The sequence below is a fragment of the Capra hircus genome, chromosome 5, assembly GCF_001704415.2.
Source record: "Capra hircus breed San Clemente chromosome 5, ASM170441v1, whole genome shotgun sequence".
NCBI lineage: Eukaryota > Metazoa > Chordata > Mammalia > Artiodactyla > Bovidae > Capra > Capra hircus.
Genome location: NC_030812.1, coordinates 32,158,588 through 32,230,676, shown reverse-complemented (window position 1 = coordinate 32,230,676; position 72,089 = coordinate 32,158,588). Strand labels below are relative to the sequence as shown.

At 39.6% G+C, this 72,089-nt stretch overlaps 1 protein-coding gene across 3 annotated transcripts; it reads right to left on the bottom strand.

Annotated features, from left to right (window-relative positions):
- On the bottom strand, positions 37,695–71,885 carry RPAP3 (RNA polymerase II associated protein 3). Of its 3 annotated transcripts, none has more exons than XM_018047885.1 (17): positions 71,800–71,885; positions 68,918–69,101; positions 68,021–68,161; positions 64,696–64,818; positions 63,809–63,936; positions 60,746–60,867; positions 59,521–59,591; positions 58,410–58,535; positions 56,758–56,885; positions 51,069–51,190; positions 49,656–49,726; positions 49,435–49,536; positions 44,091–44,329; positions 42,560–42,746; positions 41,380–41,477; positions 40,846–40,946; positions 37,695–38,330 (listed from the first exon to the last, which is right to left on the bottom strand). In XM_018047885.1, exons 2-17 carry the CDS (start codon positions 69,068–69,070, stop codon positions 38,245–38,247), a joined length of 1,998 nt encoding a protein of 665 aa, XP_017903374.1. In that variant the 5' UTR covers positions 69,071–69,101; positions 71,800–71,885; the 3' UTR covers positions 37,695–38,244. The 3 variants fall into 3 exon arrangements, with proteins under 3 accessions (XP_017903374.1, XP_017903375.1, XP_005680097.1); XM_018047886.1 differs by having other exon boundaries at positions 71,820–71,876; XM_005680040.3 differs by lacking the exon at positions 71,800–71,885 and adding an exon at positions 71,478–71,773.

Sequence of the window (72,089 nt, the reverse complement as noted above, 5' to 3'; positions counted from 1 at the left end):
AGAGTCTTTTCGTATGTTTCAAGGTCACAGAAATTCTGTTAAACCCCACAAGCAAATCTGATGAGTGCCAGGTTTGGAAACGGCTCCATGGTCCTCTGTGGTTTGTATAGTTAATAAGAAGCACTGAACTGGTAAATATTGTTTATGTTTATTGGTTTTCATTGGAGTTTAGACAGACAAGAGAAGATGAGTTTAATCTATTCAATTATCATCTCTGCTATGAAGCATCGCTTGCCCAACTTCACTGAGCTGATCTTAGCACAGTTCCTTCCGGCGTTTTGTACATATTAATACATCGATTAGCACTTATCTTACTGGATTAAATTTATCTGTTTAAATGACTGTTTCCACTGGGATTTTGAGTTTGGAAGATAAAACCTTATGCCTTATTCATCTTCAGATCCTTAGAATTAAGCCTAGTTGGTGGCACATGGATAGATACTCAAGAAGTATGAGCGTGAATAAATTAATACACAAAATGAAGAAGATAAATAAACACTAGGGATGTAATGTACAACATGATTAATATAATCAACACTGCTGTATGTTTCATATGAAAGTTATTAAGAGAGTAAACACTGAGTTCTCATTGCAGGGAAAAACCCTTTTTTCCTTTTATTTTGCTTAATGATGGATGTTCACTAAACTTATTGTGGTAATAACTACAACATGCATGTAAGTCAAGCCATTACAGTGTATACCTTAACTTTACACAATGTTGTGTGTCAATTACAGGTTTCCCTGGTGGCTCAGTTGTAAAGAATCCACTTGCAATGCAAGAGACATGGGTTCAATACCTGGGTGGGGAAGATCCCCTGAAGAAGAGCACGGCAACCCACTCCAGTGTTCTTGCCTGGAGAATACTATGGACAGAGGAGCCTGGCAGGCTATTCCTGGTGTCACAAAGAGTCAGACATGACTGAAGCACTGGAGCACACACCCACGCATGTATGTCAGTTACCTCAATAAAACTGGAAAAAAGAATGCAACAAAAATCGACCGAAAACATAAGCAATTGATTAATAACATGCATTAAATTCACACTCATATCTAGCATGGCACTTCTGTATAAACACACACAGCATAAATGGAAAAGATCTTTCTTTCTTGGACACTTTGAACTTTAAAAGAATGTTTATTTCTGGCTTCTGATCTCTGCCTCCTTTTGCTCAGCTTCATTAAGTAAACAAGTAAGTCTCCAGAGCACCTGATCACTTCACTTCCCCAGGGCTAGGGTGGGAGCTCAGCTCCTTCCACAGGAACATCTGGGGCTGCTCAGGGGGAGGGGGATGGGGGAGGGGGGAGGGGGGAGGGGGGAGGGGGAGGGCCCCACCCTCTGCACCCTGTCTCAGCAGCACATCTGTCTCATTTCCAGGATATCCGGAGTGAGCAGAGTGGTCATGGATTCTCTCTGATGCCTCTCCTTCCTCCTTCGACATCTAAGGAGATGCGCTTCTGGCAACTCACTTCTTTGAAATTTTCATCAGGTTAGAGCCCAATCATTTGAATCCAGAAGGTGATAAGCATGATGTTCTGCCTTGACTACTGTCATTCCATTTTTCTCCCTAAGGGAGTTCCTACGCATTAAACAGTTGCCACTAATGATATGCCTTAGGAAACTAAACTCTCCTTTTAACAATCTCCTTCCCTGTTGATGATCATATTTATTCTGAGAAATATTTTAAGCCTTAGAAGACAGCCATGTTTCTACTGCAAAGAGTTGCTATAAAATTGTATGCCAAAAACGCCAGGAGCCACAGCCACAAAGTAGATATGTTTGGTCACATCCTTTGCAAGTTAATTTAAAAATATTTGAAGATTGTAGCTCTGGTCTTCAGAAAAGCTGTTCTGTGTAAAAATTGCATATGTCACCTCAATATTCTTTCCTTTCCTATTCCCCCCAATATATTTATTCACTTCTAATGGAATAGTGAATCAGTTCTAAAATATCCATTGTGTTTTTTTTTTTATTTAGTTCCAAATCAAAGATGCTAGCTAGAATTCTAAGTGATATTTTCAAACTGTGGTGCTGGAGAAGATTCTTGAGAGTCCCTTGTACAGCAAAGAAATCAAACCAGTCAATCCCAAAGGAAATCAACCCTGAATATCCATTGGAAAGACTGACGCTGAAACTGAAGCTCCAATACTTTGGCCATCTAATGTCAAAAGCAGACTCATTGGAAAAGATTCTGATGCTGAAAAATATTGAAGGCAAAAGGAGAAGGGATGGCAGAGGATAAGATGTTAGATAGCATCACTGACTCAATGTACACGTATCTGAGCAAACTCTGAGAGACAGTAGAGGAAAGAGGAGCCTGGCATGCTGCAGTCCATGGGGTGGCAAAGAGTTGGACACGACTTAGGGACTGAACAACAACAACTTGAATGTTTTGTCATCTTGAGAGATGAAAGAAAATGAAATGTGATGACCTGGAAAGAAAAGGGTGGGTGGTATGGTTCTGGCTCCAGCCTGGCTCAGACAGGTGAGCCCACAGAAGGCTGTCGGGCATTTTCCTGTGCTGTCCTGGGCCAGTATCCTGGTCAGGCAACTTCAAGAGCCACTAGCAACCAGCACAGATGCAGGATGGCAATCTGCACTTCCAGCAAAGGGCATGCGCTCTGCTATCTGGCAGTTTTTAGTTCCATCAGTGTCTAGGTTTACAGTCTCAGGCAAGTAACTTGATCTCTTTGACCTCAGTTTTGCCACTTTAATACAGAGATAATAACACCTACTGTGCAAGCAAATCAGTCTATGTGCTCAGAATATGTGGGTACTGTTATCTAACAGCATCTAACAACAGCTATAAGAGTAAGCATGGTTTGAGCTCTTAATATGGAATCGACATTATAAAGTGCTTTCCATCCATCATTTCATTTAGCACTCTAGATATGGCTACAGGTAAATAGCATTGAACTGAATCACCATTTTACAGGTGAGAAAATGAAGCTGGGAAATGTTACATTTTTCCCCCCAAAGTCATGTAGCTAGTAAGTAGCAGCTGACTTCCAGGGGCATGCTGGGAAACCAGCTCAGTGGGCAAAAATAAACAATCAAATTCATAGAGTCAGAAACTACACTGGTGGATGCTAGGGGCTGGGGAGTAGGAAGGTAGGGAGGGGGAATGGGCAGCTGGTGTTTAATGGGGACAAAGTCTCAGTTTGGAAGGGTAAGAAATTCGGGAAATGGACGATGGTGAGAGTTGTGCAAGAATGTGAAGGCACTTGGTGCCACTTAACTGTACAGTTGTGCACGGTTAAAATACTATGTTTATTGTTATGTGGCTTTAACCGCAATAAAAAATATTTTTAACTTAATAAACAAATGAACAAATAAGTAGAAGCCTGATTTGTAACACTTGTTGAGTTCCAAGGTGTAAATACTCCCACACTGTGGCTGATTTCAAGCTACCAGTGGTTTAACATGCACCTTGCAAAATTCATCAATATTCAACTGTTAGTTCTGGGGAGCCTTTCCAAGCTGAAACCCAAGTCTGATCCAAACTTTGCTCCGCTGAACCTTAATCTACTGCCTTTCCAGTCACCCAACACTATGACATATTAGAGTGTAGTAAGTATCTGTCAGGCTGTAAGATGTGGGAGGTTTCTATTATAAAGAGCTCATACAAGCCAGCCTTTTCTCAGTGATTTCTCTTCTCTCTCTGTATCACTGTGGACCAGCCTGCATGGTGCGCAACTGACCTCTAGCAACCTGTGAGAGCCCACAAATACAATATGTGACTATAAAATTGTGTGACCTAGTGCAGGGGTCCCCAACTCCTGGGCCACAGACCGGCACCAGTCCATAACCTGTTAGGAACCCAAGCACACAGCAGGAGTTGAGCAGTGGGTGAGTGAAGCTGCGTCTGAATTTATAGCCACTCCCCATCACTCGCATTACTGCCTGAGCTCTGCCTCCTATCAGATCAGTGGTAGCATTAAATTCTTATAGGAGCAGGAACCCTACTGTGAACTGCACATGCGAGGGATCTAGGCTGTGGACTCCTTGAAAGTGAAAGTGAAAGTCGCTTAGTCATGTCCGACTCTTTGTGACCCCATGGATTTAGTCCATGGAATTCTCAAGGCCAAAATACTGCAGTGGGTAGCCTATCCCTTTTCCAGTGGATCTTCCTGACCCAGGAATCAAACTGGGGTCTCCTGCATCGCAGACAGATTCTTTACCAACTGAGTGCACTCCTTATGAGAAGCTAATGCCTGATGATATGAGGTGGAGCTGAGGTGGTGATGCTAGCTAGCGCTGGGGAGCAGTTGAAAATGCAAATTATCATTAGCAGAGAGGTTTGACCGCACAGAGACCATAATAAATCAATTACTTGCAGACTCATATCAAAACCCTATCAGTGAGTGGCAAGTGACAATTAAGCTGCATCTGCTGACAGGCTTTAGGCATCTGGTGGCAGGCTTTAAGTCAGATTCTGACAATTATTCTACCCCATGAGTGGCCCGCCCATTATTTTATCTACAGCTTCCATCCATGTCTCTTTCCTACAGTGCACACTTGTCTCTGTCACAGTTTAGGTAAGCCCACGGTTCAGTTTAGTTCAGTTCAGTTCAGTTGCTCAGTCGTGTCTGACTCTTTGTGACCCCATGAATTGCAGCACGCAAGGCCTCCCTGTCCATCACCAACTCCCGGAGTTCACTCAAACTCATGTCCATTGAGTCGGTGATGCCATCCAGCCATCTCATCCTCTGTCGTCCCCTTCTCCTCCTGCCCCCAATCCCTCCCAGAGTCTTTTCCAGTGAGTCAACTCTTCGCATGAGGTGGCCAAAGTACTGGAGTTTCAGCTTTAGCATTATTCCTTCCAAAGAACACCCAGGACCGATCTCCTTTAGAATGGACTAAGCTCACACATTAACTTAGCCAAAATGATAAAAAAACAAACATCACTGGAGAGCTTCTTTGAAAAGGGGGATGACCCAATGATGAGATAGATAGCAGAAGACTCTAAGACTGCTAACAAAGTTCTACTTAAATTACAGGTTAACTGCAACAGGTGATTCACATTCTCCAAGTATGCTTTGAATAATATGTGGCAGCTGGCTATCCAATGAAACCTTCAAAACTACTTCACCACATGGAAACCTAGCACCCTGCATTAAAAGATAAGCCTTTAGAGATTTTTGAAAGAAAAAAAAATGAAGAAAAGAAGCAATTATTGAAGGCAACCACTTCATCAAACATGTCTGCACTGAGAGCATCATTCTTAGTGGCTGACCACATTGCCAAAACGAAGAAGTCCTTTGCCGTTGGTGAAGAGTTGATTCTGCCTGCTGCTAAGAACATTTGTTGTGGACTTTTAGGAAAGGGTGCAGTTCAAAAGGAGGCCTGTGTTCCTCTTTTGGATGGCATCATGATTAGGTGAATTGATGGGCTAGCAGAAGCTCCTGAGGCACAATTGTTAGAGAGGATTAATGAGTCATCATGGTATGCAAGCCAGGTTGACAAGTCTACCAATGTCGACAACAAGGCAATAATACTTGTTTTATGCAATGTATTTTTCAGGAGAATGTGCACGAGTATATGTTATGTGCACTTTTGATGTCAGCCAACACCACAGCTGCAGAACTATTCATCTCTGAATGACTGTTGTTGCTGTTCCAACAGTCAGTCATGTCCGACTCTTTGGGACCCCATGGACTGCTGCAGGTCAGGCTTTCCTATCCTTCATCATCTCCCAGAGTTTGCTCAAACTCATGTCCACTGAGTCTGTGATGCCATCCAACCATTTCATCCTCTGTTGCCCCCTTCACCGCCTGCCCTCAATCTCTCCCAGCATCAGGCTCTTTTCCAGTGAGTCAGCTCTTTGAATCAGGTGGCCAACGCTTCAGCTTCAGCTTCAGAGCTTGGAGCTGAAGCTTGGAGCTGAAGCTTCAGCATCTGTCCTTCCAACAAATACTCAGGGTTTATTTCCTTTAGGATTGACTGGTTTGATCTCCTCGCGGTCCAAAGGACTCTCAAGAGTCTTCTCTGGCACCACAGTTTGAAAGTATCAATTCTTCAGCACTCTGCCTTCTTTATGGTTCAATTCTCACATCCGTACATGACTATGGAAAAACCATAGCTTTAACTATACAAACCTTACATATCAGGAAAACTGAATTGATCGTTTTGTGTCAGAGCAGACCAAGTGTCTGCCACGACTGGACAGACTTCTGGTTTCACTGCTCAGGTCAAAGACATTGCTTTTGAATGTGAGTCTATGCACTGTGTCATCCATTGAGACATTCCCGAACTTAACAATTTGCAAGATGTAATTAAAAGTATCAACTACATTGAAGTGCATACCCTTAACTCACCTATTCCTGCAGCTCTGTGAGGAGATGGACGCAGAGCACACAAATCTTCTCTTATACACAGAAGTGAGATGATTTCTAAAGGTATACCACTGGCCAGGGTTTTTGAGTTATGAGACCTGCTCCAGAGATTTCTTTTAGAAAATGGAAAAACAGTCACCTTCGGCAGCACATTTCAGTGACACAGAATGGGTCACAAAACCTCCCTGCTTGTGTGACATATGCAACCTACTCAGTGAATTCAAGCTGTCACTTTAGGGGAGAAGGACAGCTATGTTCAAATTGGCAGATTAAGTGGCTGCATTCAAAGCCAAACTGGAATTATGGAGGGGATGCATGAACACTGGGATTTTGACATGTTTCAAATATTAGCAGAGATTTTGAAAGAGACTGAGCCAGGGCTTTCTTTCTCGCAACTGGCACATGATCACCTACCTTAGCTTTCAAAAGAGTTTAAGCATCACTTCCCAACCACAGAAGACCACCGAACTGCGAAGGAATGGATCCACAACCCATTTGTGAATAAGCCAGGCAAAGCAACTTTGTCCATGCTAGAAGAGGATCAACTGCTTGAGATCGAAAATGACAATGGCGTTAAAAGTATGTTTGAGACAACTTCAAACCTCCAAATGTTCTGAATTCAAGTCAAAACGGAATATCCTGAGATTGCCACAAAAGCACTGAAAAGCCTGCTTCCCTTTCCAACACCCTACCTTTGTGAAGCAGGGTTTTCTACAATGACAGCCTCCATCCCCACCTTCACCCTCCAGCCTTTGCCCCAACCCCACTTAAATAGCTGTGGCTCCCTGACATGACACGCTGATGTTTTGAGTTGTGTACTTACTGGCTTGTTTATGGTTTGTTGCTCTTCATTAAAATATAGGATCATGAGAGTGGGAAACTTGTCTGTCTTTTGTATAGTGCCATTTCCAGCGTTTGGAATAATCCTTGGCACCTTAAGACAATTTCACAGAGCTTTGTTGCATAGATGGATAAATGTATGCCACAGTGATTTTGTACATGCTGTTTCTTCTACTTAAACTGTTTTTCCCCACTTTTCTTTATCATATAGATCCTAATGATCTTCCAAAACTTGGTTTAAATATTAATCTTCTGAGAGGCTTTTACTATCATTTCCCTTCCCTCCTTCCGCCCCCCCACCACACACGCACTTGCATTTCTCTTGCTTCTAAGCCCCCACTACACTCCTCCTCACTGTATAAGTCCCAGAAACACTTGGCTGTTGACCAAAGGCTAATGTTCCTCTTCCATAGTGTAGAATTATTGCCAGAAAGTGGCTGCCTGGCCACAGCGTCACATGAGCCAGTGTGACTAAGCTATGACAAACAGCTTGTGGACACCACGTCCAACCTGGGCTCAAAAAACCTTCCTGCATGACATTCCAGCGTCCTCTTTCCTCCATCTGACGAAGGCAGGCAGAGGATCCAGGAGAGAACCTGAAGGTCGTGGAGATCACTGGAGCCATGAGGACTGCTTTCCCAACACCTCACCACTCTGAAACAAGAAGGAAACATACGTGTATGTGGTGAGCTGCTGGAGGGTCTCAGGCTGTTTGCTGCAGCACGGCATCCATCCTGACCACCCAGCACACTTGTACCACAGGACAGAGGACTGCCACTGTTCGTGTGTCTCTCCTCTGTGGTCTGCGCTCCTTGAGGCGGGGGTCAGGAGTCACATCCCCACTTTACTGGGTTTGCATTTAACGGTGTGTAGTTAACATGCTTGACAGCTGGTTCATGACTCTAGGAAAGACAGATAGGGCCAACCCTTGGTTTTCTCCCTAGCAAATTTTTCCATAAATTCCCCTGTCATTTTCTGCCGGGGTCCAGCCCCGGTGGATCCAGGGTGATTCAAAGGTGGGGGGACGGCGTCGGCGTCTTTGGAAAAATACATATTTAATTACAGATATAGAGAGAGATTAGAAACAGATAGTGTAGTAGGAGAGAGTGTAGTGGAGAAAAAGAGGCTGAATAACTTGGTCTATGTGGAATAGCATCCATGCTCCAGATGGGAATTCAGCCAGAAAAACAGGGAGCAAGAAAGAAATGACATGGGGGTATCAGTCTTTCCGGAAACTGATCCGATTTCTTTATTTTTGTGTTTGCTTATATACCTTTTGTTACATATAGGGATGAATACAGAGTCACGCCGGGGTCAGCAGTCCTGACCTTTATCAAAATCAGGTGCTTCACATAAAAAGGTCTTAGGGATTTTATGATCCTTTCTTTCTGATAACCAAAAACTTATTTTTTTCCAAGGGTGTTTTTTCTTAAACCAGGCACCACCCTCCAAATAAAGTTACATTCCTATAGGGTGAGGGTGTAGTGAGTTACAATCAAGAAAGGAATTTATTTAACCCAAGGTTAACATGATTAATCTTAAAGGTTAATACTTATTTCTCCTATATGCTTAAAGGTTAATACTTATTTCTCCTATGTGTTATATTCATTATAAGGGCAGGGAACACGGAGATTTAGCAGCAAACATCAGCCCAACAAATAAAAATCCTTTCACCAATGCTCCCCTTAAGATCTATTTAGTCTTAAGATAGTGATAAAGTTACATTTTTACATATCAAGGACACAGTGATTTATAACAAAGTACAGTGATCTATTACAAAAGAGAAAATCCATTAACTCAAAAGGCTAGTATTGCTAACCTTAAAACTACTATATTTCCTTTTCTGTATTCCAAATACATTGATTAATATATTCCCAGGTGCCTAAGGATATGGAGGCCTGGCAGCAATCATTGACTCAACAAGAAGAAAAAGCCCTGTGCTAATTAAGACTCTCAAAATACTCCAAAACTCTGTGCTGTTTATGGTTAAGAGGTAATAAACAATCATGTGGCAGGAGTATGGATAATCCTGTCACATAAGCTAGTCTGTCAGCAGAGAGGTTTGACCTGAGACATCCTTGTCCCACCCAGAGCAGGGAATTAGCAGCAATTATTGGCACAACAAATGAAAAACCCTTCACCAATATAATTCCTAACCAATCCACTATACTAATAATTTCCAACTCCCCAAAAGAATTTGCCTTTAGTAAGTCTAAAACATCTCGTGCCTCTCAGGTTGGGAGGCTGTAAACAATCACATGTGGCCGGATGAACCTATACAGGTGGGCTAGATAACCTTCAGAGGAGTCCGTAAGCTGAAACACTCTTGTCACGCCCAGGAATTTCTATTGCCTTGGAGCTGCACGTTTACTCCTTCTCCGAGAGAAACAGTTATGGGGGAGAGCATAAAACAGATTCTGGTTTTGGGGCTAGATGCTCTGGAACACGGGGTTTCCTGAGGCTTGATCACACCTTTGCGTATACCAAGCCTCCTTCCTCATGACCTTTGCCATGGGCGGAGTTCCTCACGCTGGCCCCCGGCAATTTTCACTGTAGAGAACTTCTCAAATGTTGTTTTACCTTGAGTATCACTTGGAAACCCTCTCCCTGCTAAGACCCCCACCCATCTTTCCAAGGACCTCTGCCCTCTGGATTTTGTTACCAGAGGCTGTTCATCCTTCAGCCTCTACCCATAGAGCTCATTACTTTTGAAAAAGCAATCTATTCCTATGATTAATTCCACCCTTCCCTGAAATGCTTTTTTTGTTTTGTTTTGTTCTTTGTTTTAAAAAGCGCTTTTTTTATATATATATTGTGCCTCATTTCTCCTCTTTTTCAACTTTTCCAACTCATCGTTACTGCTTCTGAAACTGGCAAATTTATTTGGTGAGCCCTACCTTTAATTGAGAGCCTAAAAACCCTATGTGGGAGTTAATTCCATTTCTAAAATAAAGCATAAAACCCAATGATTCAAGAATATAAAATGGAAATGAACTTTTCAGTTCTAAGCTCCTGTCCAGACTCACCACACCAAGTAAACCGTTGAGGTCAGGTGGAGCACACTTTCAAACAATTACTACTAATAATGAAAAGTACCATCTCAAGGACCTATGTGCCAGACACTACAGAAGACACTTGAAATGTCATTCTCGATACAACAATGGGAGATAACAGTTATCTTCATTTTTAGGGTCATCATATAATCTCTCAGGGCACTTGAGACAGTGAAAGGAGGTATTATTAATAAGGATGACAAGACACAAAGCATAAACCAAAATTGGCCAGGCAAGGTGGGGCAGATGGTCATCCAGCTCATGTCCCAGCTAACAAAACCCTGACTGACAGAACCAAGCGCCTGACCAGCCACACAGCTTAAGAAGCAGCAGAACTCAAAGCCAGGACTGGACTCCCTGATGCCAGACTCCCTCATGCTCACTCTACTGCCTCGGTTTAAAGTATCGGGAGTAGTCGGAGGAGGTGTGGGGACAGAGCGAGAAAGCAGAGAGAGGGGGTGATACAAGTGACTGACGTGGCTACATCAGCCTGCTAGACCAGGTCAGCCTCATTCATTCCACAGGCTGCCTCTCCCACTGCTTAATTCACAACTCTCCAATTTCCAAACCACAAAGAGCCTGTAATGGGAAGAAGTCAACACATGCTGACTAATGATAACTTTTCTAAATGATTTTTCCAGGAGAAGAAAGAGAAAATGAGACAAGAACAAACTGGAAGAGGCTTGAGAACAAGTTAATCTAAAGAGTGTCACAAGAGAAATCAATCCAGTGTAGGCAGGAGACTTCGCACACAACCCTGGAGTTTGAACTACAGGAACCATCAGCAAAAAAGGAGAAAATTATATATTTTTAACAGAAAGCATAATTTCTTTTTCAACCTGTAATTCTATTTCATAACCAGACTGATGGTATTAAGGAACTATTTACCACTGCATATGCAGATGGGCTTACATAATAAGGCCACTACATTAGCAAATGTTCCTCATAGGGTAAGAAAAATGCATCTCACTTCTACAGGCTATATTATGTCAAAACAGTTGCTTTTTAAAGAAATGTTTGACTTGCGCATTTTATATTCACTAACATGCCTTGATTGCCTCTGAAGAAATATGAAATGAAAAGAAATGACAAGTACTTCAAGTAAAAAAAAAAAAAAAAAGAAAGCAAAAAATCAGTCACTCCCCAGGGGCATCTTATGTGTCCGTTCAGACTATGCAGCTTGATTGATGTAAATCTGTTTATCACTCTTCAAGTGTCATAAACAGACATTCACTTCTTCATTCCACTCCACACCGCAGCACATCAGTTCAGGGAATAGCATAATTATTTTAGCAATTAAGCCTACCAAATACTGACAATGACTTTACAAGGGAGCAACATGGACATTGGATTGTGAAAGCTTTAGGATAGAAAAACCTGGTAAAGAAAACACCAGAGAGACAGACTAAAAGAAGAAAAGAGACAAAGAACATCATAAAGAAATCTGCACCTCAAGTCAAGGTGGGCGTGGGGGCCATAGCGAACGGGCTGAGGGGAAAGCTGGGTTTTCCATTTATCTGATGGCTACAGGGTCTGACGGTTTCATCACGCGCTTATCAGTTCACTTTTCCATTAAATCTCTGAGGTCCCTGAAAAGTCAACACAGATAGTACAAGAGAGGCAGTGAAACAAATATTCATATTTCTTAACAAGCTCAAAAAATTACTTAAAATGGATGCCGCTGTCATTAATATCTAGCTTTTATTTCTACCTTTCTGTGTGGTTACATCTTAATGTTTTCCTATATTAAAAGGGACCAGAGCCCCTCCTGAAACTCCCCTGACAAGTTCTGTTTGCTTAATTCTTTTTTTTTTCTCCCTCTGTGCTCAGGAATCTGAAGAAATCGGGCAGGGCCAGCTCACTGTTCACTGATGCTGTGACCCAAATTGGGTCTGTTTCTTTCAAGCAGGAAGAGTTTTCACCTCGGGCTAGCGATACATCTAAGGCTACAGTAAATCCACAGTTTGTGTAGGAGGGATGTTTTTACCTGGGGTAAAATGTAGGCATCAGCTGTTGATTTCTTCTGAGCTAATAAAATGGGCTGAGATTCAGGAAAACTTTTTAATCATCAAAAATGATCACAGAGGTATTATCTCTGTCTCTTAACACACTCAGAAAGTTTTGTAAATTTCTTCTCCTTCTAAACTTGGCAATTTCTGTCCCGCTTCCAATAACTGACAGCAAGCAAAAGAAACTGCCCCTCAGCCCTGAGAACAGAGAAAGCACTAAGTCATCCTTGGTTCAGTGACTCACTTCCAAGTCTCCTTGACTCCCTTTGATGATCTTACATCATATTTGCACAACTGCAGTGGGAACTAAGTATCATTACTGTGCACTTATCATGCAGCAGGCTCAGGGCTAAGCACCTTCCACCCATTAGTTCGATGAAGCCTCATAAGTACACTATGAGGTAATGTTGCCCAAACTCAGCCCCTCTTCACTGGTACCAAATAGAAATACAGAGTTTTGGCTGAAGTAGAAAAGAGTAGCTTTTATTGCTTTGCCAGGTTAAAGGGGCTGCAGCGGGCTAATGCCCTGAAGACCATGTGACCCACCCAGGAGGGGGTAGTGAGTAGTTTTATAGTGTCCAAGGAGAAGGGCATGATCAACTCATGGACAATTCTGGGATTGGTTGGCATCAAGGTGAAGTTTCAAGCATCATCAACTTTCTGGTTTCAACCAGTCTAGTGTCTATGCTCTATCTGGAGGGGGGTCTGCTTCCTGTAAAACTTTAGGAATGTGTGTTGAGCCTTTATATCTTTCAGGGAACTGGGGGGTTCGGTGATTCTATTATATGACAGAATTATAGTCTAAATTGTTACCAGTTCCTTAGTCCAACAGCTATTCTTTGGAGTATTTCTGTATCTTCACATTTCCCAGTCATTAACTCTTGAGTCAACATTTTACTTCAAAAGACAAGGACACAGGGGCATGTACACAGTTTCAATAGGTACCATAAATATCCCATCTTATGGATATCTAAGAATACATGTTTATTAAGTAGAAGAATTAAAACTTGGGTTCCTCTGACTCCACACAGACTTAACTATTATAGAACTATCTAGCAGTGCTTAGACTACAGATTCTAAATCATCTCAACCATTTGTAATGATGGGGTTCAGGACACACTACCTCCAAAATGGCACCCTTGTATATTGAGTGTTTTAAGCTGGAGAAATATGTAAAAACCGAAGAAGCAAGAAGGCCACTTTGGCCTTCTCCCCATCTTTTCCCCTTGAAACAGGTCATGCTGCTGCTGCTAAGTTGCTTCAGTCTTGTCTGACTCTGTGCGACCCCACAGACAGCAGCCCACCAGGCTCCCCCATCCCTGGGATTCTCCAGGCAAGAACACTGGAGTGGGTTGCCATTTCCTTCTCCAATGCATGAAAGTGAAAAGTGAAAGTGAATTCCCTCAGTCATGTCCGACTCTTAGCGACCCCATGGACTGCAGCCCACCAGGCCCTCTGTCCATGGGACTGTCCAGGCAAGAGTACTGGAGTGGGGTGCCGTTGCCTTCTCCGAAACAGGTCATAAAACCCTTTATACAATGGAATTTAGAAAGATGGCAATGACGACCCTGTATGCAAGACAGCAAAAAAGACACAGATGTGTATAACGGACTTTTGGACTCAGAGGGAGAGGGAGAGGGTGGGATGATTTGGGAGAATGGCATTGTAACATGTATACTATCATGTAAGAATCGAATCGCCAGTCTATGTCCGACGCAGGATACAGCATGCTTGGGGCTGGTGCACGGTGATGACCCAGAGAGATGTTATGGGGAGGGAGGAGGGAGGGGGGTTCATGTTTGGGAACACATATACACCCGTGGTGGATTCATGTCAATGTATGGCAAAACCAATATAGTATTGTAAAGTAAAATAAAGTAAAAATAAAGATTAAAAAAAAAAAAAAACCCTTTATATAAAGGAAAGAAGCATCCTGGTCTCTGAAGACAAAGGAATCCTAAGAAGAATCCTAAGAGTAGGTCTTACCAAGTTACCCCTGTTTACTACACCTACCTCATGCTCTTTAACTTATCCTATTTCTCCATGGCTATCCATTCTTTATTAAACCCAGTACTAAAATATTCAGTCTAACAGTTTCATTATGTAGCATTCTTCGTTTCCTTATAAAGCCTCCTGTGCCAGGAAAAATTTACATTAAATAAATTTATATAATTTTATCTTGCTGATCTGTATTTTCCAGTTTTCAGACCTAAGACAGACTGGGCCCTGGGACCCTTTTCCTGCAATGCTTGCAGCTGGACAAACGTCTCCTTGAGCAACACAATTCAAAGAAACTCTAAGGGACTAAAAATAACTGCCTGCACGCACAGTTGGAGCCAAGTATGGACAGCAAGATACAAAAAGACCAAAACAAACCCAACTGCAACTTCTAAAGAATCAGGACAGGGTGTTGGGAACAAAAGCAGAGGGCTGCACAGGCCCCCCTGCACTCACCACCACCAAAGGGGTGGGTAAACCCCCTAAGCCACTGACCCCTGGACCCACCCCTGTGCACAACCCTTGGAACTCCCAAAGTGATAGTAGTATCTTCTGTTCTAATGAAGCAACTCTGGGTGGGCTCCTGGAAGGGGAGAAAGACCAAGCCATGATTAGAAGCTTGGAATTTTCAGTCCCACCTCTTCATTCTCCAGAGAGGAGAGAGGGACTGGCAATGGAGTGAAGAACTGATCGCGCCTGTTTCCCAAAGCATGGAATCTGAAGCACTTCCAGACTGTGAACACACTCACGTCACATACTGGAAGTGTTGTAGGAAAGAAAGTGGGGCGTGAAAGAAAGGTCGCACCCAGATCTCAGGGGAGTCCCTGGGACAGCCGCCAAGCGTGAGTTCTTAGCTTCACACAGGAAAGAATTCAAGAGCGAGCCATAGTAAAGTGAAAGAAGGTTCATTCAGGGAGATACACACTCCACAGACAGCGTGTGGGCATCTCAGAAGGTGAGGGGCCCCCAAATATGGGGTGCTTAGCTTTCATGGGCTGGGTAATTTAATAGGCTAATCTGCGGGAGGATTATTCCCTCAGGGAAGGGGTGGAGGTTTCCAGGCGGGCCTCTTCTGGTCTCTTGTGGTTGGCCTCAGAACTGTTGTGGTGCCTGCGGGTGTGTCATTTAGCTTGCTGATGAGTCACAGTGAGCTTATAATAAGGCTCCAGGCCCAGGGGAAGTCAGTCGTCCTCCATCATAGACCTACTTGGTTCTTACCAGTTCATCTCATGTCCTCAATGGATGTCATTCTCTTAAAGGTTGTGCCCTGTCCCCTTCCTGTCTCATATTACCCTCTCACTCCAGCTTCACAGAGAAGGAAAATCCTGTGCTTTGGACCATCCAAGACCTCATTCTGTGGATCCTTTCATCTGGCTGTTCATCTATATACTTTATCTTATCCTAAGTGTTAGTCACTCAGTTGTGCCCAACTCTTTGCAACCCCATGGACTGTAGCCCACCAGGCTACTCTTCATGGGAATTCTCCAGGCAAGAATACTGGAATAGGTAACCATTCCCTTCTTCAGTGGATCTTCCCAACCCAGGGATTGAATCTGGGTCTCCTGTATTGCAGGCAGATTCTTTCCTGGGGCCTGGGCCACCAGGCAAGCCCAGCAAGTAAGTAAATGAAATCAGCACTGAATGTTGATGGGAAGGACTGCTGCTGAAACTGAAGCTCCAATACTCTGGCCACCTGATGGGAAGAGTCGACTCACTAGGAAAGACCTTGATACCGGGAGGCACTTCCCTGGTGACTTAGATGGTAAAGAATCTGCCTGCAATGCAGGAGACCCAAGTTCAATCCCTGGGTCGGGAAGATCCCCTGGAAAAGGAATAGCAACCCACTCCACTATTCTTGTCTGGAGAATTCCATGGACTGAGAAGCCTGGTGGGCTGTAGTCCATGGACTCACAAAAAGTCAGATACAACTGAGCAACTAACACTTTCACACTTTGATGCTGGAAAAGACTGAAGGCAAAAGGAGACGGAAGCAGCAGAAAAAGAGATGGTTAGTTAGCGCCGCTGACTTAATGGACATGAATTTGAGCAAACTCCTGGAGAGAGCGGAGGACAGAGGGGCCTGGCGTGCTGCAGTCCATGGGCTCTCAAAGAGTTAGACGTGACTTATCAATTGAACAACAACAAAGTAAGTAAGTAAGTGTTTCCCTGAGTTCTATGAGCCACTCCAGCAAATATCATATCCAAGGAGGAAGAGGTCTTGGGAACCCCTGATTTGTAGCAAGTCAGACAGAAGTTGTGGGTAACCTGGGGACCACCCACTTGGATTGGCATCTGAAGTGGATGGAGGGCAATCTTATGGGAAAAGGGAAAGTGTTAGTCACTCAGTCGTGTCTAACACTTTGCCACCCCATGGACTGTAGCCCCCCAGGCTCCTCTGCCCTTGGGACCAAACCCTTAATCTGCAGGATCTGAATTCAGTTAACTTGTAGGACACCCTGCTGGTATCAGAAAATTGCTTGGTGTGGGGAACAAGACACCCACCTCTGGCGTCAGCAGTTTGTGAGGGAGGCCATAGTGGGACAGTAAAGCAGACACAAGGGCAAGTGTCAGCTCCCTATCAGCCCTCTCCCAGAATGCGACCCAGCATGGAGTGGCTGCATGGGTGGAGCTCCCTGTGGCGACCCTGTCGTCTGCTCGCTTTGAGCGTTGCTGAGGTCCCAGGCGCTGGTGCCGCAGTGACACGAAGCCCCAGGCCTCTGGGGAGCTGCCGGAGGCCACGTCCTCCTTTTGCTGAGCCCGGGAGCCTGGTGCCTCTGCAGGCTCTGACTGTGTGCTCTGACTGCGAAGCAGGGTGCAGCTTCTCTATGCCCTCACCACCTCTCACCCTCTCTGCCCACCCTGGGGGCAAGGCAGAAATTTATTTTTTTCTAATCTTTGAGAAATCACACCTCCCTTCAGTGTCTGGCCAGGAGCTTTCATCTGCTCTTCTGAATCACTTCCCTGTTCCTTGGGGTTTAGACTTTAGAAAACACAAATTGAGAAGATTCCACCCTTGTATATCTCTATCTTATTCTCATCCTTGTGCAAGAAGCAAAGGACCAACTAATTTTTTAAACATAAAAAAAAGACAGAAGGAAATTCAGGAGGGAAAAAAAATCTGTTGTTATCTTAAAATATTCTTCTGTCACAACATAATGTAAGAGTTATGGTTTTGTAATAAAATGTTTATATGTCATGATTTTTCATTCAATACACTGCTGTCTACAACTCTGCAACTAGAATTAATATAATCATCTCATACACTGCAGCCAGACCAATTTCCTAAAGGCAGATTCATCAGATTACTTCTGAACTCAAATCCCTCCAAAGGCTCCCCTTTGTCTCCAGAATATAATCCATGCTCAATCTTTTCAGCAGCAACAATGGATGCTGGAAGACAATAGAGTAGTATCTCCAAAGCACTAAAAGAAAATATAAAAATTATGAAGAGAAAGTGAAGTGTTAGTCACTCACTCATGCCCAACTCTTTGCGACCCCATGGACTACAGCCCATCAGGCTCCTCTGTCCATGGAATTTTCCAGGCAAGTGTACTGGAGTGGGTTGCTATTTCCTTCTCCAAGGGATCTTCCTAACCCAGGGATCAAACCTGGATCTCCTGAACTGCAGGCAGAATCTTTACCGACTGAGCCACAAGCAAAGCCCGTAAACATTGAAGAGCAACCACCCAACGTGGGGCTCAAACCCACAACCCTGGGATTAAGAGTCCCATGCTCTGCCGACTGAACTCTGCTAAATGATCATTAAAGGGCAAAACAAACAGATTTTAAATATACGAAAATGAATCCTTTTTTGCTTTTTGTTTTTACCACCCACTCTCTGTCTCTGTATAAACTATTAGAAGGTGTTCCTCAGCAAAAAGAAAATTCAACTAGGGGCCATTGTGGAAGTGGGTTACCACAATGAGCTAGACCAGAAAAATAAATCTTTATCAGGTCCTGGGTTAACTATTAATAGCTTGCCTATTCATTCATTCAGCCAACATTTATGGAAACCCAAAATCTCCAGGCACTGTTCTTGGTGTGAGGATCTATTGGAGGAAAAAAGCTGTTCCTGCCACCAAGGACACTAGAATAAATTAGATGAAGGTGGAAAATGCTATGATAGGCAACTACAAAAGGAAAAGTCAAACTAAAGGTACAATGTTGGCAACCCAGTGAACCTAGAAATTGTAAAACACATTGACAACTTCCATTAGCTAGTAACTATAGCCAGAGCCTCTTGATGAGGGTGAAAGTTGGACACTGAAAAAGCTGGCTTAAAACTCAACATTCAGAAAACTAAGATTGTGGCATCCGGTGGCATCACTTCTTGGCAAATAGAAGGAGAAAACATGGAAGCTGTGACAGATTTTCTTTTCTTGGGCTGCAAAAGCACTGTGGAGAGTGACTGCAGCCATGAAATTAAAAGACGCTTGCTCCTTGGAAGGAAAGCTCTGAAAAACCTAGACAGCGTCTGAGCCACCATATTAAACATGCAGCATATTAAACAGAAGAATTTTCACTTTGCCAACAAAGGTCCAGTAGTCATGTATGGATGTGAGAGTTGGACTGTAAAGAAAACTGAGTGCCAAAGAATTGGTGCTTTTGAACTATGGTGTTGGGGAAGACTCTTGAGAGTCCCTTGGACAGAAAGGAGATCAAACCAGTTGATCATAAAGGAAATCAACCCTGAATATTCATTGGAAGAACTGATACTGAAACTGAAGCTCCAATACTTGGCCACCTGATGTGAAGAACTGATTCATTGGAAAAGACCCTGATGCTGGGAAAGATTGAGAGCAGGAGGAGAAGGGGGAAACAGAGGATGAGATGGTTAGATAGCATCACCGACTCAGCGGATATGAATTTAAGCAAACTCCAGGAGATAGTGGAGGACAGAGGAGCCTGGAGTGCAACAATCCATGGGGACACAAAGAGTCGGACATGACTTAGCAACTGAACAACAACAATAGTCAGTCATAAAGCACCATCAGTTACCCCTATCTCCACCCCAGCTCTACCCACATGTTACTGAAAATAGCAACAGGGTCTAGGACTGTTCATAGCTGACCTTTGGCAATATTCTCAATCCAGCATATTAATCTGAGCTTCCATATCCATTACTGCCCCTGCAGATCTCTAGCTTGCTGTTTCTTATCATTCTTTGTGGGAGTCTATTTACCCAACCAAAAAAGATCCAGACAAGCACAAAAGGCAAAATCCTGTCCTTGCACTCCTGGCTTCAGAGCCCGGCGGGGGGAAGTCCTAGAACTACTGGCGGATGAAGGCTTAACTTTGAGACACCACTGGTGGCACTCACTGAACAATTTCCCGGTGGCGGAAAAAGAAAAACAAACTCTCAGAGCCACTGCGGTCTGGCTGAGCACGCAGAGCAGGCAGAGCCTGGGGAAGTCCAGGCCACAGCAGGAGCCGGGGGGCCCCTTTTCGGGAGATCCAAGTCTCCACTACTATTCCAAAAATAAGAGCTAAAAAGCCAGCGGGCTCCCCAGTGGAGTGAGATTTAATTTAGATAGAGGGCAAAAGGAAGCCTGAAATCTGAACTGACAGCAGATAAAGTGCTAGCATGCTTCCTCCAGGATGTGACCCAGACTCCAAATGAGAGAAAGTGATCTCAACATCACCACATTATTAAAGTCACTCACCACATTCCTAGCCAAAGCGCACTCACTGCCTTGGGGCTGCTGCCTCGCTGTAGGGCTTCCCTGGTGGTGCAGACGCTTTAATGAAGAGACTGACTCGGGCTGTAGGTAAGTGGACGGGAGCTCGGGTATGATCCGTCTGGTACTGTGATGCCAACGAGGATCCTCGTCTCTGAGGTCTCTCCCTCAGAGTGGTTTGTTGATTTCAGTCATGGGCATAACGATGGATGAGGCTCATCAGCGATATCTGTCTGAACAGGTCTCACCTTAGATGTCTTTGAGGCAGCCTGCCCTCTACCTCCTCTTTCATCTCACTTATTAATTGTATTGCAGTCTTTACATTTATAGATTTGTTCCCCGTAATAATAGAACCTGATTGGCCACCTGGTGTGAAAAGCCAACTCATTGGAAAAAATGCTGATACTGAGAAAGACTGAGGGCAGGAGTAGAAGAGGGCAACAGAGAATAAGATGGTTGGATAGCATCACCAAGTCAATGGACATGAGTTTGAGCAAATTCCAGGAGATGGTGAAGGACAGGGAAGCCTAGTGTGCTGTGGTCCGCAAAGAGTTAGACACAACTTAGCAACTGAACAACAACAACAGAACACAACATTTATTATCACTTTGTTGCAAACCCAATGCCAAGCACTTTAGAGGAATTATCTCATTTAATCCTCACTTCAACTCCACAAAGTAAGGGCTAACATTATCTCCCTTTTAAAGATGAAAAACCTAAAGTTCTGAGACTTTAGGTCATTAGTGCCAGAGCTGGGATTCAAACTCCTGGCTGTCTGACTCTTGAGCCCAAGTTCTGATGCTACACCACCTCTCCAGTCTGTAAGCATGAAGGTGGCAACCACATCATTCATTCATTCATTCACAAATATTTATTGAACAAACTACCACAGAGTATTCTAAGCTATGTGCTGGGAGTAAAACTGGCAAAGTCCCATTTGCAAGAAGCTAACATTCAAGAGGTTAGAAAATAGACAAGAAACAAATAACTAACAAATGGGAAAGAGAAACCGAAAAGTGATAAAAGCTAAGATTGCAATAAACAAAATGAACATGCTAGCTGTGCTGAGTCACGTCCGACTCTTTGTGACCCTATGGATTTCTCTGCAAGAATACTGGAGTGGGCTGCCATTCCCCCTCCAGGGGACCTTCCCAACCCAGAGGTGGAACCCCTGTCTCCTGCATCTCCTGCACTGCAGGCAGATTATTTAGCCCAAGCCACCGAGGAAGCCCTGTATGCTGGCTACAGATTGAATAAAGCAGGTGTGCAGCCAGGAGGGAGAGAGGGACTTCAGTCTCAGTGGGGAAGACCTCGCTGGAGAGCTAACCTTTGGGCTGAGACCTGCAAGATGAGGGGTGAGGACAGCACCAGGCAAAGGCTTAAGGTGTGTTCAAACAACAGAAAGGAGGCTCGTGTGGCTAAAGTGAAATGAACAAGCAGATTACACCTGATGTGGGAAGTGAGGTGTTATTGCCAGTGTAATAAAGAGCAAACTTCTCTACCACTGGTTCTACAGCACTTAGTGATGTGTTCAAGGTACACATAACAGTCACTGAAGGAGAAAATAATACCCACCCTTGGGCTCTGAGGAAGGAGGGACAGGATGGTGGCTCCTGTATCCACCCAGGATGCAGCGCAGTGCTCTTCCTCCCACCTCCGCTGCCTGCCCGTGGCTGGAAATCCCAGAAACACAGCGGAAGGGAGACCCACAAATCAAAGGTCTTTTGCATTTTGTTGTGCACCTGTAATACAAGGAGTAGGAGATGGGTGTGTCATTGCTGGGTGTGTGTGTGTGCGATGCCCCTGTGTGTGTGTGTGTGTGTGTGTGTGCCCCTATCCACAGCCAGCACAACAGCTTCCTTTGTAGGCTACATTCCCGATCCTCTTCGATCTCCGGAGGATAAAAAGCATGGAACATATGGGAGGATGCCGCTTCCCTGTGGAGGGCAGGTCTCATTTCTGGGTGGCCAATTCTACAGAGCCATGCTTGCTGCTTCCAGGAACCCCAAGTATGTGCAGGAAGGGAAGCTGGTGAAGCATGGCATCAGCCTTCCCGATGATGGGGACCATGGGCTTCAGGCAGTCCACACCTGACACTGTTTGCCTGACTTGCTTCCTTCACACTGCTTTTCTCATCTGTGATATGCCATCTGATGAAAAAGGTTTTCTGATTATCTCCAAGGCACAGATTCACCATGGGAAGCAAGCATGCGGGCCACTTGAAACAGTCATCTGGCACACTCTTTCTTTGCTGAGAATTTTATCAGCCTATCCAGACAATGCTTCTAGTCTTCCAAGTGCTACGGACAGATCACACACAGATACGGTCAAAGAGACACCTGACCGAGAGAGGCAGTACTCTTCTCAGGGTCAACCCAAAGTGTGACTGTGACATAAGCGAACTTTGACGTCCACGCTCTACATCTTTGCCATTTTTTCCTACCTTTCTCACCCCCACCCCACCCCTTTGTGTTGTCATGCTGTGTGGAAAGACAGCGTATCTGTAGGAGCAGCACTGATTTTGAAATCCAGCCTTACTAACAGAGTGACCTCAGGCAAGTACCTAACCTCTGTGTGCCCCAGTGGGCCAGTCTCTAAAATTAAGAGAACAGTGTTGAAAAAAATTAAAATGCAAAAAGGCCCAGAACCCCTAGCTCTGTATCTGGCACATACTCAGTAGTAAACCTTTCCCTAAAACCAAACAGCCATCCCCTTGGCTCCCTAAGGACACTGGCTAGCCCAGATGGAAGATGCTCACAAGTTCATTCTCATGAAGATGCTAATATCCAATAAATTTTTAAAAAATTTTTTAACATTTAGTTTGGCTGCACTGGGTCTTAGTTGCAGCACTGAGGACCCTTGATCTTTAGTTGCAGGGCATGTGGGATCCAGTTCCCTGACCAGGGACCGAACCTAGCCCCCTAGTGCAGAGTCTTAGCCACTGGACCACCAGGGAAGTCCCCAGTAACAATCTTATGTGTTTCTTTCCCCAGGATTTCTGTGTTCCAGCCAGCAAATCTGAATCCAAAGCAAAGAATTTCTAGGTCAGAGCTTTCAGGCTATGTGATCATATTGGCAGAGGGTAAGAGAGCCTTCTCCGTACTATAGTGCATCACCCAATACCAAGCCTGCAGGACAAGCTAACCAGAGCTGTAGTTTGTGAGTTTATCATCCCCCCTCCCCATGCCCTCTTCTTCATGGTGCTGCTGTAGTTCATCCAAACAGAAGGGGCTGATGGAGGAAAACCACATAAATCTTCGCCAGTCAAATTTTAGACAAAGCAAACTTTACTGAGTCTTGAAGAGAGACCAAAAATTGATTAACTCAGAAAAAAAAAAAAAAAAGAAAGTCTGCTCGTGCAGTTCTGTGGCTGGATGCACGTCAACATCGACTTTCGTAAGCGCTGTGAAAGTCTAGCCTGCTCTCACACAGCTAACCAGCCAGGATGTGCCCTCTTTTAAGTCCCTCTCCCTTCACATCTCCTCTTCTTTCTCTCTGGAAAGCTCTTATCACCCTTTCTGCACCTGGAAAAAGCCTATTCATCTTTGCAGGGCTTTCTCAAATGCCATCTACTCTGTAAAGCTTTTCAAAAAAGAAAAACCTTCATCCAACCATCCAGCAAAATTAGTCACACAGTTCTTTATCTCCTAATGTTTTGTTCCTGCCTTTGGCGTAAGGCTTGCCCCAGTTTATTCGCACGCCATGTTGCAGTGGAGTTAGTGGTTTGTGCTTTGTCTCCCCACCAGGCTGTGAGCAATTAGATGGCAAGAGCCCTGCCTTATTCATGCTTGTATTCCTGGTATCAGGCACTGTGCCTGGCATGTAAATGTGCCCTCGGTAAACTTTGGTGGAATCAAATTCATTAACTTTGGGGAAGGACTGGATCTCCTCAAGGTTCCGTCTCCTCCTTTATAGGAGATGACAAAGATGTCTATAGCAAAATGTCAGTATTCAGATTCAGTAATATGTCTGATGTGAAATAGTCTTGCACGGAACACAAACCCTTGTACATAATTAGCTCACTAGGAGTTGACTAAATTCATCCCTTCAATAAAAATTATTTAGATAATGTGTCCCCAGTGAATCTCAGTAAATACAAGAAGCAATGACCCTGATCTCATGGAGTTTATATCTCAGAGGGAGAAGACAGCTGATGACCAGTACAAAAATAAATATACAAGAAAATACCACTGATAAAACACTTTGAAGAAAATTAAAGAGTGTTAATACAGAAAGTGATTTGGACAAGAGAGGTGGTGGAAAAGGCTTCTCAGAGGAGGTGATGTTTAAGCTGGACTCCACATGACAAAAAAAAAAAAAAACTGGAATAAGAGCACTCTGGGCTCTCCAATGGCAAGTTCATACCCTGAAACAGATATGAGATAGAAGCACAGAAGGAGGAAATGAGCTAAGTATGATGAGAGAATTTTCACTTACGAGAGGAGCAGAGGCATGAGGTTGAAGAGTGAGGTTGGAGAGACAGGTACAGGGTAGATTATTTGAGGACTTAACACACTAGGAAAAGGAATTCATATTTTATCCAAAGTGCAATGAAAAATGTTTTAGAATTTCTTTTTTTCAAATTTTAAACTTTTTATTTTGTGTTGGGGTATAGATGATTAACGATGCTGTGGTTGTTTCAGGTGAACAGTGAAGGGACTCAGCCATACATATACACATATCCTTCCTCCTCCCAAACCCGCTCCCATCCAGGCTGGCACATAACACTGAGTAGAGTTTCACGTGCTATACAATAGGTCTTTGTTGGTTATCATTCTGAATATAGCAGCGTGTATATGACCATCCCAAACTCCCTATCTGTCCCGTCCCGCTCTGGCAACCATAAGTTATTTTCTAAGTCTGTGTGTCTCTTTCTGTTTTGTAAGTAAGTTCATGTGTATCATTTCTTTAATCAGAGTAGTGATGTGCAGTGATTGATGTTTTGAAAAGTTCACTCTAACAAATGCTTGCTCCTGACTGTAGTAGTCTAGGAAAGAGATGCTGGCTTGACCTTGGCTGATGGAAGTGAAGACGGAGAGGAGAGGATTTGAATCTGTTTCAGAGGTACAGCTGAGGATGACTGAGGAAAATTAGGGACGGTAAGGAACCAAGCCTGATGTGGAGATTTTGACTTGCTTCTGAGGTTAAGCTTGAAAATGCAGAAAATGTTTTAAAACAATTAGCAGTAAATATACTTTTCCCTAGTTCTCCTGTGAAGTACAATTAAAAATCCTGGGCATTACTTATAAACCAAACATAAGAAGACTCTAAAAAGCAGAGAGAAGGCAAATCAACTTGGGACTTTAGGACCCCAAAAAATAAAGTGGTGAATACCCTGGCCTTGAGGATAGCAATACAGGGGTTGCAGACTGAAAAAAAGCCCCCCAAAAGTCTGCTCTTTCTAACCAAATGACTAGGAAAGGAACAGCCAAGCAAGACAGAGACTTTTAGATAATAACTGTTCTACTCCAGGCAAATACTGCAGAAAAATTTGTGGCTCCACTCGTCCACACCAGCAAAACCTAAGTAGGAAGTCTAGGCTCCCACCCTCTTAAGGCTCTCATGAGGAGCTCCAGTACCCAAGGAGCTGGCATAAGAAAAGTCCAAGTAAGAAGCCAGGAATTTTACCCCCACTGGCCAGTAACAAACACCCCAACCCTCATGGTATTAATAGAGATCCCATGGAACAGAAATCTACACTTAGCTAATGATAAGAGGTACTCATCCCCCTCCCCACTAGGATGGTGTCAGAGGAGGAGGAGGAGGCCTGATGGAAAATCAGAACTTTCATCAACACCCAGCAATAAAAATTCTGCCCTCACCACAGCGTCAGTGGAGACCATAAGGGGAAACAACACTGTCATCTCCACCCATCAGTAAGGAGAAACACTCACCCTCACCCTCACCCCACCAGTTAGGAGATTGAGTGGAGAACACAGATTCCTACCTCCACCTGACAGCAGCCGGGTGGTGATGTCCCTCCCCACCCCCACCCCCACCCCCATCCACTCCTGCTGCCAGAGAAGGGTCAGATTAAATCAGTTTTTAAAATAAGGATTAAATAAGGTCTAGAATCTCACACTTCATATGAAAATATCCAGGTTTCAATACAATAATTCATCATACAAAAAAATTGGAAGCACTCAAATTGAATGAAAAAAAAAAAAAGATGCTAAACCCAAAATGACAGAGATATGAATATGACCTGACAAAGATTTTAAAGCAGCTACAAATATACTTCAAACAAATAAAAATGGGAAATAAAAGATACAAAGAAAAGCCAAATGGAAATTTTGGAGCTGAAAAATACAATAACTGATATAAAAATCTCAGTGGATGAGCTTAACAACAAAAAGAGAAAACATAGGACAGAAAGAGTGAAATGAAAGACAGAACATTAGAAATTACCCAACTTGAAAAACAGACAATAGAGACAAAAAAAAGTATCAAAGTTCTATAGGATTTTTTTTTTAATATCTAACATTTATGTAATTTGAGTCTCACAAGGCAAGTAGGAAAATCGCAGGGCTGAAAATGTACTCAAGAGAAATCATGGATAAAAACTTCCTAAACTTTCCAGGAGAAAAAGACCTACAGGTTTAAGAATAAAGTCCAAACAGTATAAACCTGAAGAAATCCATACCGAGACACATCATAATTAAACTTCCGAAAACTGAAAACCAGAGGGACTCGTGAGAACAGCCAGGAGAAAATGACATCTCACCTACAGGAAAACGACAACGACAGCAGGTTTCTTATCATAAACCATGGAGGCTAGAGGACATGGCATTACATTTTCCAGTGACAAAAGAACGGTCAACCAAGAATCACGCACCCAGTTATTCTTCATCAATGACATAGATATCTAAAGTTTCTGAGATGAAGGAAAGCTAAAGTCTCACCAGGGACCTACACAAAAAGAATAGCTAAAGAAATTTTCTCTAAACAGAAAGAAAACAATACAAGGAAGACTCTTGGAATTTTAGGGAACTAAGTAAATATAACAGGCTTTCCTCCACTTGAGTTTTCTAAATAATGTTTGAAGGTTGAAGCAGAATTTATAACATTGTCTGAGGACAACGTATATAGAGGAAATACTATATGTAAAGGAAATATGAAGAGGGAAAGATACAGGGACAAAAAGAGAGGTAAGTTTTCTATACTTCACTTGAACTGGTAAAATGACAACACCAATAGACTGCAGTAAGTTAGGTGTATACATAATATAATACTTAGAGCAACCAATAAAAAGCTATATTTAAAGATATATTTTTAAAAGATAAAATAGAATTTAAAAATATTTTCCAGAAGCACACAGGAAGGTGAGGGGAAAAAAGAAATGAGAAACAATATAACAAAAAGAAAACAAACAAAAATAAAATAAAATGCTAGATTTATGTCCTAACATATTGATAATTACATTAAATATAAATGGCCTACATATACAAATTAAAAACAGAGGTTAGCAGGTTGGATTATAAACCATGACCTAGCTATATGCTGTTTACAAGAAACTCACTTCAAGTATAACGATATAAGGTTGAAAGTAAAAAGATGAAAAAATACATATCATGCAAACATGAGTCAAAGAACTGCAGGAGTGGCTACATTATCATCAAGCAAAGTGAATCTCAGCACAAAGAAAATTACTAGAAACAAGAAGGGACATTACATAATGACAAAGGGATCAATCCACCAAGAAGACATACCAGTCCTGAATGGATACACACCAACAGCAGCTACAAAGTGCATGAAGCAAAAGCTGATAGAACTGAAATGAGAAATTCACACATCCACAATTATAGTTAAGAGACTTCAACATTCCTCTCAAAAACTGAGAAAACATCTAGGCAAAAAAGCAGCAAAGACACAGAAACACTCAATGCCATCAAACAACAGACTGAATCTGTAAAATCCACCACCACCCCACAACAGCAGAATTCATAGTTTTTTCTCAAGTTCTCACAAATCACTTACCATTTTCTGGGCCATAAAACAAACCTCAACACATTTAAAATACAAACAACTCTATGCACACAAATTTGACAACTTAGAAACTGATCAATACAGCAAAAACCAATAATTAGTCGGACACGACTGAAGTGACTTAGCAGCAACAGCAGCAGCAATATTATCATCACTAAGTACATCACTAAATATTAAATAGATCATTTGAATAGCTCTATAATATTAAGGAAATTTAAACTCCCCAAAAATACATCTCCAGGCCTAGATTGTTTCACTGGAGAATTTGATCCAAAATTTGAAGAACTAGTACCACTTGTACACAATCTCTTCCAGAAAATAGAAGAAAGAACATTTTCCAATTCATTTTCTGTTTAGTATTACCCTAGTACAAAACCAAAGACAGAGAATGAAAAAGAAAGAAAGAAAAGGAAGGAAGGAAAGAAAGGAGAGAGGGAGGGAGAAAAGGAAACTACAGGTCAATATTCCTTATGAATATAGATGTAAAAAAATTCTTAACAAAATATTAGGGAGTAGAATTCAGCATTATCTAAAAAGAATTCTATACTATGACCCAGTGGGATTTATCCCAGGGATGGAAGTCTAGTTTAGCATTTGAAAGTGAATATGATCCACCATATTAAAAAGCTAATAGAAAAAAAACTTACATGATCTTATCAATAGTGCCCCCAAAAAAGCACTTAAAAAAATTTAACTATCCTTGATTAAAAATTTAAAAAACAGAAAAACAGAAATAAAATGCACTTTCTTTAACTTGATAAAGACTTTACTTAGTAAGGTATTTCCATGCTCCTTCATGGAAATCCTTTTTATAATTCTCTCCATCTTCATCTTTCAAAAATTTGTCGATATCTTATTTCCTAATGTTGCCTTTCTTTTTTTTGCTGTTCCGATTTATCTATTTGTAATCCTATACTATCATTTTAGTAGGATTTGAAGAGAGAGGGGAAAATTATGGTGCTTAATCCATCCTCTTTATCCAAAAGTTCCTACTCATCCTTTTAATTACCACCTCCCTCCGAGAAGTCCTCTTGCTGACCACAGTAATCTCTTCCTCCTAACTAACATCTAACTGTCTTCAGTTTCATTTTTACTAACTTTGTGGGTCCATATCTAGGTTTTAAGCTTTTTAAAGCAATAATGGCTTTTAACATTTCTATTTCCCCATAGAACATCTGGTACAGTATTAAGTGTTCTCTATTTGATTAATAAAAATAAGTAGATTAGTTTTATGAATTTATAATATAACCCAGTTTCTATTATTCAGATTTTATTTTTTATTAGTGTTTCAGTATGGTGGATCAATGAACATATTACATCATGGACTTCACAATGCACCACCCTATTACACATGACAACTTACAGAAGAAGATGTAAGAGGTCACATCCAAGTCCCAAAATGAAAAGCACACTGCCATCTCCTGGATCAAATCTAATAAGGCAGCCCTTGAAAAACCGAATACAGCTCAGGGTAAAAACCAGATCTACAGGAAGTAACTACACATGAAAATGAGACTCTTTGCTTTCCCTGTAACAAATGTTAAGGATAATTAAAATCAATATTGATCCCTATAATAATAAAAATCTTAGTCCTGAATTCAGGTAGTGTACAGCTAGTTAAGGTGACCTGTTAAAACTGCCTTCCAAGTTCCTCTAAGGAGCCTCACTCCCTTGTATGATTTTTTCTTTTCAAAAATGTCCTGGATTCAAAATTCTTCAGTGGCCACTGTTGTCAGGTGGTCAGTCAGAGAAAAGTTTGTTCTTCTTTTCTCTGTCAGAAGCAATGGCAGATTAAACATAATGAAAAATGAGTTGGCAAACATGCAGTGCAACCTGACTGTAGCATTTCAGACTGCAGGCTGGAGATTTTCCCAGAAACTATACATCCACATTTTGACTGACGGACTCTGATTACCGAACAGGCTTCCTTGGACGAGAGAAGTGATAGGGTGAGTCAAAGCGCAAAGTCCAATCCCAGGTACGCAGTGTAACAGACAAAATCAAAGTAAAAATAAAGCCAAAATTTGAGGACACGCAAGCATTTCTGCATTCTTGTGTGTTTCCTGGATTCTCTTTTCCCTTCGGGAAGACTCTCCCATTTTTCTGGGGTTTTGGCCAAGCAGATGTCAGGCAAGTGCTTACCCACGCTTTCGGGGAAGTCCAGAAAGTAGGAATGCTACAAGTGCAAGGGCAGAGGCTGCCGGCTGAGACGCTGAGCCTTAACCTGTGAAGCTCGTCTTCACAGAAAACTGTAACCTCTGCAGAGACTGTGAGGTTTGCCCACAAACTGTGAGGTTTACAAATCTCTTTCACCTGACTCAGAAGGGATCCCCGTGCAAAGAAGCAGTGGACTTCACAGGCAGGGTTACCTGTTCCCTTTTCTGTCCCCTGATGCCCCGATGACTTCCTCAAGGGTGGCAACATTTCGTTAAACTCTACATTCCAGTATCACCTGAGTTTGGGAAACTAACGGAGAAGCCCGTGCCCACACACTGGGTAAGCTGGCCTGGGGAGGAGGAGAAGCTGGAGGGAGACTGGGAGATGGCCAGAGAAACCTGCTGCAGTCATACAGAAACGAGCTGACCAGCAGTCAGGGGGCACTTATGCATGTGTAAGCACTCCCTGGGTTGGGTGTTACTGGAACCCAACAAAAGGCTTCCACTGACAGGGAGGCAGCTCAGGCTATGTTTGGGAACATCAGAGTGATGAATGACCCCCTAGAGCTGGATCCCTGGTGATAACACCTAAGTCAATTTGAGCGTGGTACCCTCTCTGGATTCTGCATCTTGGGGGGCTTCAGATGGCCCTGCTGTTTGATCTGCAGAAGGGCTAAAAGCATATGGAGGCTACTTTATAGCATCCTCACCCTCCACTAACCTCAGCCTAATCATTACTGAGGTAATAACCAGAGCTGTCAGGAGTACCTCACACTGAACCAACTCAGGAGACTGCTCACCCTGGAGACCCATGGATACTCTTGTCAAGTTGTGATCCCGGGACCTCAGCTTCTCTAGGCCCCACTCAGACAAAGCTCTGAGCCTGTGGGAGGTGGCAGGCTCCTTACATTCCTCTTCTCCTCCATTTCCCCAGTTAGATCACCTTTTTCACTTCCAGATAACTAAACTCCACATTGACTTTGGTCTCCCAAGGCCTGCCTTTGGATTTTTTTTCAGAATCCTCTTCTCCAAGGCATAAGGATGGCATGAGTTTTAATCACATAAAATTATCCCTGCTAATGGACCAATTAGCTCAAATTCAAATTATCATCATGCCTGGGCCAAGTAAAACTGTCTCTAAGACATCTAGAATAGATTATCTAGGCATTACAGGGAGGCAGTGGGGAGATGTAACCAGCAAGGGGCCCTCTGTCACCAATACAGGGCCAGGGCCAAGGACATGATCAAGTTTAGAACCAAGCAGAGCTTCCACTCCTGCCAGACTCTCTAGATAACAGTGTTTGGTCTTGAATTGTAGGTTCCTGGCGCTAAAATCAGACCAGTAGCTGGAGAAACAGATTGGCACATCAGTGGTCTCTATTTATTGCTGGCTAATAAATGGATCCGAGTACTTTCCTTTGGTTTTCCCGCCATCCTAATAAAGTACCACCTGCCCCATGAGCAGTAACTAATCACAAAGAATTCCAGGATGTTTAGCACTCACAGAAGGCTTGGTTCAAAGAGTAGAAAAGAGGATGAAACATGATATAACCTTTGGGGTATTAGACCAACGACCACAAAACGATGACAACTTCTTGGTCTCAGTTTGGCCTTTTGCCACTGCAAATGCACTCCTTTACCGTAATTTAGAATCTGCCTTGAATTCATCATTATTACGGTTTTTGCTCCGATGTTACAGAACATATATATTCAAGGATTCCAGTGAGACTAAACCGCAAAATCACTACATCTTATTACTTTAATGGACTCTGTAAATACCAAAAGGATTGGTGATGGAAACAGAGAGGCAGGGAAAAAAAAGAGAAACAGGTATCCCTGTGTGCCACAACTTAAAGCAGACTTGAGTACCACATAGAGTCACTGCCATTTCCCACCCATCACACGTGCGTGTAAACACACATATGAACATGCACCACCCAACCCTGTCCCAAGGAAAGAGACATTTCCGTACACTTCTTTCTGACTGCATTTTCATGACATCTCTTCCTCTTCAAAGTCCAGTCTGATATTTATTTTAGATACAGGTCCCATGCACTAAAGTATTGAAAGGATACCTTTCCACACACCCTACCAATTTTATGAAACTGGAAAAGGGGACTCTGCTTGGTGTAAGAAGGTGGGCTTTCCGATGTGGTCAGTATACGACACTGTGGTGTGTGAAAAATAAAGGGGGTCAACTGAATGATGACAGATGGAAACTAAAATTTTGGTGGTGAGCACACATTATAGTGTATATAGAAGTAGAAATGTAATGTTATACACATAAAACATATAATGTTACATATAAACCAAAGTTACCTCAATAAAAAATAAACTTTCATTTTGATTCCATCAGAATGCTTTCTGCCACATACATGCTATTTTCTGAACATCCCGTGGGCAACAGTAATACCAAAGAAATCCACCTGCCAGCCTGTCCCCTCCCTGGTCCTGCTTTTGTATCATCATGAAGATTGTTCAGCCGTGACTGCAGTGTAGAAGGAAGGGCATGAGTGTCTCAGTCAGTCTAACTTCTGCTGGATTCCCAGCTTCACAGGACACCCTATCTCTGTGGGCATGCTTTTAGGGTTAAGCGACATGATATATGCAAAGCCCTGGTACAGTACACAGCACATAACAGACTGCATACAAACGGGAGCTTAATATTATCACTAAACCTGTGTGAACTGCTAGGACCAAAAAGAGAGTTCCACATGAGACAAAATTCCTATTCCCTTTCCACACTTGTTAAGCATTCAAAAAATATTTGCAGGTAGATTTTTAAACACAATTCTATAAAAGAGAATTGAAATAATCCCCATCGATGATAAAAAGGTCTTTAACATTCAACAAATGCTTTGAGCCAAACTTAAAAGGCTCTTCATCTGGATTCTTCAGCTCAATTCTAGAGTGTTTGAATTCATTCATTCACTTATTTAACAAATATTTATTAACTTCCTGTTATGAGACAAGTAATGTGCTGTGCAAACCATCTCTTGAAAATACATTGCAGGTTTATACCCCACTGGTATGGATACCTTCTAGTTCCCACTGAGCCATGCTCAAAGGTTTGTGATGTAAAAGTTTACTCAGTGAAGTCCCTATCATTACTGGATCCCACGTGAAGAGACCTACTAGAGGTTTCTGGAACCAGCATTGAGTTCTGAGTTCTATCACTACTTACAGGACTTTGAGCAAATAATTTAACCTAAGTGCTGCCCTAAATATCTCAAAGGACAGTTTCAAGGGTCACATAGGACCAACCAAGTGTCAAGAAAACTATACATCACACTGTTGTGATAAATTCTTTATTATCTTCTCTCTTGCCCTGGTTCTTTAAGACAAAATTTCAGATGTATTCTAAACAGTGCTACAAATTCCATTCTGCTACATGATTAATGAAAAGATTGAGTCATTACCCCTGTGTGTTTTCACCATTCTGGCTATAGAATGGTTGTTTCTTTTTTAAACTCTTTTGTACATCAAATTAATTCAGAATCACTTTTGCGTGGTGTTTGTGAACAATACACAGCAACTCTCTCCAGCTCTGCTGGCCTTTCAGTCAGTGAGCTGTTTATCCAGCACTGAGCTCTGCTCTGTGCAAACAGGCCTCCACATGGAGACAGCAAGCAACTCAGGAGACTCGTTAGTGAAAGACAACAAGACAACCAGACAGGGCTTGGAAGAGTGATGTATTTCAGTAGTGTATTAGCAGCTGAGAATCTTTTATTACTGATGACATTTTTACATACTTTTCAGTATTTGTTATTTCTAAACTCAACCTTTATTAAGCTGCTCATTTTATCCTGATTTCATCTGCCCCACACTACCCAAGGGATGTCCTTGGTTTCATGAAACATTTTCTTCCCATTATCAGCCTCAAGGTCATCATCAATTATGTTCATTTTGATGGTCTTAAATGTCATCAGTAAAGCAAGCGGTAAGTAAATTAAACTAGACAGCAAGAACTCAGACTTTTATCTTCCTCATTTACACTATTCCCCAAAGAGATAATAAACAAAAGAAGGATTATAATGAGGCCTAAATTTAGTTTTATCCATGTTGACTGCATGACCATCTATCTGTTCCCTTTGATTTTTTTCCTCTGATCCCTCAAGCTGATTATTTCAAAACATCTAGTTTAAATGCTGCAAGGTCATTACATAAAATGATCTACTAGAGTGTTCTCCCTACAACCTCACCTGTGTGAGCGGGTCTGGGTTTGCTGTGCCATTAGAAAACTGCTGGCCATTAGAAAATTGCTGAATCACAGCCATTTCTGTTCTGTCATTTCACTATCCATCACCTACTCAAGGTAGGTAGCGTGTCGTCATCCCTCCCCTACCTAGCCAGAGCCCACCAGTCCCTCAAGACCCACTCAGACCCCACCTCCTCCCTGCAGCCTTCCCTGCTGCCGACATCTGCAGCTCCAGAACCATCCGTCATATTCCTCTACCGGCCTTTCATCACCCTCGGTCCTACTGGTTTTGCAGCTGTCAGCACGGTGCCAGTCACCAACTGCCAAAGCAGTCGATCCCATGAGCCACGAGGGAACTGCCTATCTCCCAGAAAAGTCAACCCAAACTGAAGGGGCCTCATCTTCTTAAATAAGCTGCCCCCAACTCTGGATCCTGGGATAGGAAGAGCCAGGGCGAACAAGGCGGCCAAACCCTATGCAGGCCCTCTGCACTGTTAACCACAGACCCCACAAGAGTCACATCTAGTGGGGCATACATAGATTATTAATATTTAGGAAATACAATTACCCAGGGTAATACAGTTACCCAGAGGCCTTTTTTGCTTCAACTCCACAATAAGCATCAGTTACTGAAGGTTTCCAGAGTATCGAAGTGCTCAAGCAGGAACAGCCATTTTCAAAAGAGAGATTTAAGAGTTCTGCCTCCTCACCACTGCCAGGTTGGGATTAGGTCACAAAGACTGCTATGAAAAATAAAAGATGTCACTCATCATGTTAAATGTCTTATGGCAAGATGGGCTGATGCTGGGGCTGAGTTAAAGTGAAGCTATCCATCTTCACATTTCAAGGGGAAATAATTGAATTGTTAAACCTATATAAGCTCAATATAACAATTAAATTAACAAGGATTTTTTAATCAAGTGCTTCTGTTGGTCCAAATTATTATTGATTTTGACCCATCTGATTTGGCGTTAACCTATATCTGTAGAGCTCATTTTTCTTCTACTTTCCAAGTGATTTCTGTGAAAGAGATGTGAATAGTGTGCTTCTCCAGTGAATTAGAAGTTTTTCTTTCTTTTTTAATGCCATCTGCTTTATAACTCACTGCAGGAAAACAACTGACTCTCTCATCTCTTTTTCAAAAGCAAAAGCTCCTGAAAGTCTATCTCCCACCTTTTCAGATTTGTAAAAGCATGAAAACATGATTTCTTTAAGAACATCTGTGAAGATTAGTGGTAGCAAATTGTCTGCTATCATAATCAGTCAGTAGCAAACCCCCTCTCAAAAAAAAAAACAGGAGATAGTATGTAGTAAACTAAATCGACAGCTTCTTTGTGGAGTTTGTGTCATCATCACTGAACTCTACTAAGGAAAAACCCAGTATTTAGCAGATGTGATATATCTGTAGCTTCGAAGAGCCAGGACTAAATGACAGTCTTGCATTAAATAACCACAGTGAGAAAAGAAATGCACTAACTCAAACCTAATCTGGGAAGAAAGGTGGTAATAATCTAGACTGATCCATCCATAAATGTTAACCGAGCATCTGCCATGGACAAAGCCAATGTTAGCACTAAGGACATACAAGACAGTGTCATGACCTTCAAAGCAGCTTCAAAATCTAGTATGGGGTCAGGATGTACATACATGAAAAATTAACAAATAAGAAACAAGTAAAAGAAGGATGTAGCCAATCAAATTCTAACTCTATGCCATACATCAGCCCTGATGGTATACAGAATTGCTTACGATCCCCAGGGCAAGTCAAGGGGCTCTAATATGTTACATGACCTTCACCTCTGTTGATCCCTCTGCCAGGACCCTCTCCCTCCCATCATGCACCTGGACCATCGTTCCCATAGCTCAAGTCTCATATAAAACGCTGCCTCCTCCTACCCTGTTTCACCCAATCTGATTCAGAGCTGCACCCTCCATGCTCCCCAGTGCCCTCTCCAAACTGTATCAGAGCACTCATGACACTATACCATAAATGCTAGATTTATCTAACTCCCCAGCTACACTGAGTTACCGGAGGGCAGAAATTATGCCTGTGTTTCACCCAGCACTTAGTCACCTTCCAGCGCAATGGATTCTCAAGGAATGTTTGAATGGAAGTGAATGAATACTACCAATCCCTGTGGATCCCCCCTCCTTAATAAACCTTAAACTCATCCTGTCTTCCATTCCTGTGCACCAGCCAGTATAGAATGACAGCTGATCAAGAAACCTCTGGGTAAAGACCACCTATTACCAAGTAACCATGGGCAAGTCACACAACCTATATATGCCTCAATTTACTCAATCTGTAAATTAGAGATAACAGAACCTATCTCCTAAGGTTGCTGAGGATTTAAATGGAAAAAAAAAAAATGACATAAACCCCTAATGTCAGGTAAATAAGTACTTCATGTTATCCACTATTATTAGTTCAAACGTTATTCATCTCCTATATTCCTCTAATTGGTCTGTTTCCAGCCACACCATCACTGCAATCCACCCCTCATCACTGCTACCAGAATGATCTTAAAAATCAAAACACATGTCACTCCCTTGCTTAAAACCCTTCACTAGTTCCTCATCACTTTCAGCAAACTGGCTTATTTTGTCACTTCATGAAAGGCCCTTCATAATCTGACTCCCACTCCCTCAACCATCTCCCCACAGCAAGCCTCGCAAGCACCCTCCTGCATGCAAATCTCAGCAAAATCATTTTCTTACTAATGAGTTAAGAAAAACGCAAGTCATTTAAAATTCATTACATAGCTTATGTATAAACTTATGTATAAGCAATACTTTATGGCTAAACTTAATTGCCTATGTATATATCACAGCAAGACTATACATTTAGCAACGTATATAAACTCCAAGTATGTTGTAAAACATTGAGCTATATAAACTATGATCATCTTAATAAGTTATACCATGAACTGGGGAAATTATCTCTTTTAAACAGATTGATTATTCCTCAAGTAATTACAAGCATAATAATATGTATGCTGCAACAAAAATAAAGTCTTAAATTTGACTGTCTTGTTGATGCTAACAGCAGCTATAGGATGGTGACCAGAGGTCTCTAATTTGATTTTAGCAATATTTACAGGATGCCCAAAATTTGCCAGGTTGCTAGTTTGAATATTTACTAAAATTGATTCTTGCCATCAGTTCCATTAAATTTTATAAATATCAAGTAAGCACCTAGCTTTATGCAAAGGACTGGGCCAGGTACCATGCAGAACAAGGATAAGTAGAACATTAGCCCAGATTTCAAAAGTTCACAGTCACCACACTCGCATGAACCATTTACACGCAAGCTATACGCTAACTACTACCTGAAAATTCCAAGTGTTCAAACGTTTCCACCTTGCTTTAGACTATCTGTCTTATATTTGACATATAACATGGATATCATGTGGAAAAAAAACTGTAGCATTAAAATTTAAGGATGCTGTGACTCTCCAAGTAATCTTTTATTTAAAAGTCTAAATAATAAAGTCTTCCTTCAAAATAAACACTAAAAATACACATCCTGCAACTAAGCAATTTTATGTTAGTGAACTGGCACAATGATATGAAACCATTTTATAATGAAACAACATGATTATCTACCTAATTCTCTATATATAAACATAATTTTATTATATGCTTATGAAGCAACCTTAACATGTGGTTACAAAAACTCATAAAAATATAAAAATAATGTAACATGAGGCACTGAAGAATACATCTAAACATTTCAAGTGACTTACAAAATAGAATACTGATCTTTACAAGTATACCTCATTATTTATATTTTTATTTTCAGAAAAAACTTATAAATAGTTCACTTAAGTATATTTCTCACTAGTTAAGCACAATTCACTTTACAGTTTATTAGCTTATGTCCAAAAACAGTCCTTTTTCTGTATGATTTAATTTTCTTAAAAAGCAAATTAATTTCAGTAGAAAATTTACATATGAAATTTAAAGAGGCAATAATGTCAGCAAAAATGGAAATCAACCACCATATCTTTTCTTGAGTTCTTCAACAGAGTTATCATTCAATCCTGATTTGTCTATGTGATTGAATAATACACGTGTCACTGAAAAAGAAAAAAATTTCATTTGAATCTCCATTTTCTCCAAAGTCAAGCAAAAATTAAAAGGAATAATCAAGTCTGCTAAATACTTTTTACATTTTAAAGCAATCATTAGGGTTATTTGTAAATTCTAATTCAGATATTTAAAGAGCCAACCTGAGAACAGAAAATTATACAGCAACCCAATGATGCTTCTTGCCAGAATATTTTGCTTTAGCAATAAACAATTTTCCCTATATCCTTAATGACATGAACTTTGCAGATTAAACATAATTCATTCTGTGGTACCTTAAAGACTTTTGCCCTGTATAACAAGTATACTTTTATTTACTTAATATTCCAATTAACTGTTTTTCAAATCTGAAATCATTTTATTTTAAAATAAAATTTTTTATCACTACTATAAATAGAAAATTAGCAGCAATATCCACAAAAATCATGTTTGATGGGCAAGCTATGTATTTTTAAAATATATAATAAAATATATAACAATTAAAAGTTAAAAATAAGATTTCCTTATGAGTCATATAAAACCTTTATTTTTCATACCAGTGAACTGTCCACAGTTAACATTTTGGAAAACACTGCTAGGAGTTCATACTATATCCCTCAACATTAAAACTAGCTAACAGTTGTTACTAATAACAATGATAATAAAAGACAACAGCTACTATTTATTGAATATTTAGTTACATGCTAGGAACTATTCTAAATGCTTCCATGTTTAACCTAGCAGAGAGTGGTGATCCAACCAAGACAGTAGTATTGGTAGGCCAGTTTGGAGAACCAACTCACATTCTTTGAGTACACTTCAAGTAACCACATCATAGAGACAAGAAATCCATTCAGTCAAGCACTCATACTAAGGCTTTCATGTACTAAGCACTATTCTAATACCCTGAGACCTAGAGAACAAGGTAGATAAAGTTCCTGCTGTCATGGAGCTTCTATTAGGGATAGAGAAATACATACTTAAAATACTGTCCTCTATTGCAGTTCTGTCTTATGAAGAAAATAAAGCCAGGTAAGATGACAGACAGTGATGAGGAAGGGGAGGCGGGCAGTTATTTTGAGTAGGCCTGTAAGGAAAGGTGACTCTGAGGTAGTGACTATTAGGTGGAAAGTGAGTGAAATGAAGAAGAGGCAGGGAAGGACAGTCTCGGCTGAGGGAAACAGTCAAACAGAAAGACCCTGAGGCTACAAGAAGCCTGGCAATTTGGTACATTAAAAACCAGTCAGTGAGGTAGGCAGAATGACTTTAAACAGTGATAGAAGAGAAGTCAGAATAGTAATAACAAACTAATACCTTTAGGGAATTTCAGGGACTGTTTCTGATTAACTAAAGATTAAGCTGAGAATTCTTTTGGTTTAAGTTTATTAAGAATCTCTCTAAACTAGGTCCACTTCCTTAAATACAACATAAAGAGTATTTTCTTTAGTGATTCAGACTCGTCACTGCTACAAACATAAAGAAGAGACAGAAAAGGAGCTCAAAGTGTGTTTCCAGGAGGTGCATTCTAATGATTTTCCTTTCTAAAACTAGACTGTAGCTTAAAACTCTTGAGTACCACTGACTCTTGAACAACATGAGTTTGAACTGCACAGATCCACTAACAGACGGATATTTTTCAGTAGTAAATACTACAGTACTACATGATCCAGAGTTGACTGAATCTGGATGAAGAACCTCAGATGCTGTGGAATGACTGTAAAATTGTATGTGGATTTTCAACTGTGTAGAGGGCTCGTTCCCCTAACTCCCACACTGTTAAAGGGACAACTGTAATTGAAGTGCCTCCATCGTTTGATTTTACTTAAATAAGGGTTCCCCAAAGCTGATACTTTATGCCAAAGACTGAAATGTAGAAATAAATAAGGGATATAATTCTTCAAGTTCCTCACCTGCCTCTCTTTACCCTCTAACTCTACAATTCAGCCACACTGCATTCCTTTTAATTTTCTGAGTTCAATTTGCCCTCTCCTGCCTCAAAACCTCTACACATCCTCACTCCCTTCATCTGACTCCTGTAGTTTTTTGAGAATTCAGCTTAAATCAAACAAACTCAAAGATATTAGCCGAAAAAAATGAATGTGACCACCTATGCACCCACACCCCGCTGCATGCTCTGGTGGCAGGGACCCTGTACATGTTCCACCATGCCAGGAGCTCAACCATTACACTGATACTATATTTTCAAGTAGAAGAGTTCAGACTACCTTGGTTTAAATCCTGGGTCTGGCTTCCTAGCTGTGGAACCTCAGGAAAGTTCCTTACCTATATATGCCTCAGTTTCCCCTTTTGTAAGAGCAAAATGATAATCATACCTACATCTCACAATGTTGTTTTCAGACTGAAAATTTTTACTTAATTAACTGTAACTCAATTTAATTAAACTGCAATTAAATTGCATGTACCTTATACATAACTGGCATTCAATAAATATTTTCTATCATTTGTTGAATAAAGGAACACATAAGAATAAAGAGTAAAGGAAAAGCTTTTTTTTACAGAACTCACCTTTCTTCTCAGATTCTGACATAAACATCACTGCCATATCAAACCTTCTTAGTTCAGAAAGTCTTTGTAAGATTTCAAAGATGAGTGATGGCTTTTCTTTCCTGAAGTTCAAATAAAAAGCAAATGATCAATTAAAAGCAGCTCATTTAGTTCTGCTTACTAAAATAATATTTCTAATTATACATAAAGTCTTCATTTATCTTTTGTTCCTGCACACTGTCTATATTTTAAGTGCCCAAATCAAGTCAACTGAAGAAACTAATATTCTTAAATGTGAGGCATAGATGAGACATTATTAATCTGTTATAATACTTGTTACTTCTATACTCCACCTTTCTCTAAAGAAATCTGTAAGTCCTTTTTTCTCCTAATCATTTCCCTTTTCATTGTTTATACTTGTATTTCTTTGCACTACTGCAACAGTAAAATTTACAATACAGCTAATTCTGCAATATAAAAGGTAGCAGTATGATACCAAAAAGGATGAATTTTCCAAATAACTAAAAGCAGGAAAATATAACTAAATTTACTTACTCAATGTAAAAGTCATGCAGAATTTTAATGATTTGGTTGAATACATCTGGATCTAGATTTTTCTGAAACAACTTGGGATACAAGGATGGTTCAATTTGCTTGGGGAAAATATAAGGAGTTAGAAAATTATGGCAATATTCCCAATCACAAATTATTTATATAATAATTGCTTAGATCAACATAGTAAAGAATAACTACTATGCACAAATATTTAATAAATAATAATGGGGAATCACACTGAACTGTAACTATGACAGAAAGTTAGAGGGACTGTAAGATAATCACTCTGTTCAATTCACAGAAAAATCTCATGGAGAGATGTATATCACCCAAGAGAAATAGAAAACAACAGAGCTCAAAGAGCAATAAAAAGCAAGTTTAAAAAATAGAACTACATGAGATAATATATTTTGAAATGTTATATACCGCACAATTATAAGAAATTATTACAGTAATTACACTTGAAAAAGTGCTAAAAAAAATCCATTATTTGGTGAATTTCATATGATTTGACTCTTTTCCTTGAACAAATAAAAGTTAATTTTCAGGAGAATGATTACCTAAATATTGTAAGCATTGTTTAGCACACAGAAGGCACTCACTGTATTTTAGCTTTTTTCCTCATCTTAAAGAATGGAGAATTAAGTTTAAGTCATGATGTATGAAATTAGATTGTTTCCGTTACCGAACAGAATTTAACACAGAACCTATTTCCAAAGGTTCCCTGGTTGCAAATACTTAAAATGGCCTGATCAGGATGATATATGTATTAGGCAAGGGATAAGAGCATTTTCTACATTCACACTGTGAAAGAAACGTGAAAGTGAAAGTCACTCAGAATACTGGAGTGGGTAGCCTCTCCCTTCTCCAGGGGATCTTCCCAACCCAGGGATCGAACCCAGGTCTCCCGCATTGCAGGAAGATTCTTTACCAGCGCTGCCACCAGGGAAGCCCAAGAATACTGGAGTGGGTAGCCTATCCCTTCTCCAATGGATCTTCCCGACCCAGGAATCAAACCGGGGTTTCCTGCATTGCAGGCAGATTCCTTACCAACTGAGCTATCAGGGAAGCACAGAATCATACTGTTCACAAAGCAAATACAACCCTATTATTATATAATGACAAAAGAAGTCCTTTGACTTCTAACTTACAAGAGAACTACTAGCTTCCTACCTCTTACCTTCAAGTACTGATACAACATATCCGGAGAACTTTTCAGTTGTCTGAAATCAGATTCAAGCTGAAATGAGTTTGCAGGAACTGGAGGAAGAACAGTCCTGATAAACTGAGCAGGTGTTTTGTCTACCTCTATAGGAATCTTCTCACTGAAAGACTGACATACATCCTTTTTCAAATTGACATGAGAGCTGAAATATTTCAGAGGCATCAAATAATCAGAAAAGAAGCAACAAATAGTCAAAGTTTATATACAGAAACATCAATAGAGATTCTAAAGTTTCTGACTTTATTGTTAGTGTGTTATCTATTTATAGTCTGCCAGTAGTAAATTCTTTCAGATGATAATATATGTATAATTTTGACAAGACATTATACTTCTACAAATTTTCGTGTGCTATGTACGGCCTATTCTCATTAGCTGGGCTAACAGCCTTGCCACCTTTTGACAAACTATTTCCATACACTGCATTTGTAGTAACAGTGTCAGTGCTCGGTCATGTCTGACTCTTTGCAAACCCACAGACTGTATCCCACCAGGCTCCTCTGTCCACGGAATTCTCCAGACAAGAAGACTGGAGTGGGTTGCCATTCCCTTCTCCAGGGGATCTTCCCAACCCAGGGATTGTCCACGGAATTCTCCAGACAAGACTGGAGTGGGTTGCCATTCCCTTCTCCAGGGGATCTTCCCAACCCAGGGATTGAACCTGGGTCTCCCACATTGCAGGCAGATTCTTTCCCATCTGAGCCACCAGGGAAACCCATACTGCATTATCATATCACATATACTCACAACTCAACCTTTCACTCTGAACTATCTGAATTATCACAGTTTCAAGAAAGATTTCATAAAGAAAGAAATGCTTCCTCCTTTAAAAAAAAGTCTGCCTACGTAAAAGTTTTCCCACAATCTATACTATCTATCTAAATAGAACTACTAGAATTCAAAGTTTAAAAAAAAAAAAGTTTTTAATAGGACTGTTGAGTAGCAATGCAAGAATATATAATAAAATTTCAATACCCCAAAGTAAACTATTAGTCTATGTCTTTTATATTCTCATGATTAAGAAAATGCATGACTTTTTAAAAAATTCTGAACAAAATTTAAAGAGCCTACAAATAATCATAAATATCAATGGCTAGAATAATGACAATGCCTAAATTCTACATTGTTTATGAAGCTTCCCTTCAAAAACTTAAAAATTCTTGCTGAATTACAAAGTGAAACATATTTACTTAAGTTCTAGAAAAGAAAATGGATGAAATCAATTTGTTCAAGATACTGTTATCATTTCTAAATTCCTCACTATAGTAAAGGAATAATGATAATTCGTTCAGCAAAACCTCTCTTACATTTAAGTAAAAAGAATAAAAAGAACAGAATCTAAAGTTGGATAGTTCAAAAGGTTATGGGGAAGAATACAACCAGAAGTCTTATCAGTACTATCAATTTTCAGTATTTATCAGTCTTATCAGTACTATCAATGGAATTATTACCATTCAGATGATTATCAAATAAGAGTATTGCTACTCACTGAAGAGCTGAAGTATCACTGATTTCTTCTATTTTCAATACTTTGGCTTTTGGGACACCACTTGTGGGCAAAAGGTCATCTTGGCTCGAGTTCTTATTTGTCATGCCTGTGGTTGCTGTTACACTTGCCAGGGTAACAGGATTACACTCTGGAGTAGCCACAGTAGCAGTGCTATCTAGCACATCAACAGTCTGTATCAAATTACCAGTTTCTTCAATAATAACCTTCTTGAGTGGCTTCTAAAACAATAAAATCAATTCTTTACATCAATACACAAAAGTCTCTTATTTTAAAGTCACAAATTAAAAGGTTACAATGTTCTTTCAGCCAATATTCCAGCTGTAAGTAAATTCAATCTGAAGTCATACCTTCTGAGAATGCAAAGAACAAAAAGAATCATGGCACCTACCATATGCATGTCTAAATGGGAGAAAGATGGTGCATGTAGAAATAATTAGAAGGCACTATAAAAGGTGAAGGTACAGGGTACCCAAAGAAAAGAGGAAGGAAGATTAAAATTGACCTCAGGGAGCTTCACAGAAGAAGCACACAGGAATGGCAGTGTGACAGGGCACAGCATGGCCAGTGGGAAGGTGAGACGTCCACCACGGCTGGTGCAAGAGGAGGAGAGGTGAGACAAAGCCGGAAAGGCTGCTTAAAGAGAGCTTACAAAGGGATTTGTGTACCATCTCAAGGAGTCTTGAGTTTATCCCAGAGGCAACAAAATCAAGAAAAAATATGGCCAAATGACATCAGTACTGTAGGCTAGCTAAGCAGAACAAGGTCAGGCAATAAACAGCATTCTGTATAAAAGAGACTAATATTTAAACCTAACTGCATCTGCTTCCGGAGAAGGCAATGGCACCCCACTCCAGTGCTCTTGCCTGGAAAATCCCATGGACGGAGGAGCCTGGTGGGCTGCAGTCCATGGGGTCACTGAGGGTCGGACACGACTGAGCAACTTCACTTTCACTTTTCACTTTCATGCATTGGAGAATGCAATGGCAACCCACTCCAGTGTTCTTGCCTGGAGAATCCCAGGGACGGGGGAGCCTGGTGGGCTGCTGTCTATGGGGTTGCACAGAGTCGGACACGACTGAAGCCAACTTAGCAGCATCTTCTTCATATGTAGCAGCTGGATAAAACCAGCTCAGGATTAAAGATTTGTCAAATAATATTCACAAAGCTGCTAAGTACTTGACCATAATAATGGTTTTTAATTTATTAAAATAAATAGCATTCACTATTTATTTTAATCATAACAGATGTTAAACATTTTCAATTTCTTCCTCAGCTTACAGGTAATAGTTTAATTTAAAAAAAAATACTTTCTTCAGTATATTGTTTTCATTCCAACTATACGACTGAATTTTAAATTAAAAAGTTGAAATATAAAAACCTTTTATACTAAACTCAGTGTTAAAACCAGACATTACACTAGCATAACTAAGAAAAGACCTAATGGTAACAACTGAGTGTTACTGGATGAACACATATACATAAAGAAGCTATTATAAATTTGTTAACAGAATCCTGTTAGCAGTTCTAGCAGTTCTAAAGGATAGTCATGTTAATCTAAGGCCTCTGCTTTGCTGAGAACTATCAAAACCAGTAAGCTTTCTATCAAAATATTGACCAAGAATGGACATGTTAATGTTAAAAAAGTGTTAAAGAACAGACTATTAAAAAAATAGACTACAACTACTAAATTATATTGACGCAGTCCCATTTAAAACCAAATCCTGGGGCCTTCCCTGGCAGTCCAGTGGTTAAGACTGTGCACTTCCACTGCAGGGGACACAGGTTCAGTCCCTGGTCAGGGAACGAGCATCCTGCATGGCACACCATGAGGCAAAACACGAAAACAAAACCTAAATCTCGTCAATGACAACATGTAAACTGATCCAGGCTAATGAATTTCCTAGCAGATGATCTGTTCAAGGGTAGACCACTGCGACTCAATGTTACTGATGATGGCTGGGAGGGATGAGGGGATGACAGTATACTGGTAAAAGGAGAAAAACATAAAAGACATAGCCGAAAGACATAAGAAAACATAAGAACATGAATTCATTTTTTTTTCTGGCCACACCTCACAGCTTGTGGGATCTCAGTGCCCCAACCAGGGACTGAACCCCGGTGGCTGACAGTGAAAACAGAGTCCTAACCACTGGACCACCAGGGAATTCCCAAATTCATCTCTATTTAAATTAAGATTTAGAAACATAAAATTTTCTTTAGCTTTATGACCATTCTTTAGCTTTATGACCATTTCAAGAAAAAAACAAATGAAAATAAACAGAAGGAGACCAAGTAGAAAGGTGAAATTTTCATATGGGAAAACAGGAAAATGAAAATAAAATAACAGAAAATAAATTAGTGGAAACTAACTCATTTCCTATCTAGGAACTCCAGGTCCAGCAGGTCTAGATTACCACTCATCTACAGTCTCTCAAGAGAAGACATGCCAAAAGTAGTCAGACCTGCAGCCCTTAAGCACCGAACTCCGTGGTTGAGCCTCTCGCTTGAATAAAGTAACCCCTTTCCTGACCACCTTCCTCAGTGTTCAGGTGGCCTCACACAAAGACCATACAAAGGACCGAAAAGGAAATTAACATCTGTTTCACCTGAAACTGCCTTAGCATTCCTGGACATCATTTTCTTTGATCTCAACTAACCTATGAGTAATTTTCAGCTTAAGCAGAAAAAGTCACATAGGGATCATACTTGCCTATGATTTTAAAGCTTATGAAATGGTCTGCCTACCTGCTAAGTTGCTTCAGTCGTATTCGACTCTTTGCAACCCTATGAACTATAGCCTGCCAGGCTCCTCTGCCCATGGGATTCTCCAGGCAAGAATACTGGAACGGGTTGCCATTTCCTTCTCCAAGGGATCTTCCTGATCCAGGAATCAAACCTGTGTCTCCTGAATTGGCAAGAGGGTTTTTGTGTGTGTGTGTGTGTTTTTTACCACTAGTGCCACCTGGGAAGCCTTTATCAGGTGGGACTCAAATCAAACCTAAAGCATCATTCCAAACTGCCATACTATTTTTTAAATAATGCCCAGATTTTAAAACGGAGACCTATTACAAAAATAAAGAGCAAATTTTCCCCTTCCTACTAAGATAATGATTTTGCTTGTGTTGGATCAGTTACAAATTGATTACCCCAGATCTCTCAATTCATGGAGGTGTTCTGTTTTGAGATCCAGCCACAAAAGATTAAAATTCATGTTGCATTTTCACAATTACTAACATAATTGATTTATAACCTGAGGGAGGACAGACCTCAACAGATTTATAAAAGCTGTTTAGGATACACTGGCCACAGAACATTCTTCCATACAGATACTTGACTTACCATGTGGCAGTGTTTTTATAATTATGGACAAGCAAAGTCTGACAAAGACTTATTTTTTTAAAACTTTGGAATTAATTTTTGTGACAAAATTTTACAGAGATGTAAAAGTATAAATCACATTGATAAACATTTAATCACCTTTACTGTAAAAAATAGAATAGGTAATAAATATGATGTGTGACAATGAACATAATGTATAAAAGCAACTAGATTTATGCCTGGCATATAAAATAGTATCTCAGAAAATGCAAGAATAAAGTCAAAATAAGAACCCAGGAAATGTATTAAAGAATTCCTCTGTTTGTTACTTGAAATAAGAACTTAGCAAAACACTTTCTTCTCCTCGCCTTCTTCCTCAGTAAAAGGAGGATGAAAATATCTGCTGTGACTTCACTGTAAAATCAGCATTTCTTTCAAAGCATCATCCATGCATTAACAGTTACTTCCAAGGGGCATGGAGGGAATCATGATCAGTGAAGAGCACACAGGGAGGTTTCTGGAGGCTGATACGTTTCAACTTTTTGACACAGTTGGTGGTTTCATAGGTGTTCACTTTATCCTTTAAATTTTAATTTGTCCTGGGTACTTTTTTATATGTATTTTACCTTTCATAATTTCCATATATGATACTAAGAAAACATCAGAAATTATCAGAGAGTCAAATTTATATGTATACATATAAATTCATATACACATATATATGAATTCCCAGGTGGCGCTAGTGGCAAAGAACCCGCCTGCCAATGCAGGAGACATAAGAGATGCATGTTCAATCCCTGGGTCAGGAAGATCCCCTGGAGAAGGAAATGGCAACCCACTCCAGTATTCTTGCCTGGAGAATCCCATGGACAGAGAAGCCTGGTGGGCTACAGTCCATGGGGTCACAAAGAGTTAGACACAACTGAGAGACTAACACACACATATATAATAATACATGCCTTAAATGATTCAACTTTGAAAGTCCAACACAAGACAAATCACTGAATTTTACCATCTATTCTTTCCGTTCCAATACTGCAGGAAAAACTGGCTTTGTTAGACTTAATAAAAAACAGTATAGTATACTAAAAACAATATGCAGCATATATTCTTAAGAATAATTTTGCCTGCAGGTATACCTTAGAGATACTACAGGTTCAGTTACAAACTATCACATAAAGTGAACACTGCAATAAAGCAAGTCATCTAAAGCTTTTGGTTTCTCAATGCATAATTAAAGTTATGTTTACACTATACCATACTCTTTTAAGTGTGAAATAGCAGCATGTCTTTAAAAAAACAATGCATATAACTTAAAATTTTTTTATTGCAAAAAAATGCTAACCATCGTCTTAGCCTTCATCCTCATAATCTTTTCATAATAGCAACAAAGATCACTGATCACAGAGCACCATAACAAATATGATATTAACAAAAAAGTTTGAAATATTGAGAGAATTACCAAAATGTGACACAAAGACAGAAAGTAAAGAAAATTGTGCCAACAGACTTGCACAGCAGAGGGTTGCCACAAATCTTCAATCTGTAAAAAATGCAGTATCTGCAAAGTGCAATAAAATGAGGTATGCCTGTACTAGATTTTTGCCAAAGTGTTCATTTTAGATCTAACCCCACAGAAGTTGCAAGACTATACTGTAATAAAATCCCAATCTCAAATAAGAACAGTGAAAGAAATAAAAGACGTTTAATTACAAAATGCACAACTGCTTCAAATTCCTTTTTAATCAGAAAATATGAAGAAATATTCAGTGTTAAATTTAAGGACACTTTAAAAAGTTATGCCAGAACTTAAAACAGTTCCATTTTCTCCAATTTTCTTATGCCAATATTCCTAAGAAGTATTTTTTTAAGATTCTAAAACTGGTTCCAGGAAGAGATCTCAACATATCTCTTAAGAGACCTACTAATTCAACAGCTTGTTTCAACTCAATTTATCATACCAGTGATATTTAAATAGCAGGGAGAAAACTTCAGGTTTACTTACAGTTGATCCAAATTGAGGCGGATTATCAATGGGTTTTATCACATTTTGCCTTTGAGTAGAATCAAGAAAGACATCATCCCAGTGTCCTTTCTCAATTAATTCCTTAAAAATAAATTTGTAATTATAACTATCAAAATATTCTCAAGTTAATCACACAGCAAATAAAGGTATTTATGCTTCAGAAGATAGGACCATATTTTGGTGGAAAGAAGAACGCTTACCTTTTTAATTTTAGAAAGTTCAGTTACTGCCTGTTTATTTCCAGGCTCCAAAAGTAAAACAGTTTCAAAATCTAAAATGAGTTTTTAAGAAACATAATAAATTAATGCAAATACCTTATGAAGTTCAAGAAATCATATATTTAGTTAATAACCCCATACCTATATCTCAAGAAGCTTTATTCGGGATGCTAGGAAACTGGTGAGCAATAATAAGAACTAATGCTTATTGAGTGCTTTTCTCTTTGCTTTATATCAATTCTCAGATAACCTTCACTACAATTTAACTTCACAGTGACACAACTGAAGACTGAGGGCTAGAGGTCATCTAATTATCAAAGCTCACACTGATAACAAATGACAGGGTAACTCACCAAATGTAAGAGAGAATCTAAGAGAATTCCAGATCATGGAATATTATTCAGCCTTAAAAAGGAATCCAATTCTGATATATGCTACAATATGGATGAGTCTTGGAGACACACTAAGTGAAGTAAGCCAGAAAATAAAAGGATAACTATTGTATGATTCTTTACTCATATGAGGTACCTAGAATAGTCAAATTCAGAGACAGAAAATAGAATGCTGGTTACCAGGAGCTGGAGGGAAGGGGCAATAGAGAATTACTGTCAAACGACAGAGTATTCAAACTGGAATGGTAAAAAAGGTCTGGAGATGTACGATGGTGATGGTTGCACAAAAGGTCAATGTACTCAGTGCACTGAATTGTACACTTAAAAATGGTTTAAACAGTAAATTCTACGTTATGCATATTTTACCATAATAAAAAAAATGCATGGGCTACAGCTGAAGCCAGACTTTAAACTGCCAGATTTAAATGAACATGTCACAAAACAAAGGCTGAAAATCAACTAGTTAACTACTGATGCATCAAGAAGTTAGAAAACTGCCAAATTAAGCCAAAAGACAGCTGAAGGAAGGAAATAAAGAGCAGAAACAAACAAAACAGAAAATATACACAAGAGAAATAAGCTGGTTCTTCAAAATGACTAAGAATAAATACTAAAAAGACAGATTGTGAAAAAAAATAATAATCAGCAATCAAGGGAAAAAGGAAGACATCATTACAGATCTCACATTATCCTCTATCTCCTGACTGTTGATTCCCTTTCTTTTCATTCTTGCCTTTTTCCTGCTTTTTTCCTTCTCACCTATAATTCAAATTTTTCATTAATTTTGAATGACAATTGGCCAGACTGTACTGCTATTAGAAGATAACCAGGCCCACTATGGAAACTGAATTTCTCCAAATTTGCAAACCTAAACTGTGAAAGAAAATGTACTTCTCTAAGTCTGTATCCTCAAACCGTGGAAAGGCTACGAAAATGTCTGCTACTATAACTTGGGAGTGTCAACAGGGAGAGTGAGTACCAGTTGTTACAAAAGTAGTCTTACCTTGTTTGGCCTCACTTAACTTTCCCAAAAATGTTCTTGCAGTGCCTCTTCTGGCAAAAGCTTTAGAATACGAGCCATCTAACAAGACAGCTTGTGTGCAGTCTTTTTCAGCCTCTTCATACCTATTAAACATGATATAAATACTAAGGAGGAAAATGTAGCTTATAGAAAACTTCATGTCAACTGAGTTTCTAATATAAAATATATATATCTCCCAAATCTCTCTTTAAGGGAAAAGACTAACTTCTAAATTTTTTATTCTCACCAAATTTTGGAATCCTCTGGTTGAGGAGGGAGAACGTAACACATTAAGTGAAGTCAGAAATTAGTCTGGTGAAAGGATGGAATTAATGATGGTAAAATATGAATAAAGTAGACAAAATACAGCATACCTCCCCTCCAACTCTCAACATGTACAGTTACTACATTAACAGTAACTGGCATCAATTCTCCAAACTTAATCAAGACTTACCCATACTACATATCACCTAAGGAAAACACCACACTCATACTTCGAATTCATTGTGTATGTGAAAGAATATCATCTAATACTTTTCATGAATTCTACTCAGTCATGCAATCAGCAATCGATTCAGTTTGACTGGGTACTGCTTCATAACAAAAAAGAAAAGTTAAAAAAAATAAAATAAAAATCTTGATATCCTCATATATTAAAATGACATTTAATGAATTGTTATGGATTTACTTGGCATAATAATGGTATTGTGATTATGTGTGAAGCATCCTTAAAGGATGAAATATCATGTCCATGATTTGTTTTATAATAACTCAGGTGGGAAAAAAGTGGAACTAAATACGACAAAAAAGGTACGGCTTGTGAAAACTAGATGATTTGGTATACAGAGTTTACTATGAAAAGTTTCATAATAAAATTTTTTTTAAAAAAAGAATCTTCTGTGATCACATTCTTCCCAAGACCTAAATAAATGCCATCTTACCTTCAAAATAAGACCTAATATGAACAAGATTAAACACCCCTGAATTCTTTTTTTCTTTTTTTCTGAATTCTTTAATTCACTTCTGAGCAAAAGAAAGATTATGTTCGTGTGTGTTCATGTCCATGCCCCAACCAGTTTATTCTCTACATGACTGATTACATCATTTTCCCATTCAAGATACTGCATGGTCTCCACACTTCTTAGGATGAAGTCGAGCTCCTCTGCAGAGCACAAAGTCGGGGGCTTGCTTGACTCTCCAGCCTTATCTCTGCCAGTGCCCCTGCGTATCAGTCATCATATGAACCTCCTGCCCTTTCCAGAAGGCACCATGGAATTTTTGCTTCTTGTGTCTTTGAACCTGCACTGGGACACTAGAGCTGTCTCTTCACCTCACTAATCATACCATCCCTTGACATCTTGGTTCCATTCAAACTCCTGTTTGAAAAGTTGCTCTTTTCCCTGTTCCTCATCTAGTCTATGACAGACAGTGCCTGACAGCACTCACTATTTAGTAGAGAAAACTTCAGATGTCAACTGTACATCCAGAAGACACATTAAAGGGAATTTCCTGGCGGTCCAATGGCTAGGACTCAGCGTTTTCATTGCTGAGGGTACAGGTTTGAACCCTGGTCAGGGAACTAAGACTCTGCAAGCTGGGCAATGCGGCCAAAAAAAATAAAGACATACTAGGAAGATATGCAAGTAAGACTCACATAGGTCTTTTAAATTAAAAAAAAAAAAACTTGCTATGATATACTTATGTAGTTATCAACTAAACCAACAGAACACAATAAATTAGAGGCCTCATAAATGTAGATATACTCTCTCATCTATTAGAAGGTATTATTCTTGGCATTAATCAAACCTAAAAATGTAGGCCTTACAATTTTTTAATCATGTGCAATTCCTGAATAGCGAAATTCAAAATTTTCCTAAGTTAGTAAGAAATGCAATGACTTTTACTCAGTCTAATCAAAACAATACATCTCTAGTGAGTCTGTTAGTTTCAATGAAGTTAAATACAAATTAAAATTTTCTTCTATGATAGCCTGTGATCCTTTGAGATCTAAAAATCTGGATGGGAAAAATACTACATCCTTACTACCATAAACTTTTAAATGACATGTAGCTTTCCTTTCAATTACAACTGCAGATAATAAACAACATTAGTAAAAGCAGTACCTATGACTTTGTCACCAATAAAAATCACAGATATTTTCATACCACACCACATCTGTCACAGATATCTTTGAAGTATCACAACTATTTCAGAAATAACGAGGCAATTTAACCTGATGTTTGTTTGCATGTGATCATAGTAACTGTTTGTAAATGCTCCTATGACACAGCTGGCCAAACAGCAGGCAACTCTGTCCCTAGCAGTCACTTAGACACCAAAGAGTGAAGCTATATGTTATGGAGTGTGTTGCCATTTCTTCCTCCAGGGGATCTTGCTGACCCAGGGATCAAAGCCACGTCTTCTGCGTCTCCTCAAACTGGCAAATTCTTTACCATAAGCCACTGTTATCACACTGGTAATGTAATCATCTGTGCTGCTTTCTGGCCATTCCCTAGACACACTTACTGGTTGATCAATATGTAGAAGACATGTCGGTGAACATCCCCAAATTCTAGTGGCTTTATTCAAACTTTCATAATAATACATCTTTAAAAATTTTTTTAACTTTAACCTGCCTATGTTTATTTTAGGTTTGGAAATTTTTGTTCTTTTTAAGTTTTTATTTTGTACTGCTGCTACTGCTGCTGCTAAGTCGCTTCAGTCGTGTCCGACTGTGTGACCCCATGTGTGACACACGACTCTGTGTGATCCCGTCCCTGGGATTCTCCAAGCAAGAACACTGGAGTGGGTTGCCATTTCCTTCTCCAATGCATGAAAGTGAAAAGTGAAAGTGAAGTCGCTCAGTCGTGTCCGACTCTTAGCGACCCCATGGATTGCGGCCCACCAGGCTCCTCCGTCCATGGGATTTTCCAGGCAAGAGTGCTGGAGTGGGGTGCCATTGCCTTCTCCGATTTTGTACTGGGGTATAGCCAATTAACAATGTTATAGTAGTTTCAGTTGAATAGCAAAGGGACTCAGTCATACATACACATGTATCCCTTCTCCCCCAAACACCCCTCCCATCCAGGCTGGCACATACCACTGAGGAGAGTTCCATGTGCTGTACAATAGGTGTTCGTTGGTTACCCATTTTAAATATGGTAGTGTGTACATGACCTTCCCAAAATCCCTAACTATCCCCTCCCCCTGGCAAGAATAGATTCATTTTCTAAATCTGTAAGTCTCTGTTTTGTAAGTAAGTACATTTGCATCATTTCTTTTTAGATTCCACATATAAGGGATGTTATTATTATATTTTTCCTTCTCTGACTTACTTCACTCAGTATGACACTCTCTATAACTTGCCTATATTTTAAATGCAGTTTCTCATTTTGTAGTGTGTTTAATTTCTTTTTAATAATTTTATTTTTTTATTTATATGTGCTGAGTCTCCATTGCTGTGTGGCTTTTCTCTAGTTGTGGTGTCTTTAGTTGCAGTGAGCTGGCTTCTCATTGCGGTGGCTCCTCTTGTTGTGGAGCACAGGTTCTAGAGAGCAAATGGGCTTCAGTAGTTGTGGCTCCCAGGCTTGAGAGCACAGGCTCAATAGCTGTGGCACACAGGCTTAGCTGCTCTGCAGCATGTGGCATCTTTTCGGATCAAGGAGTGAACCTTTGTCTCCTGCACTGGCAGGAGGATTCTTTACTACTGAGCCACCAGGGAAGCCTCTGTAGCGTGTTAATAAAACCATTATATCACAAATTTTGATGAAGCACAAGCTGGAATCAAGATTGCAGGGAGAAGTATCAGTAACCTCAGATATGCAGATGACACTACTCTTATGGCAGAAAGCGATGAGGAACTAAAGAGCCTCTTGATGAAGGTGAAATAGGAGCATGAAAAGTTGGCTTAAAACTCAACATTCAAAAAACAAAGATCATGGCATCCGGTCCCATCACTTCATGGCAAACAGATGGGAAAACAATGGAAACAGTGACAGACTTATTTTCTTGGGCTCCAAAATCACTACAGATGGTGACTGCAGCCATAAAATTAAAAGACGCTTGCTCCTTAGAAGAATAGCTATGACCAACCCAGACAGCATAATAAAAAGCTAAGACATTACTTTGCCAACAAAGGTCCATGTAGTCAAAGCTATCTTTTTTCCCACAGTCATGTATGGATGTGAGAGTTGGACCATAAACAGGGCTGAACCATGAAGAATTGACGTTTTTGAACTGTGGTATTGGAGAAGACTCTTGAGAGTCCCCTGGACTGCACGGAGATCAAACCAGTCAATCTTAAGAGAAATTGGTGGTAGTTTAGTCGCTAAGTTGTGTCCAACTCTTGCGACCCCATGGACTGTAGCCTACCAGGCTCTTCTATCCATGGGATTCTCCAGGCAAGAATTCTGGAGTGGGTTGCCATTTCCTTTTCCAGGGAATCTTCTCAACTCAGGAATCGAACCCAGCTCTCCTGCATTGCAGGTAGATTCTTTACTGACTGAGCTATGAGGGAAGCTCTTAAAGGAAATTAGTCCTGAATATTCACTGGAAAGACTGATGCTGAAGCTGAAGCTCTAATACTCTGGCCACCTGATGCAAAAAACTGACTCACTGGAAAAGACCCTGTTGCTGGGAAAGACTGAAGGCAGGGAAAGGGGACGACAGAGGATAAGATGGTTAAATGGCATCACCAACTCAATTGACATGAGTTTGAGCAAGCTCCAGGAGTTGATGATCAGGGAAGCCGTGAAGGCGTGCTGCAGTCCATGGGGTGGCAAAGAGTAGGACACGACTGAGTGACTGAACTGAACTAACGTCACAAATCTTAATATTTTTAAAACTCTATTTCAATATAATTGGTTTCCTTTGTAATCCCAAATGTATAACTACACACTTAAATATTATCTTGAGAAAGGTGCACCATGCAACCAAAGCGGTCTGTGGCACCAAAAAGTTTAGAGTCTCTACTTATAATATTTATAGGACTCTTTAATTCTATAACTAGTATGTAGTATTACAACAAAGACATAGTTTCTATCATCAGATATATCACTCTGCTGATTGTCCAACATGGAGCCCTTGAGTGCATCCAGAAATATGTGGTTAGTATCACAGGACCAGTTTTAGTTCTGTATGTAATCAGTCAGCAGTTTCAATGACAGCACTTCTCTTTTGTCATATATGCATACGCTTCCAGATAAGATTCTGCCCAAAGGGTTCTGAGATTAAAAATAATTTTAAATCACTAATTCAGAATAGCATAAAGCAATTAAAGAAGTGTTAAACTGTGTCATGCCAGACCAAAACTGAGTAAGTACTTTAGAGCTAGTGGCACAGTGGTAAAGAATCCATCTGCTAAATACAAGAGAATGCAGGTTCAATCCCTGGGTCAGAAAGTTCCCTGGAGAAGAAATGGCAACTCACTCTAGGATTCTTGCCTAGAAAATCCTGTGGACAAAGGAGCCTGACGAGCTACAGTCCACGGGGTCACAAAGAGTCAGATACGACCAAGCAACTAAACAACATTTACTGAATATGCACTATGACACACACACCCTCTCTCATTTAATGCGTAAGAGTGAGTTAAATTTAATTATTTAGATAATATACCATTTTACGGTAAATTTCATTTTCATCCTGCAAAGAATTAAAGGTAACCAATACTTACTTCTGAATCTTCAGATAGGCCATTGCTCTGTTAGCTGGAAGAAGGGCATTAGCGCCATCTGCTGCTATCCCTCGAGTATAGCATTCGATTGCTCTTTCATATTTCCCCTCTTTGAAAAACGCATTTCCCTATCATTTCAGAAAGAAGTATGGAGAATTTTTTTAAAAAATTAGTGGAATTCAAATTTTTAGCAACACTGCTAGTATACCAATCATTATTATATCAGTAATTAAACTATTTTTTAATTGCTAAAAATCCATGAGATGTTTTAGTATCTGTTAGTTTGGGTTGTTTTTTATAATGGTGTTCTTCTCTTTTTGGTACCAAAAAAACGTGTGCTACTATATTATCTTGCAGTACTAACCATTATTTTACCAATTAAAGATTAGATGAAGTTTAAATGAAAAACACATTTTAATAAATACAGGCCCAAATACTGTACTCTTTAATTATATCAGAATCTGTGCAGGGAATTCCTTGTGGTCCAGTTGTTAGGACTCCACACTCTCACTGCTGAGGGCACTGGTTGATCCCTGGTTGGGGAATTAAGATCCCCCAAGTTGCGAGGCACAATCAAAAAAAAATAGAATCTATACAAAAAAATTTCATAATCCAAATAATTTGTGTGAAACAGAGTACCAGACTGTACAGCTCACTATTTAGTAACATTAATATGCCTAAACAGAGAATAAATCAAATTATATTGGAAGGTATACTAGATTTCATTTTAACACTGATTTATAATCAGAGTCAGACATATCACAATCAATAATCATTCCATAAATTTTTATTAGGAATCCTCTGTAGCTCCATGAAAGCCTATAGTATGTTAAATTAAGTCTAAAGAAATTTTGATCAGAAATAGTTCACTGTGTGACATCCCTGGCAGTCCAGCGGTTAAGACACCATACTTTCATTGTTGGGAGCGTGGGTTCAATCCCTGGTCAGGGAATTAAAATTTTATGTGCCCCGTGGTGAGGCCAAAAAGGGGGAAAAAAATAGTTCAGTGTGATTTAATGAAAAATAAATAAGAATCAGTTTTCTTTTTTTTTTCTTTTTTAAATACATTTACTTATTTCTGGCTGTGCTGGGTCTTCATTGCTGCTCGTGGACTTTCTCTAGTTGCAGTGAGTGGTGGCTACTCTTCATTGCAATGGTTGGGCTTCTCTTCTTGAGGAGCATGGGCTCTAGAACACACAGACTTCAGTAGTTGAGGTTCCCGGGCTCTAGAGCACAGGCTCAGTTGCTGTGGTACTGGGCTCGGTTGCCCCATGGCATGTGGGATCTTCCCAGACTAGGGATCAAATGCGTGTCTTCTATACTGGCAGGTAGATTCTTTACCACTGAGCCATCAAGGAAGCACTGTAATTTATTTCTATGTTAATTTTATAACCATCTATATGTAAACATATGTCAAAATGCTCAAAATTAATTTGTTTCCTAAACATATATAATATTTTTTATAATTATGTATTAAGTCATCGATTACTCAGTTTTAATTGGTAGGCTCCAGAAGTTTTAGTATATTCAATTTTCAGTTTCTATTGAAGGAGAATTTTAATATAATATTAAGAAAGACAAAAACTTAACTGATACACAAAAAACTAAGAGTAAACTCTGCAAAATATATACACGTTAGAATCCTGGATTACCCGATCTTTCTCCGAAATAGCCTGTTGTTTATTCTGTTGCTCTTCAATCTGTTTTTTCTCTCCTTCATCTGACTTAACCATTGTATCAGTTTCCTCTGGATATGAGTCTTCTTTGGAAGTTAAAGCCTAGAAGACATAGCAGTCAGCTAAATAAAACAAGTAATGGAAGATGCATACATGTTTGACTTTAAAATAACAAACTATTCATATTAGAATTCCTGCCACATTTCAAATAATTAAAATATTTACTCCAATTCAAAATCTTTCTACTAACAAAATTAAAAAGCAAATTTAATGTATATCTTATTCCAATTAAAGTAATATTCACTAAAGAGCTATTCATTTATTTATTCAACAAAGATTGTTTTGAATTTCTACACTGTTCTAGGAACAATTTTTAAAAATAAAGAAGGTAATTGAGACCACATCACCAAATCTCTCAAATTTACTATTCATAGTCATTATCTGACCATCCAGGATAAAACACAAAAATACACAACACAGTTCACAATTAGAGTCAAGTTGATGGTATTTACCAAGAGATTTTATATGCATTATGTAATGGTGATATTTAAAGGCAGACTTTCCTCAATCATTGCTACTTTCAACAGATGGCAAAATAATTATAAGTGATGCAAAAGGAAAGTAAAAGGAATACATACTATTAAGTATAATCTGACAGCAAATTTTACAGTTAATATCTATTTTCTTACTTTTAAAAATTTAGTATTATTTTCCCTGTATAAACCATAAAGATGGAGCAACTTTAAAACTACAAAAATCAAAGAAATATGTGATAGTACAAAAAACAAAGCACAAGACAAATTAGAAAAATTAGTGGGATAAAGAAAAATAATTCTGTCATCTGGATAAAATAAGCAGCAGTAGTTCTAAATATCTTAGACAACTTTTTAAGGCAACAATTAAGAATCTTTAAATACCATTATACCACCTCTAGCTTACAATGTGTTCAGTTAAAAAAAACTCTCTAGCACAAAAAATTAAAATTAGAAAAATGTCTACATTACATAGTACAAGTCTATACAGAAACATTCACTTTGTCAAATAAAGGTAGTAAGTAACACGCTTAATTTAAATAACTACAGTTTACCTGATTAATTTTCCTGAGTTCATTTGAAGCTTCAAAGTTATTTGGTTCCAGTTCTAATACTTTTTCATAATCTGAGTAAAACAGAAGATAACAGAATATTTAAAAGATATATGGTACCTATAGCTGATTCACGTTGAGGTTTGACAGAAAACAACAGAATTCTGTAAAGCAATTATCCTTCAATTAAAAACATAATTAAAAACAAAAGATATATGGGACTTTCCTGGTGGTACAGTGGATAAGAATCTGCCTGCAATGCAGGGGACACGCGTTCAATCCCTGGTTCGGGAAGATTCCACATGTCTCAGAGCAACTAAGCCTGTGCACCACAACTATTGTACCTGAGCTCTAGAGCCCACAAGTTGCAAGGACGGAGCCCGTGAGCCACAGCTACTGAAACCCACACACCCTAGAGCCTGGGCTCCACAACAAGAAAAGTCACAATGAGAAGCGCATGTGCCACAGTGATGAGTCGCCCCCACTAGCCACAACTACAGAAAGCCTGCACACAGCAACAAAGACTCAGGGTAACCAACAACAAATAAATAATCAAAAAAAGATATATCGTATTCAAAAACCTGTATAAAACAGCAGTCATCTGCTTACAGGGGACAGTTTAAATTAAGAGGAACTAGAAATACTGACATTATTCCACTGGATTTCCTCCATTCTCCCAGGACAGATAAAACCCTTAATCCTTGTGTCAGATCACCTCCTTCTTCAAGCCTCAGGAAGAACACTTGCTATCATAAGTTATATATCATAAAACCAAGAAGGAGCACAATCTTTCAGACATAAACTTCATTCCGATTTTCTGATTTATACTACACAAGCCTATTTTATGAAATAATAAAAGGATTAAAATTTAAAAGTAAATAAAAATGTGTTAGGTTCATGCATTACCTCTAGCCTCACAAAAGCCAACAAGATGTTTTAATCTGTCTCACATATAAGAAACTGAAAATCAGAGAAGATACATAACTTTCCCCTGGTAACAGAGTAAACACATGGTTGAATGAGAATATGAACCAAAGTTTAATCAGTGGCAAATAACAAAGTCTTTTCCCAAAATATCAAAATACATTTTAAATTGCAAAAATCAGTTTTATTCAATATGGAAAGATCTCTAAAGATAGTAACTGTGATTATCTAGTATTCTCTGTAAAGAATCAGTTAAACTATTAAATAGCTTTTTAGATAATGATGACCTGGAAAACATTAATACCTTTTTTGGCATCCTCTAATTTTTGCAAAGCAAATCGAGCAGCACCTCGTCTTGCATAAGCCTTTGTATAACTTCTATTCAAGGCAATTGCTAAATTACAATCAGACTCAGCAACAGCAAATCTGCAATTTAAAAAAAAATAACAAAGTGAAGTTAATAAAAATCATCTGTTAAAAACTTCAAAAAATTTGTTTCTGAAACCCCTGAAAAGGAGATTTACTTCCCATTTGAAGGCATGTTTCTCTTGTTTTTTTTTCTATTTTCCTTTTAATTTTTATTGTAGTAGATTTATAGTGTTAGTTTTAGGCATACAACAAAGTGAATCAGCTATACATATATGTATACATGTGCGTGTGCGTGTGTGTGTGTACACGCATTTATCTCCACTCTTTTTTAGATTCTTTCCCCAGAGGCCATTACAGAGTACTATGCAGAGTTCCCTGTGCTACCATCTCCTTTTAGTTAAGCCCATTAAAATCAGTAATTTCTGATGTAAGCAGTTTCTTTAAAGCAAAGAAAAGAATGCCCACTATCACTGCTTTTTCTCAGTACTCTACTAGAGGTCCTAACCAAGGAACTTCCATAAGAAACAAAGAGAACTAAAAAGACTGGAAAGGAAGGAATAAAACTGACATTCTCAGATGATATAATGGTCTACCAAGAAAATTCAAAACAATCTAGACAGACTGTTAAAAATAAAGTTAAGCAAAGTGGCTACTCTACCAGATATCAACAACAACAAAAATAAAATAAATCTAACAAAAGATGTACAAGATCCAGATGCAGAAAATTACAAGGCTGTCTTCAAAGACATGAAAGAAAACAACAGCAATTTCACATTCATCTATAAGACACAAAAATAGAGCAATATAATTCTCTCCAAACTGATCTGTAAGTCCAATGCAATTGTAATCAAAATTTTTTAAGGAATTGGACAGCATGATTCTAAAATTTATACCGACTGGTAAAAGTCCAAGAATACCCAACATTCCTAAAGAACAATAAGGCCCTATACCAAATACCAAGATTTACTATAATGCTATAAAAATTAAAGATAGTATGGAATGGCTATAGTAAAGGGCAACAGATCAATGAAGAGAAGAAAGAAATGAGAAACAGATCCATGCAAACTTGACATATGACAACGGTAGAATTTCAGATCCACGGGGAAAGCAAGGATATTCAATAAATAGGCTGAAACAATTGGGATATGGAACTGGAATTATGCCTTCAGCACACACAAGGAGACAAGCATGAAAAGCAAAACATAACTTTCAGGAGAAAATAGAGAAGATTGCTACGAACTCAAAGAAGGGGGCTATTTTCACAAATCACACTTTTCAAAGTGCCAACATTTTATGAAAATTAATAAATGAAACTTGTTAAAATAAGAATTTCTGTTCACTAAGACACCATTTAAAAAAAGATCAGTTACAAACTGAGAGAAGATAAATATTATAAACACTAATTAGTATCCCCCAGAAAAGAATGTTTAAAAATCAACAGAAAAAAAGCCTAACAGAAAAAAGGACCAAAGATAAAACAAACATATCACAGGAAAATAAAACAGATAAGTGGTGAATAAACACATATGAGGATGTTCAACCACATGAGAAATTGGGGAAATGCAAATTAAAGCCACAATGAATTACCACTTTACACCCCCTAGACTGAAAACAATTCAGAAGCCCCATTGTACCAGCGTTGGTAAGGATATGTAGCATGTATTCTTACACACTGCTAATGGGAATGTAAGCATGTACAACTATCATTGTAACAACTGGTCACCATCATTAAAAGTTGAACATGTGCACATCCTAAGATCTAGCACCAAGAAACATGTACAGAAGTGCTCATAGTATCACTGTTGTTAAATAATTAAGGGAAGGAGGGTGGAAGGCAGGAAAAGAGAAGACAAGGAATGTGAGGAATAAAGGAACCAACTAGCAATCCAGCAGTTAGAGAATGGATACATGATGGTGTATTTCTAAAAAGGAACTGCATATGCATTCAACAGTGAACATGAGAGATCTACAGCTATTGATGTACACAAAACATGAACAAATCTTATGATATGAACTGAAATATGAAATATAATATTCAAATAAATAGGCAAGCCACAGAAAACTATATCCAATGATATACTTTTAAAGCTCAAAAATAAAGCAATGTTATACAATGTATTAGAGATATACACATATACAATAAATTTTTTTAATCAAAAGAATGATACACAACTCAACATAGTGGTTAACTGGGAGGGACAAGAGTCAGGATATGGAAGAGAATATCAAAAGTAGCTTTGAAAAATAATGTTCTGATTCTTAAGCTGGGAAGCATGTTCATGCAGATTTATTTTAAATTATTCATCATTTATACATACTGTAGATATCAAATATTATAAAAGGTAAATATCCCCTAATTTGTCAGGATATTAACAACATAAGCTTCAAAAGATTTTAAAATATGCTATCAAAAGTAGTAAAAACTCAGACACCAATATAATTCATATTTCCAAATAGTAATTAAAACAGTAAGAACATCCACCTTGACTGTATTTGGTTTTTAAAAAATTTTTATGCTAGGTCATTTCTCTGCTTAGGATTAAGATCGTATACATTTATGTTCTTCAACACTAAGTACGTATTTTAAGGATCAGTATGACTTAAATGTTGGAACATATTTTAAGCTTACCATAATAAAAGTTCTCTGTATTAAACACTAAACACATAATTTTTCAAAATAATGAAGGAAAATTAATTTATAAAGAATTTTTACCCACCTAACTTTTTTTCTTCTGTAAATTAGGAAAAGGGCATCTTATTCAATTTTTATAGGAGGAACACCTCAATAAAGTGAGCTACAAGGAGCAAGGTTTGAGCACCTGAATGTTTAAAATGGCTTAAGTTAAAGAATTCAGTAAAAGGGAGCGAATAAGAATTTATAGTTGAAAAGAAATGGAAAATGTTCTCAAGCATTCCCACACATTTCATTAAGAAAGATTAAAAAAAAAAGTCTCCATATGCACATAAAATATTCACACACATTATGGAGACGCCTTACTTTTTCAGTCTGAAGTAAGCCGATGCTCTGTTTGTTGGCAACACTGGATTATATGGATCAGCATCCATGCCTTTGGTGTAGCACTCAATTGCTTCATCATATTTTCCTTGTTTGAAGTATTTATTGCCCTGTAAAAGCATACAAGTCAGATGCACACTGACATAGAATTCCAGAGCTACTTTCTTTCATTATTCATCTCTTCCTATCTCATTAGCCATGTAATCAAGGCTAAGGTCATAGTTTGGGCCCAATCCAAGAGCCCTGGCAGAAAAATGAGTAAAATACCTAGCATTAAATACTTTTTATTCATAATAACCCATAGAAATGCAACAAAAGAAAGGCATTAAGACAAATTTTAATCTGAAGAGTGCCACCTCTTTAAAAAGCAATATAGCCAGTTTAACAATAAAGAGACATTTCTCAGGGAGATGTCATATGTTCTAAAATGCAACCAAAAATGGTCTGTGATATGGAGTAGTGGGATACAATATCCATGTCAAGAATCACACGCTGATCTGATTAGTACTTCAGTCTACTATTTAAAGCCCTGGAACAACTCTCTGTACACTCCAAGTACTTTACATGTAATAATTCATTTAGTAACACAACCACCCATTGAGGTACAGTAATAATATTAATCCTACTTTACAGCTAAGAAGACTGAATATATACAGGCAATTTAAAAGACCTTGTCACAGGACTTTAACCTAGATAATCTGGTTTCAGAGCACACACTCCTAACCACTATACTATACTGCCTCCTGATAGGGATATGGCCAAAAACAACTTGAACACCCACTAAATTACACTGTAGAAATCTTGGGGGCCACATGATTTTCTACAAATCCTGCCTACCTGAAGGAACCAACAGCTAACCTAAAGAGTACCTTTTCTTTTAGAGCAAGAGCCTTTTGTGAATCTACATGAATACCATCTTCTTCTGACTCGGATTCTTGAGACACAGAATCATGGGTACTCTCTTCTTTGTCAAGTTCATCAAGAATACTATCCTGAAATCAAAAGTAGGGGAACAGTGTCATAATTACATGACCATTAAGAAAAAGATATACTGCCCCCCCAAAAAAAGAACATTCAATAGAACTTAAGTTTTTACAACCTAAGAACTTAAAGGCCTATAAAAATAATCCAAATAACCTCTCATTATTGGGAGTTAATTCAGAGAAAAGAATATTCTTATTTAGAAAACCAAGATCCAAACCACTTACATTATCTGACTTTGAACTCATATAAAGTAAACTAAGTCTACAAACCAACCCTAAATCACAAACTATTAGCAGTGAACTATTATTGTTTTACATAAAAGAAGTTTGCAATTAACCCAAATCTATGTAACCGCATCCAAAAGCAGGGAAAGGGTTTCATCTAAAAACCTTTTTTCTTTCTGATTTTTAAAACAACAAAAACTGCTTGCAGAAGACAATTAACTCCTGATTCTCATAGCAACCTATGAGGGTAGATATAATTATCCATGTTTTTCACTTGAAGAAATTGAGAAATAAAAGTTAGCAAACTCACTCAAGGTCACTCAGCTAGGAAGTGGCCAAATGAGGATCTGAACCCAAGCCTCTTCCAAGGAGCTCTCAATAACTATGTTATACTGTTTATCAATGTATTCTGAAATATAGCTGACTATCAAAGAAAATACACAACAGGCTCGTCCAGCAATTTTCAATCTCTTTTGATTGAGACATTCCTTTCACGGTAATAAATCATTTCATGGATTACATCAGTATTTTTTTTAACTATTTTTTTTAGTATACACACATGCAGGCTCAGTTGCTTCAGTCATGACCAACTCTTTGCAACCTCATAGATTGTAGCCCACCTGGCCTCTCTGTTGATGGAGATTCTCCAGGCAAGGATACTGGAGTGTGTTGCCATGCCCTCCTCCAGGGGATCTTCCCGACCCAGGGATAGAACCCATGTCTCATGTTTCCTGCACTGGCAGACAGGTTCTTTACCACTAGCGTCACCATATATAATAAAAGAATGATTTTTAGTAAGAATTTTTTTTTTTTGCCATGCCATGTGGCTTGCAGAAACTCAGTTCCCCAGCCAGGAATTGAACCTGGGCCACAGCAATGGAAGCTCAGAATCCCAGGCCACCAGGGAATGCTTGAGTAAATTTTAAACCAGTGAGAATTAAAGAGTTCATTGAAGCTCATATAAACAAAAACTTTATTATATAAATAAAATCCTTTCTGTCTTTTGCAAGTTATTACTAGTCTAAGTAATTTATGTAAGAAAAAAATTGTTGGTAAATTTTAAAATGAAATAAGATCTATGCTTAGTTTCACTAAATAAATGAATATTAAAAGATGGGACTGAGTGACTTTCCTGGCAGTCCAGTGACTCCATGCTTCCACGGCTGGGCTGAGGGAACTGAGATCCTATCTGTTGCACAGCCACAGCCAAAAAAATTTAAAAAACAACAAAATAACCAAAACAAAACAAAAAGATGGACTGAAATGCATCTATGGGTTTTAGCATAAGGATTCTAGAAATAGCACCCAAAAAGAGAAAAAAATAAGAATAGAAATACCACCAGCCTATCAATATGAAAGCCAAGACTGTCCAACCCTCCTACAACTGACACGTGTAGAAAACTAACGGCAGCAGAACGCCAAAGCCACTGCTCACATCTGAACTAGCATGGAGTGGTAAGTAAACAGCTGTATCTTTTACAGATACAACAAAATGACAATGTCAAACAGTGCAGTTCAATCATGAGTGCACTGGCCACACAGAGCATGAGTTCAATCAATAACTGTTAAATGAGTAAATGACTAGAAAACCACCTCTCTAAGAAATCATCTGACACTATGCCTTTCAGGAAAGGGCATTATAAGCACATACCAATTTATGAAAAGGATAAGGCTATATAAGAAGGGGTAAAGTTACAAAAAATGAATGGTTCCGTATTTGGAAACCCTTTGGCAGTATCTTCTGACACTAAGGCATATATAAACTATGACAGAGGCATGGTACTGATGGTAAACACTTCTCCAACTACACTGTACCTCATGTGCACGAGACCAGAAGCATGCAGAACGCCAGTCTAGCAAGGTGAAGCCTACCTTCCTGAGGTTAAGATGGCCCTACGTTTATTGTCACACAGCCCTGACCTAAGACCACACACAAAGGCATTCTCTTAACCATTATTCAACAGGTCCTTTAGCCTATTAAAAAAAAAAAAAGATACCAGTAGAGTCTTTCTTTTGTTATATTGTTACTGTCTCAGAATTCTAGCTGTTTAGGGGATAGACAAGGTGAGGAGGAAGGTGGGTGCAACTATGAATGGACAGCACAAAAGAGATCTTTCTGGTGATGCAATGGTGGTTACCCAAATCCACTGGTCATAAAATGCCACAGAACTATACACACATTGTACCAATGTCAATTTCCTGGTTTTGATACTGGACTATAGGTAAACAAAGCTTTCCTGGTGGCTCAGACGGTAAAGAATCTGCCAGCAATGCAGGAGACCCAAGTTCAATCCCTAGGACAGGAAGATCCCCTAGAGAAGGAAATGGCAACCCATTCTAGTATTCTTGCCTGGAGAATTCCATGGACAGAGGAGCTAGATGGGCTATAATCCATAGGGGTTGCAAAGAGTTGGAAAAAAATGAGCAACTAAAATACATAGTTAAATAAGATGTAACCATTAGAGGAAACTGGGTGAAGAGTTCACTAAACCTCTATGTACTGTTGTTGTTTTTTAGTTGCTAAATTGTGTCCAACTCTTTTGCAACCCCATGAATGGGTAGCCCACCAGGCTCCTCCGCCCAAGGAATTTCCCAGGCAAGAATAATGGAGTGGGCTGCATTTCCTTCTCCAGGGGCTCTTCCTGACCCAGGGATCAAACTTGGCATCCCCTGAACTGTAGGCGGACTCTTTACGAGTAAGCCACCAGGGAAGCCCCTTCCACATACTATCCATGCAAAAAAAAAAGAAAAAAATAAGAAGAAAAGAATCCAACTGTTTTAGCCATTATTCACTGAAAGAGGGCCATAGGAGAAAAGTTAATTTTGAAGAGCTATGTATTTAAGTTTTTCTCCACTCAAAATAGTTTATATGAGAAAGACACAGTCCTAAGAACTTTACATTGTTTTTCATTTAATCCATAACTCTCAACTAACTCCAAGAAAATTTTACTCAAAGACTAAGAAGCACATAATCAGATTAACTTACCACATCAAGTTTTGCCCATGCCTCATAATCATAAGATTTTATCCTGTTTTTTGTGTTTTCGTCTTTGGTTTTTTTAGATGACTCTTTAACTTTGCCTTTCTTCTTTTTCCTAAAATTCCCATTTCGAATAGGAGGTAAATTCTAGGAACGGAAAACAACACGTTTTGAGACAGCTCTGTTACTTTCCTGTGTAACTAGTGATATTTAAAACTCTCACTGAAGGATATTTTCAAGTAAAAGTAATTTTAGTTTAGTTTTCAAGTGGTTAGAAATACCAATTCATTTCTAATGATAAGATTATGCCTGAAAATTTTAAATCATCCTTTGACAAATACTGAACATTGTTCAGTCATAAGAAAAATATTACCCAGAAATTTTAATTATACACTTAATTTGCAATCCCAAATTCAAAATTCAAAAACTGCTTGACCTTCAGCCTTAATACAATGATTTAGCAACAGTACAATGGCAAACTAAACTGCCTCCACATTACCAACAGTATGAAAAAGCTGTCCACATCTGAATGCACTGTCTTAAGAAAACTGGTTGAGTCTAGGTACTCTCTGTGTTTAGGGCAATACTGTACGGTAATATATCATTAAGTATATAATTATATATGCTTTATATATAAGCCTATTTTATGATGCTATTCATTTACCTTAAGAATTATCACATGGTCTTCCTATGGACTAAGCCTTTAAAATGTCCTAATATATTGATAGTTAATACAATTATTACAAAGACTTTTAAAAGTAGAATTTTTCAAAATGTTGGCAGAAAGTAAATCTCTTTAATTAGCATTTCCACAAAACATTTTAAAGGCTGTGCTTTACTTTAAAATAAATAAATGAAGAGCTTCCCTGGATGCTAAAGTGGGAATTTAATTAAGAAATTTACCTCTTCAGGAACACCATTCTGTCTTCTAAGTTCCATATCCTTTTGTTTAATATCTTTCTCCCAGTTTTCTAAATCCCTCATAAAGTCTTGTAACTCTTCTGCATTTTGTTTCACTTGCAGTTGTAATTCAATTGCTTTACTTGTTGAAGCCATTATGGCCTGGAGAGTTTCGACCGATGAATCTCTGATAAGAATTAAACAGAATTATTTGGTTTATTTTTATTTTGAAACCTAGCTAATTAATGATGTTTACCTCTTCATAAATGGCCAAGATACATGTAAAGAAAGGAACTTAAAATGATGCAGAAGAAAATATCAGTATATTAAATTTTAAATGAGTCAATCAATGTTTGCTGAATAAATCAAATGTAAAACAGAAAACTTTGGGCATCCATGCAATGTGAATGAAAGGCAATATGGAGAAAATTACTGAAATTAGCAAACAGCCTATGGTAGCAGAACGGCTGCACATCTCTACAGTTTATAAATGTAGCCAATTACCTCCTTTACTCCTTTCCTTTCAACATTTACTGAACTTTGGCTATGTAATAAGCCCTATATTAAGATTTAGGGATGCAAAAATAAGACAAGGTCCCTTCTCTAGTGGAGAAGAAAATAATCAAAGCACTGAGTAACAAAATATTATGCTTGGCAGGACTTCTCAACCTTGGGACCACTGATGTTTTGGGCCAGATAATTCTTTGTTGTAGGTCAACTGTCCTGTGCAATTGTAGGATGGTTGGCAGCATCCCCAGCCTCTACTAGCTAGATGCCAGTATTACTCCTTTCCCTCTGGACTATGACAACCAAAAATGTCTTCAGACATTGTCAAATGTCCCCTGGGAAGCATAAAAACCCCTGGTTGAGAACCGCTGTGCTAGAGGCACAGACGCTACAGAACTGACCACAGAGGACAGATATAAATCAGATGGTAGGGCGGTAGGTTTAAGGAAAGAGTCACCAGAGCTGCTGCAATTTAGCCATGTTTCAAAAGGGGCCAGTCAAGTGCTTAATGTGGAGGAGTGGGCAGGCAGAATGAGGGACTAGGCGGGAGAAGGATGGAAGAGAAGACTAAGAAGGAGGATGGGACAGATCTTAAAATGCCAGGCCATGAGATGTGACCAATGATCCGAAAGCCACGGGAAACATTGAGGTGGTAAAATAAAAGGGACAAGATAATTCATTAGACTGAGAAGTTGGGGAGCAGCTGCCGCTGCTGCTAAGTCACTTCAGTCGTGTCCGACTCTATGTGACCCCATAGACGGCAGCTCCTCTGTCCCTGGGATTCTCCAGGCAAGAACACTCGAGTGGGTTGCCATTTCCTTCTCCAATGCATGCATGCATGCTAAGTCGCTTCAGTCCTGTTCGACTCTGAGCGACCCTATGGACAGCAGCCCCCAGGCTCCTCTGTCCACAGGATTCTCTAGGCAAGAATAACTGAAGTGGGTTGCCATTTCCTTCTCCAGCTGGAGAGCAGAGAAGGACGCAAAGTCTTAGATTTCTGGTTTGGGAGCCTGGTAAGATTAGTAGTACCATTTTGAGTCAGGGATCATAATTTCAAAAGGAAAAGAGGTTTCAGGATGGCAGAACAAGCGTAAAGACAGATTTTTTCAGTTTGGCATAAATTGATTTTGAGTTCTTATGAGATGTCAGGACACAGTAAGTAGTTACCGAGGCCTACAAATGTAAATTCGGGTGTCACTAGCATAACGGCAGAAGCTACAATCATGAGATTTGGACATGTTTAATTACTGTGACAGTGGAAGGGGAGAGAAGAGAAGAGATCCGCAGAACATTAACATCTAGGGAAAAAGTAGAGGAAGAAATGCCAACACTAAAAATCAGGCAGTGGCATCCAGAGAGCTGGAAGGAAAACCTGGAGTTACTGTCACAGAAGAGAATTTCCAGGAGTTCAAGGAGGCCAAGGAGGTCATATGTGGGAAATAAAGTACATTGTATTTAGTCATTTAAAGATTGTTTAGAGTTCAAATAGGCCATTTTTTTAAGGATAGAAGTAAAATGAGCTGAATAAATGAGATTATATGGCAATTAGTATTTCATCTTTGATAACCTGAAATTGTTCACAATGGAGTATGGAGGGCACAGGAACTGAAAAACAAAGTTAAAAAGGATACAGGAAAGTAGATGAGCGATGGGGCAAGGTCCCCAGATATGGGGAGGTGAGGGAGAGTTAGGCTGGGAGAGATAGAAGAGATCAGAAAAGGGATTCTCCTAAAAGATGTTTGCAACCGCAAATAGGTCTACTGACCCTTTAGCCTTGCCTCAGGAACTAAATTTAAGCTTTTTTCAGGCAGTGCACACGTTTGATCACATGTATATCTCATTAAAAAGCAAAACTAGTACAATGCTTTGCCGAGGGACTCAAAGACGTAAATAAAACCGCAGCAAGCCACTGAGATAACGTGGGAGGTAGAAACCTGTTCCATTTTACCCATCATCTTTCCGCTCCCACGGAACCTGCGTCCAGGCTGGCAATCAGAAACTTCCAGCGCCTGAAGCTATCACTTTCATACCCAATATGCGGCCGAGCACTGCATACCCACGACTAAGCGGGGCGGACTCCACACAGGTCTCGGGAGAATGGATCCGCGATCCTGGACCACCGCAAATCGCCGAAAGCGCAGAGCAGCAGGGATCGAGGGACCGACAGTAAAACTGACCGTCCAGGCCCAGACTGCTCCGAGCCAGCCCCTCCCGAAACGCGCTCCCCGGTGCGCCGCTACCTGGACACCGCCGCGCCGCGCCCCTGCGCACGCCCTCGCCACCTCACGCGGGATCATGGCAGCACCCCCTCCTCCCGCCGGGCGACCCCAAAAGCCTCCTCGCTACTGCAGCCCGGCATAACCGCAGGGCCGGCTCACCTCACCAGGCCGTTACCGACCCCGCTTCCACGGCGTCCGACCCGCAGCACCTCACGCCCGGCCCCGCCTTCCTAGACTTTCCCACAAGTCCTCGCGCGCTCTCGCCCCGCCCCCTGGAGCCGGGACAGAGCATGCGCAGAAGGTCAGATACGCTGACCTAGTCTAGAGCATCGACAGCTGTGTTAAGGCAGGGTCTGTGGCTTTGCCTGCTTCCAGTGTGACCGTATTTTACAGTAGGTAATACAAAAAATGCAGGATCATCCTGAGTTGCTTTGATTCCCCAAATAATA

Coding starts and splice junctions, on each gene's coding strand:
- RPAP3 (XM_018047885.1), bottom strand. CDS start 69,070: ATGGCTTCAACAAGTAAAGCAATTGAATTACAACTGCAAGTGAAACAA. Junction 49,727..51,068: donor GTTAAGTGAGGCCAAACAAG/GTAAGACTACTT, acceptor AACTCATTTTAG/ATTTTGAAACTGTTTTACTT. Junction 40,947..41,379: donor CTGCATGACTTTTACATTGA/GTAAGTAAATTT, acceptor TTTGAACTTCAG/GAAAGAAAAGCCATCACTCA.